Below are 72,089 nucleotides of genomic sequence, written 5' to 3' on the forward strand. Positions count from 1 at the left end.
TATAAACCAATGAGGAGATGGGAGAGGCAGGACTTTCAGCACAATCTACGTCAGAAATAGAAAGGAGTTCTGTCTCGTTGGCGCGCGAGAGCAGTGTGTGTGCGCAATAATTGAATAACATGGATTTCTAAATTTATTTTGCGACGCTCGCGCACTCGACGAGTCCGTTCTGGTCAGCATGTAAGTAAGGTTACCACTTCATATTTTCAAGCATGGTGGTGGCTGCATCATGTTATGGACTGCTCGTCATGTCATCAGCAAGAGAGTATTTTGGGGGGAATCAAAATTTACGTAATAAGGCGAAACACTGGCAAAATCCTAGAGCAAATCCTGGTTCAGTCTGCTTTCCAACATATATTGGAATGCAAATGTACATTTCAGCAGGACAATAAGCTAAAACTCAAGGCCAAATATACACTGGAGTTGCATCTCAAGATGACATTGTATGTTCCTGAGTGGCCTGGTTGGTTTCGACTTAAATCGGCTTTAAAATCTATGGCAAGACATGAAAATGGTTGTCTAGCAATGTTCTACAACCAATCTGACAGAGTTTGAAAAATACAAAAAAGTGCCAATATTGTACAATCCAGGTGTCCAAAGGTCTTAGTGACTTGCCCCTACAGACTCGCCGCTGTAAGGGTGGCCAAAGATGATTCTTAACATGTATTGACTTGGGGTTGAATACTTATCTCATCAAGATAGTGTTTTATTTCTACATAATATTTTGAGTAGATATTTTTGCTTAGCCTATTTATTTTATTTTCATGTTTGCCTGTGCCTGGTCGGCGGAGGTCTCACTTTAAAGACTAATGTTGCATCCTGCACTTGATGCAGCTGTGCTGGCCTACCGGGTCAACTAAAAACCTAATCAAGTTTCTCCAAAGTGGGCTTATTTTACTGGGTTGGGCGGGTTTTTGTGTCTGATTGGTCTACTAAGTGTCAATCAAATCTGGAAACACTTTAAGTACACAACTGTTTGACTAAAATCATATGGTATCGCCAAGGAAGTGTTAGGCTGAGGATTGGTGAAGATTTAACCCGAAAATGAGAGCTTTTTCCTTATTAATATTGGCCTGGATGTCCTTGCTTGTGGTTTTACCAGTGATACGTTGTAAAGAACAGCGAGAACTATCCGAAGGTAGGACAGCTCAAATAGCAACTCAACTTGCATTCCAACGTTTTAAATGTTGCTGAGTATTTTGCAATCTCGCTAGATATAAAGATGGAGTCATGGAAGTCGCTATTCAAACGTTATTACATTGTAATTTGCATGTAACTCTCTCGGACTGATAAAAAGCAATTGCATTGCAGATACAAAGTTCCACCGGGTGTTCTCGAGAGTTCCATGCCGCTGACGTGGACTGGATCGCGTCTGATTTAATTCAGACTTGTGCCTAATGTTCTATTGAAAACAAATACATGTCAAGAAAGATGCAATATAGGCCTACAATACTTGATAGCATAATATGGATTTCATCAGGGGTTGAAGTATGTTATGCGCAAGTGGCAGAGATCAGTTACTTACTTTTAGCCTAGTTTAATATATTTTTTTCTTGTAGGAATTTTCTAGCTGTACACATGCTAATGTTTTTTTTTCTACTTCAGTTTAGCATAATGTTTACTGAGCTATAAATCAACATTGCATGTGTGCTGGAAATATTTTTTTATTGATAGAGATTGATGGAAAGTATCACTTCACAGTTTTAAGAAAACACTCATTAAACATACAGTATGCTGTCATAAGAGAGAAGGTGAACATTTCAATGGTCAAGTAGACACATCTATCTATACATTCTCAGAGACCACCTCTGGATATATCATCCAATTGAGCATGGTTGGTACAGACTGTTTACTTCAAGTTTTATGTGATTTTTACATTGCACACACACTACACGGGCCAATTCTCGCATCAATTACATACTTCCATTGATCTTAATTTCTTTCAGGCAACCTTTTAGTTGTGACTGTTGCGACCAAAGAGACAGATGGCTTCAGGCGTTTCATGAGGTCTGCCCGACACTTTAACTACACTATCAAGGTATGGAAAGTTCTGACAAGATAAAACTGATCCAACATTTGTGTCCAGACAATGACTGGCAACTATTCACTCTCTCCCTCTGGAAAATATCAATACCTTAGTGAGGAAACAAGCCTTTTTGAAGAAGGTATATATCTTTTTGTTGTGGAGAATGTGGTTTGCAGTTGTTCTCTTTGGGTTTGAAGGTGCTTGGCAGAGGGGAGCCATGGAAAGGTGGGGACTATATGACAGAGCCAGGAGGGGGTCAGAAAGTGCGCCTTCTTAAAGCTGGTTTGCAGGAGATGGAGGAAGACAAGGTTGTCCTCTTCATTGACAGGTAGCCTTCAATCTGCCTTCACTCTTACCAGCATTATTGAATATATTATTGAATATATTATTGAATATATTCACACACAAAATTCAGTGTACATCAAAATTCAGCTTGCCCAACGACTGGTTCAGCACTGGTCTTACCCCACCAGACATGCCACCAGGAGTCTTTTCGCAGTCCCAAGGTCCAAAACAAATTCAAGAAAATGTACAGTATTATACAGAGCCATGATTGCATGGAACTTCCTTCCATCTCATACAAATAAAGCAACAAATAAACAAATAAAGCAACACCACATAGCCTCTTCCCCATGTGACCTACTTGTGTGTATGTACTGACATGTATGTGTAACTGATAGATACACACACACACACACACACACACACATACACACACACACACACACACTAAATGTTAATGTTTTTAAATGTATGTCAATTGTACAGTATTTAGTCTGTAATGTCTTTTTCGTTATGTGTCAGACCCCAGGAAGACTAGCTGTCGCCATTGGCGTCGGCTAATGAGGATCCTAATAAATCCCCCCCTGAACAATGAGGCTCATAAAGGTTCTCTTTTCTCTCACTCTGACCAGCTATGATGTTGTCTTCGCCTCCGGTCCCAAAGAGCTGCTGAAGAAGTTCCAGCAGACAAGACACAAGGTGGTCTTCTCTGCAGAGACCCTCATCTGGCCCGACAGACACTTGGAGGACAAGCACCCCCACTTCCGAGAGGGAAAGAGGTTCTTGGGCTCAGGGGGTATGTAAACACACTCCTCTTGATCACCAAGCAATGGAAGGCAGCCATTTCGTTAACTGTCAACAGAAAGTTGTTGTCAGTTAAACACGAATACTAACAAACACAGCTTTACTTTTTAAACGTTGACATGTAACAGTCCAGTTAGAAGTTGTCTCAGTCATTTTTATAGAAAGGAGGACATTGGGCTTAAGACATATGAACTGGGCATGAATTCACCTGGCAGTTTATCCACTAAGGTTTGAGATTGTGAATGGCAGTTTTATAATCTTAATGTTTAAGTCAGCTGCTAAAAACCAGAGCGACCGAAGTCCAAACACGAATATGAAATCACATGAATTGGACCTCTATTACATTGACCATTTGTTTTTGAAATTCCGGTTCTACTGTTCAAACTGCTTTGTCTTTGTCATATCAAATCAACTTTTATTTGTCACATGTGCCGAATACAACAGGTGTAGAACGCACAAGCCCTTAACTAACAATGCAGTTTTAAGAAAAATAAGTGTTGAGTAAAAAATGTAAATAACAAATAATTAAAAAGCAGCAGTAAAATAACATTAGCGAGGCTATATATAGGGGGAACCGGTACAGAGTCAATGTGCGGGGGCACCGGTTAGTTGAGGTAATATGTACATGTAGGCAGAGTTAAAGTGACTATGCATAGATAATAAACAGAGAGTAGCAACAGTGTAAAAGAGAGGGGGGAGGACAATGCAAATAGTCTGGGTAGCCATTTGATTAGCTGTTCAGGAGTCTTATGGCTTGGGGTTAGAACCTGTATCGTTCACACGTTCTATCTTTGTCCCTAGGATTCATTGGCTATGTTCCTAACCTCAAAGAGATGGTTGCTGACTGGACAGGGGAGGACAGTGACAGTGATCAACTTTTCTTCACCAAGATTTATATCAACCCAGAGAAAAGAGTAGGAATCTACCTCTATACTGATCTTGTTATGGTTCTTTAAGTGGTCTCTCTCAGAACTTTACTATCTATGCATTTCTTCTTGGTATGAGTACTGTATGTGTATTATACTGTAACATTATATCTATGCATTATGATTCCTCATGCTGTTTTTGTTTTCATAATAAGTGATATGTTTTTTCTCTCCAGAAATCCATCAATATAACACTGGACAACAGATGCAGAATGTTTCATAATCTTCATGGATCCCTTGGTGAGTTTTTAACAAATTACACATCTCTTTATGTCTTAGAGCATGTCTCGCCATTGTCTCCCACTTCACCTCTAGCCAACAAGTATACACATGTACTTCAACATTTTCGAATGAAAAGGCCACTGCACCACTGAAACCTACTGACATCAGCTTTTAAATTGTTGATCCTCCCCCCTACTGGGACATCAAAACGGCTGTTTCAGTTGACACTTTTTCTCGTTCTGTAAAGAAATGCTTGGAGAAGAAAAGAGGAAAGTGCGACCTCCCTCTGGTTTCACTTCCTGACTGTGTTAGTCGTGATTGGCTGATTGAGGCTTTGATGAAGGTGTATGAGTGTGATGCAGGTTGTCATATCCTTAGGCGTTCTGGTTCAGCCGACAGACTGCTTTGAGCCTTTCTTCCCTCTCTTTTACTCTCTTTCTCTCCTCCTCTTCCCCGCCCTCTCTTTTTCCTGTATGCCGCTGGCTGAGGCTGAGCCTGCGTTAGGAATTTATGAGTTTGCTGTGAGAGGGATGTGTCTGAGCTCACGTAGACCAGAGAGGGAAGGGGGAGGGGTCGGGCACAGCTCCTCCATGCTTTTTCCAGATGCTCCCAAAGCACAGGGCTGGATGTGTATAAACTTTTTAAGCAGCTGCAGTTCGGTGGGCGTGCTGAGTAAACGCTACATCCTACCAACTCCACAGCAACGGCTTCCTGTTAATAGCTATAGCCTTCCCTATAATAGTCAGCTTCTTGAGAGGGACAGCAAGATCATGCTTGTTTGTGTTCATGTCTTGAAACCTACTTGAGGTGAAAAGGAGAGAGCTGAAATTGTCACAGCATCGTTGTAGAATCCAGCCTCCCAGAGAGAGACATGCAATCATTCGCAAAATGTAGTGAGTGGTGACGTCTCTGGTGGTTTGCCGGTTTCAACTGCAACGCCCCACAGTTGCTACATGTTTTTTTGGTGCAAGTCAGCTTTGGAAAAGTGTTTTATTTTTAACCTTCATTTACACAGGTAAATTACATTGAGACCTAGGCATTGTTTATAAGTGAGCCCTGAACACATTAAATACAGAGTTTGTTAGTTTTGTAATAAATCTGTTGAATTACTGTGTAATGAAATCCATCTCCAATACATGATGTCCTGAGTGTATTGTATGTTTCAGTACTGTGGATTGATTAGCCACTGAGTGGCATGCTTCAAGTCTCTCTTGGAAGACACGTGGCCGGCCAACAATTGGCAGGCTTTACTGACTTTATTGTCCCCATGGGGAAAATTTGTTGCAGTGGCATGTACACGTTTATTTTTTTAAATTTAACCTTTATTTAACCAGGTAGGCCAGTTGAGAACAAGTTCTCATTTACAACTGCGACCTGGCCAAGATACAGCAAAGCAGTGCGACAAAAACAACAACACAGAGTTACACATGGGATAAACAAACATACAGTCAATAACACAATAGAAAAATCTATGTACAGTGTGTGCAAATGTAGTAAGATTAGGGAGGTAAGGTAATAAATAGGCCATAGTGGCGAAGTAATTACAATTTAGCATTAACACTGAAGTGATAGATGTGCAGATGATGATGTGAAAGTAGAGTTACTGGGGTGCAAAAGAGCAAAATAAAAAATAACAATATGGGGATGAGGTAGTTGGGTGGGCTATTTACAGATGGGCTGTGTACAGGTACAGTGATCGGTAAGCTGCTCTGACAGCTGATGCTTAAGGTTAGAGAGGGAGATCTCCAGCTTCAGTGATTTTTGCAATTCGTTCCAGTCATTTGGTCGCAGGACTGGTACTGATGTTACGGTTTGTGTGTTTGCACCTAGATGAGGTGGTGTTGAAGTTTGAGGACGGGCAAGTGCGGGCCAGAAATGTGTTGTATGATACATTACCCGTCGTTATTCATGGCAACGGGCCCACCAAGGTAACCTTCCAACTTTTGACCCTTTGACCCCTATTGACCGTTGTAATTCTATTGACCATTGAAATTCAGACACAATAAATAGAATGTAAATGTAAGACCAAAAAAATCATCCAAATATTTGGAAAAAGGTAGATAAACAGTATCAGGAAGTGGTAAAAATAAAATAAATGTTTCTTGTTTAAGCTCCAGATCAACTACTTGAGCAACTACATCCCCACAGTGTGGACGTTTGAGACGGGATGCAGTGTGTGTCTTGAGGACCTGCGGCCACTCTCAGGACTCAAGGTGGGTTGCCTGTCTGTTTATGTGAAGTATTCTGGTAAGACACTCTTAGGGCGTATTCTCATTGAAGAGTTGTAGCAGAGGTTTCATGATGAAATTTCAATTGACCTAATATGTACATAAACTTTTCAATTGACATGAGCAACGGAATTTCACGTGCCTAGAGAAGGTTCGCCGGATTGGCGATGGACATTCTTGCTTCGCAGCTTAAATTTAACGTAAATATCCCAGTATAGCCACCAGCCAGTAAGCATCCTTTTAACAAACTATTCAACTATGCAAGCAACTTCATCTTAAGCATATTACACTCTCTTGTATTATGCAACAATTCACAACCGTGTGCAGAGTATTAAAGGGTTTATTTTCTTATCTGTACACTCATTATATTTCAGGTTAAAAAAAGTCTTAAATATAGGGAACACATTTCAGCTGTTTCAAAAGCATTGCTCTGCCATTTTCGATTTTTACTATAGGAGCATTTCGCTTGAAGAGACCATTCTGTTTACATCTGACTGCTCAGATAGGGGTGACTTTCGAGCAAGGCTCGCCTGCGACCTCCGTAGGAGAAGTGACAAGTTTACATTACACTAAAAGGTCTAGCCGAGGTTATTTTCTCTAAACCTCTAATGCAGCTCTCGTAGTGAGAATACACTCTTAAGATTAATTGTAATACACCTGCGTCGGAAACGACACGCACGGCCGACACGCAATGTATACCGGTGCGATTAATGGTCACCTGTGGTGTGTGCCAATGGAGCTTGATTGCAAGTTGGGTGACAAGATTCTCTGGGGGGGATTGGATGAAAAGGCATTTGATTTTTATATGCAAGGTTTTCAAGTCGACTGCAATGTACATGACAATGTCATTACATTAATATTTTTAATACTGTACAGGAGAGCGAATACCCACTGGTGGTTATTGGAATCTTCATCCAGCAGCCCACCCCCTTTGTCAGTGTGTTCTTTGAGACCTTGCTCAAACTGGAATACCCAAAGAACCGACTCAAACTCTTCATCTACAACCAGGTGAGAGAAACATATTTTATTACATAGTACCATCAATCTAACATTTAAAGGGATACTTTGGGGTTTTGTCAATGAGGCCTTTTATCTACTTCCCCAGAGTCAGGTGAACCCATGGATACCATTTTGATGTCTCTGCATCCAGTATACAGGTAGTTTATTGATTGTTAGCGCAGCTAGCTGTTACCATAGACTTCTTGTCATGGCAGAATTGCTAGTTACTAACTTCCTTCAAACTGCACGCAGAGAAATAAAAATTGTATCCACAAGTTCATCAGGCTCTGGGGAAGTAGATCATTGTAAGTAGATGCAAGTATCCCTTTAACAAATGTGTATAATTAAATATTTACCCTTTTGATTTGAGTAACCATTTGGTCTTGTATGAATGGAACACCGTGTTAGTTACACCCAGTAACCTCTTGTGCATTTCTCCCTCCGAATTGTTGCCAATCCACACATGTGCTCACATGCCTCTTTGGATAGTATAACAATGACAAGGAATGTGTCAGATCTGTGCAAGTACCAGTCAAGGGTCAACCGAGTTAACTTCAGGGTCCGTGCATGAGATATGTTGACATGAATCAAAGTTGTATTACAAGACTTGAAATTTGTTGTTAAAAGTTGATGCTTTCATAAGTTCTAGTCTTCCAGAATTGAAGTAGAGAGGAGATTCAGCAACTCTTAGTGGACAATAGAAGTTTGGGAAAACCCTGAAGAAGGCTGAAAGCTGGAACGTGCTGGTTTTCCTTTCATTAAAAAAATAAGCATTTCTATTCACTTCTAATTTCCATCAAGAGTTGCTGAATCTCTACTTCAGTTTTGCTCCTCAATTCATACACCTTGGTTGGAGAGCGAGGTAGCCATATTTATCAAGAATTGAAATGACAGATTTCATTGAACAGATCCCACATTGTAGCTCAATGGCTTTGTTTAATATCAACCTCAAACATCTGGCGGGCTGTAATGCTCTCATTGTAACTCTTTATTTTTCCTATGTGTGAATGTGACTAAGACTGTTACAGAAGCACAACAACTCTTGTCTTTGCTACTGTCCCACAATGTCCTCTTACAGGAGCAGCACCACGAGGTAGCGGTCAGCTCTTTCCTGAAGGACCATGGGAAAGAGTACCAGGATGTTAAGGTCATCGGGCCTGAGGAGAACATGGACAGGGTGGCTTCCCGCAACCTCGGCCTGTGAGTTCACCATGGCTTTCTCTCTCACACTAGCTTTGGATGCGCACATACAACCTAGCTTGACATTATTCCCAAGTTTTTCAAAGATGTTCAGCATGTGACCTGGGGTAGATTACTGATTAGGTCTGCTGCCTTCAGCGCATACATGCACTGTATCAATCTGGGTTCAAATCCCCAATGAAGAAAAAAAAAAGTTAGGTTTGGGACTACCCCATAAACGTGTGTTTACTATGTTTCCTATTTTTTGGTTCCCAGTGATATGTGCCGACAGGACAAGGACTGTGAGTATTTCTTCAGCATGGATATCGAAGTGGTTCTGAAGAACAAGGACACCCTAAAGATTCTCATCAAGCAAAATGAGTAAGCAGCAATAAAAATGAGCCTGTCGATTATGCCTGACCAGATTCCCGATCTCTGATGACGCATGCTATAACTGCTCTCCTAAAAATACTGGACACACACACACACACACACACACACATGTATTTAGGTGGAAACACTTTCAAAGCTCAACTGGTTTTCAGTGGGATGTGATTAATCATCCCCTGTCACCCTTCAGGCCTATAATTGCACCCATGATAACCCGAGAAGGCCGCCTGTGGACCAACTTCTGGGGAGCACTCAGTGCTGATGGTTACTACGCTAGGTCGGAGGACTATGTGGACATTGTGCAAGGACGCAGAGTGTAAGTCACACACACATTATTTCCCATAACTGATTATACCAATATGGTCATTATGGAACAATGTTATTTTATAGAGAGCTGAGGTCTGATGGGTTTTTGTTATGACTCTCCCCGGGGGGCAGAAATGCTTGTTTCCTGCTGTAGGATCATATTTTGCTAAACTCGGCAACACTACTACAGCTTCCATGCCAGTATCAAGATCTTGTTTTCGAGAGCGCTTCCAGCACAATGTATGGGAAGCCTGTTCTAAATATAGTTTATTGTCACTACAGTGGTGTGTGGAATGTCCCCTACCTGACCAAGGTGTACCTGGTGAAGGCCAGCCTCCTTCACGAGGAGCTCTCCAACAACGACCTCTTCAGCTCGGGCACTCTGGACCTCGACATGGCCTTCTGTCACAACGCCAGAAACAAAGTCAGTGTTGGAAAGCTATGATAGATTGATTGGTCAAATTCTCCATTTCATTTTGGGCATAAAATAATGCATGACAGGCCTCCAAGTGGCGCAGTGGTCTAAGGCACTGCATCGCAGTGCTAGCTGTGCCGCTAGAGATTCTGGGTTCGAATCCAGGTTCTGTGGCAGCCAGCCGCGACTGGGAGACCCATGGGGCGGCGCACAATTGGCCCAGCGTCGTCAGGGTTAGGGGAGGGTTTGGCCAGCAGGGATGTCCTTGTCCCATCGCGCACTAGCGACTCCTGTGGTGGGCCGGGCGCAGTGCACGCTGACACGGTGTTTCCTCCTACACATTGGTGCGGCTGGCTTCCAGGTTAAGTGGGAATTGTGTCAAGAAGCAGTGCGGCTTGGTTGGGTTTCAGAGGACGCACGGCTCTCGACCTTCTCCTCACCCGAGTCCATACGGGAGTTGCAGCGATGAGACAAGACTGTAACTACCAATTGGATACCACGAAATTGGGCAGAAAAAGGGGTAAAATAAAACAAAAAATGTAAGAATACTTTACTGTCCATTACCTTGCAGAGAACTTAAATGTGTCTTTATGCTCACAACATAAAGCAATGGGTCAGCAGCACCCCTTGGAAAAATTAGAGGAATTAAGTGTCTTGCTCAAGGGGGCACCGGCAGGCAATGGCATGTAGGATTCCATCGTAATTTATTCTGAAGTCTCGTCTTGCTCTCAGTCCCTCAGTGTCCAGTATTAGTCACGGGTGCTTAGGTATCAAAAGATAGCAAACCTCTGATTAGAAGTGAGACACCCAAACAGCATCGAACCCGTAGAAGTCCCAAAACGTAGGCCAGGTAGCAAATATTTAAAGATTATAGCTTCAAACTAAATGATTTAAAAAAAACAAGTTTTAACGCCCTTTGCTTCAATTTCTCAGGGAGTCTTCATGTACGTTACGAATATGCATACCTTTGGACGGATGCTGTCGACAGAAAACTACCAGACGAGCCATCTCCACAACGATTTGTGGCAGATCTTTGAAAACCCTAAGGTGAGAATTGGGTTGTCAAGTAGTCATTGGGGGAAAAAACAAAGGCTCCCCTTGACTCAATTCAGGCCGAGACAGCATCATGTACCTCACAACATTGAATTAGTTTGAAGACTAATTGCAGCACTCAGCTGAAGAAGAGCTTATTGCATGATAGTGGGGTGAAGAGGCTGTGGCTCGGGTGGTTGATGTCCTTGATGATCTTTTTGGCCTTCCTGTGACATCGGGTGCTGTAGGTGTCCTGGAGGGCAGGTAGTTTGCCCCCAGTGATGCGTTGGGCAGACCTCACTACCCTCTGGAGAGCACTGCGGTTGCGGGCGGTGCAGTTGCCGTACATGGCGGTGATACAGCCCGACAGGATGTTCTCAATTGTGCATCTGTAAAAGTTTGAAGGTTTTAGGGGCCAAGCCAACCTGCTTCACCACACTGTCTGTGTGGGTGGACCATTTCAGATCATCAGTGATGTGTACGCCGAGGAACTCGACGCTTTGCACCTTCTCCACTGCGGTCCCGTCAATGTGGATAGTGGGTGCGTCTTCTGCTGTTTCCTGAAGTCCACGATCAGCTCCTTTGTTCTGTTGACATTGAGTAAAGTTATTTTCCTGACACCACACTTCGAGGGCCCTCACCTCCTCACTGTAGGCTGTCTCGTCATTGTTGGTAATCAAGCCTACCACTGCAGTGTCGTCTGCAAACTTGATGATTGAGTAGGAGGCGTGTGTGGCCCGCAGTTGTGGGTGAACAGGGAGTACAGGAGGGGGCTGAGCACGCACCCTTGTGGGGCCCCAGTGTTGAGGATCAGCATAGTGGAGATGTTTCCTACCTTCACCACTTGGGGGGCGACCCGTCAGGAAGTCCAGGACCCAGTTGCACAGGGCGGGTTCAGACCCATGGACCTGAGCTTAATGATGAGCTTGGAGGGTACTATGGTGTTGAATGCTAGGATAGGGTGAGATTGAATATGTCTGTAAACATTCCAGCCAGCTGGTCTGCACATGCTCTGATGACGTGGTTGGGATGCCGTTTGGGCCGGCAGCCTTGCGAGGATTAAACCGCTTAAATGTCTTACTCACGTCGGCCACGGAGGAGAGCCCACAGTCCTTGGTAGCGGGCTGCGTTGGCACTGTGTTATCCTCAAAGAGGGCGAAGAAGATGTTTAGCTTGTCCAGAAGCAAGACGTCGGTGTCCACTACGTGGCTGGCTTTCCCTTTGTAGTCTGTGATTGTAGACCCTGCCACATATGTCTCGTGTCTGAGCTGTTGAATTGCGACTCCTATTCATCTCTGTACTGAAGTTTTGCCTGTTTGATTGCCTTACGGAGGGAATAACTGCACTGTTTGTATTCAACCATATTCCCAGTCACCTTGCCATGGTTAAATGCGGTGGTTCGCGCTTTCAGTTTAGCTTTCAAATGGATTCAGCTGGTGAGTCCGTGTCATGGAAAGAGCAGGTGTTCTTATTGTGTTGTACACTCACTGTATATTCTTCATTTTCCTCAGGATTGGGAGGAGCGTTACATCCATGAGAACTACACAAAGATAATGAGAGACAAACTGATTGAAACAGTGAGTACTTGTTTTTCTATCAAAGTATAATATTTCAATGCTCACTCAAGATCACTGACATTGCCTATTGCTCTATATAAAATGATGATAATGGCTAATAAAGGTGATAACCGAAGTTTCTTAATATATAATAATATATACCATGTCGCAGACCCTTTTATCCTAAGCGACTTACAAATCATGTGTGCATCCATTTTACGTACGGGTGGCCTCGGAAATCGAACGCACAATTTCAAGCGTCATGCTCTACCAACTTCGCTACAGAAGACTATTTCAGGGTGGTCAAAGTCCAGTTGGCTACAAATGAAGACCACGAACTGCATGCTCAAAATATTTATAGAATTGACTGTTTATGGAGAGAGTAGAAATTCCATGCCTATCTACTATTTGAAAATGCAAGGTCACTCAATTGTACATTTTTTTCCCCCTTCCAGCCTTGCCCTGATGTATACTGGTTCCCGCTATTCTCTGATATCGGATGTGACCACATTGTTCAAGAAATGGAAAACTTTGGACAGTGGTCAGGTGGCCGAAATACGGTATGTGTTTATTCTCCTAAACCAATGTAGCCTACAATTATTATCTTACCTAACAAACCTGTAAATGTAGTAACTTGAGCATTGTATCATGTTTTTATATGTTCTTATTTACTGAAGGACACAAGGATCCAGGGTGGCTATGAGAATGTCCCCACCATTGATATCCACATGACTCAAATCAATTATGAGAAAGAGTGGCAGAAGCTTCTGTTGGATTACATAGCCCCAATCACAGAGACAATGTATCCTGGATACTACACCAAGGTATGTTTAAAAAAACAACAACACACATTTGTACTCATTTTAGATGGAGTTATGTGCAGCTCAACAGAAATTCATATTTTCATTACTCTACACATTTTTCATGGATTTTAACTCCTGAATGATATCATTACAACGTGGAGAACAATAGAGAATGCATAAATGATCAGGAAAGTTTTATTTTACATTCCACTTTCAGCAGCTGGGGGGTTGTTTGTGTGGTTATAATGGTACATCGTGGTTCTTGCTTTAGTAAGTCCCACAAAATGTAAATATTTCTGCAAATTTGTGCACCGTTCTGTTACCTATCGCCACCTTGTGGCCTGATATCCGTTGATTTAGCTAAGTAGAGTTATGTTTGTTTATCTAAATATGTTTAAATGCACACCTCTCCTGTTATTTTGATTAACTTTTGAATATTACTTTGTTCACAGGTTAACAATATTAATATTCTTATTTATGTTTTCAAAATGTAGAATTATACTGTAAGCTGCAGGATTTACAGTAGAATGGTCTACATTTATACAATGCGTCATTAATTTAATTCAAATGCAACAGACGTGTTTAATTATATTGCAAATATATATTTTGAATAGAATCTTATGTATAGAACAGGGTCCCTCTGTGCTACCATGTTGACCTTGACATGCTTCTCTTCTCTTATCAGTGTATCTCTTACCTCAACTTCGTAGTGAGGTACAAACCTGACGAGCAGCCCCTGCTCACCCCTCACCACGATGCTTCTACTTTCACTATTAATGTAGCTCTCAACAGCAAAGAAATTGACTATGAGGTAAATGAGTATTAGGGGTCCAGTCCAGTAAGACACACTAAACTGGCAGGTAACCAAGACAAATGCCCCTTAAGCCCATGTTTGAGGACAGGGTGCAGGTGTTTTGTCCTCTTTCCTGTCTCTTCTCTGGGAATGTATGCTGGAATCGGGGAGCTCTTCCTTTTTCTTAGCTGAGGTTTCAACCGGGAGGTCAAGGGGCATGCGGCCTGTCCCGGCAGCCCTCCCGACTCGTTTGTTGAATGCTGCATGACTCTTTGCATCACTCTGGTATTTTCTGTCTGTCTCTCTCTTTGCAGGCTCAGTTTGACTTGGCGTTTGTAGTTAGATATAAGCCAGACGAGCAGCCCTTTTTAAGGCCACACCATGACGCGTCCACATTTACTATAAATATTGCACTCAATCAAAAAGTGCTTGATTACCAGGTGAGTGTGTTTGTGTGATGATTTACACATTGCCTTGTGGAGTTGGCCTCTAAAGACTGGGTTGGACCAACTTTGATATGTGAACACTTGTAGGGCTACCCCCATGGTAATATTTGTAACACTTATGGATGTGCCCTGATTTGTTATACCCTCAGGCACCTCTGTAATTAAAACCCTGCGCCACCCTATTATTAACATCTATTACAATTGGTTAGGATAACCCGAGTACTGTATATGGTCATTTAGTGTGAAATTGGAACAGAAAGATCAGTGAAGTTGTGTGTTTTCCTGAAATGTTGCAATCAAGTTTGCCAATCAACTTATTTCAAGTAGGAATGCAAGTGTATGAATGTACAGTATGTCTTCTGAAATGTTTTAAGCATGCAGACCACTAGTTGCTTTGTATGTTTTCATCACTGTTTGTTTCTATGAATACAATTATTCCAGGGTGAGTTTCCCAGAAACATCAAGACCGTCTTTAGCATTAAGATACTCGTTCCTCCATTGCCCACCAATGGATTTAAGATGATCTTATTGCTAAAGATGGTCTTTATGTTTCTGGGAAACTCACCCCAGATTGTTTTCATCAGAATCATTATGGTGACTCTCATTCTTTCTTCTTTGCACGTAAAAAAAAAAACAACCATCATTTGAAAAGCTTTTGAAGATGTGTTGTATTGCATCCGTGTCATTACCCTGCATCTTTTGAACTTGGACAAGAATAGGTGCATAATCTGGTTTGTTTTGAGAAGAAAGTGATTTCCGCACAGTTACTGTTTCTCCACTGTTCACAATGTGTTATTTGCACATAGTTATGTACCTATGATGAAAGCCTTCAGTGTTCTCCTGTGCACTATGACCTTGAGTCTTAGACAAGTTGACGTTTCTCTATGTATAGAATGTGAAGCATGTGTGAATCTCCTGGATATACCTTTCCTGACTTCATCTCTGTTTGCTTTCCCATTGAAGGGTGGGGGATGCAGGTTCATACGGTATAACTGCTCCGTCGAGGCACCCCGCAAAGGCTGGGCCCTCATGCACCCTGGACGGCTCACCCATTATCACGAGGGCCTGCGAACCACTGCAGGCACTCGATACATCGCAGTGTCATTTGTGGACCCCTGAGTGCCAATGGCAATGTGCTGCCACTTCCAGGTGTCAGCTGTTGTTTCTATGGTGCCTTTACTGAACTTTTGTTAATTCAGGAAAACTCCATTAGCCAAATCCAAGTGGGCGTTGCGGGAGACCTTTTCTCTTGAAACCCCTTTCCACTGAAAGTCATTTGAAACTTTTGTGAGACAAATGTACTGTTTTAGTATTATTATTTTAACTGTCAAAATAACTTGTTTTGTTGAATCAAGACACTCCTACATACAGTATGAGGCAATAATAATAACTTTATTTGTAAAGTGCCCTTCATTTCCAAATACACTCCTAATACAGTATGCAATGCACCATGGTCTAGGAGATCATTAAAACATCTGTCCTATTTATTATTTTGATATTTGTATAAAAGGAAGTTATTCCAAAGATTCCGTGTGGCTTTCGAATGTGTAATATCTAAAGAACACAGCTCGTAACACATTCTCAGTCCCCTTGTCATTTTCATGTTGATAACAAGTCCATGTTCAGCACCCAAACATTGTAGATGCAATGAATAGAGCTGACGTGAGTCCTTATTCTACATGTCAGACAGGCATGTTTGTTCTACATTGCCTATTTCTATCAGAATGTTCCAAAACGTTGCATCCTGCTGAAAGCGCACCAGAACATATACTGTATGTTTCTCTTAAATAACTATACATTTTTTTTACATTCCATGACAAGTAATCATTGAGGAGAAAGTTTGACTGAATTGATCTGATGCTGCCTGGGCATACTCTGAAAAATGTTGTAAACGCTAGTAGAGATAGTTGTGAGAATTTATATTTTGGTCATTTGTCAATAAAACACTGAACCAAACTATGATTCCATTGTGCAACCAATCCTTTGAGTAGTTGGTACTGTATCAAAAGCCAAAACACCATTTTTATTGTGGCCCTAACAAAGATAGCGGAATGAATGAGACAATTACAGAATGGACTGTTCAGTCAGAGGTTATTCCAATGACATGTCCTAAATAAATGTATACTCATTGATTGGTCCCAACATGTTCCTCAACACTGGGGCCCCACAAGGGTGCGTTCTGAGCCCTCTCCTGTACTCCCTGTTCACCCACGACTGCGTGGCCACGCACGCCTCCAACTCAATCATCAAGTTTGCGGACGACACAACAGTGGTAGGCTTGATTACCAACAACGACGAGACGGCCTACAGGGAGGAGGTGAGGGCCCTCGGAGTGTGGTGTCAGGGAAATAACCTCACACTCAACGTCAACAAAACTAAGGAGATGATTGTGGACTTCAGGAAACAGCAGAGGGAACACCCCCCTATCCACATCGATGGAACAGTAGTGGAGAGAGTAGCAAGTTTTAAGTTCCTCGGCATACACATCACAGACAAACTGAATTGGTCCACTCACACAGACAGCATCGTGAAGAAGGCGCAGCAGCGCCTCAACCTCAGGAGGCTGAAGAAATTCGGCTTGTCACCAAAAGCACTCACAAACTTCTACAGATGCACAATCGAGAGCATCCTGGCGGGCTGTATCACCGCCTGGTACGGCAACTGCTCCGCCCTCAACCGTAAGGCTCTCCAGAGGGTAGTGAGGTCTGCACAACGCATCATCGGGGGCAAACTACCTACTCTCCAGGACACCTACACCACCCGATGTTACAGGAAGTCCATAAAGATCATCAAGGACATCTACCACCCGAGCCACTGCCTGTTCACCCCGCTATCATCCAGAAGGCGAGGTCAGTACAGGTGCATCAAAGCTGGGACCGAGAGACTGAAAAACAGCTTCTATCTCAAGGCCATCAGACTGTTAAACAGCCACCACTAACATTGAGTGGCTGCTGCCTACACACTGACACTGACTCAACTCCAGCCACTTTAATAATGGGAATTGATGGGAAATGATATAAATATATCACTAGCCACTTTAAACAATGCTACCTTATATAATGTTACTTACCCTACATTATTCATCTCATATGCATACGTATATACTGTACTCTATATCATCGACTGCATCCTTATGTAATACATGTATCACTAGCCACTTTAACTATGCCACTTTGTTTACATACTCATCTCACATGTATATACTGTACTCGATACCATCTACTGTATCTTGCCTATGCTGCTCTGTACCATCACTCATTCATTACATTTACATTTAAGTCATTTGGCAGACGCTCTTATCCAGAGCATTCATATATCCTTATGTACATATTCTTTATCCCCTTACACTGTATAAGACAGTAGATTAGGAATTGTTAGTTAGATTACTTGTTGGTTATTACTGCATTGTCGGAACTAGAAGCACAAGCATTTTGCTACACTCGCATTAACATCTGCTAACCATGTGTATGTGACAAATAAAATTTGATTTGATTTGACATAGTGTATACAATACCTGCTTCTCCACAAATCTCATGACCAAATGCCTTTACTTTGATGAATATTTAGACAGTAGCTGCTGTTTAGGCTGGGGTAAAGATGAAGTTGCCCCTAGGCTTAGATTCTGATCTTGGGTCAGTTTAGCATTTTCCCCACTAATGGTTATGGTTTGGATTGGGGGAGGGGAAAATAATCCTAGATCAGGTATCTTGGGGAAACAGCTTTTAGGCTGTGACTTTTCAACTGATGTGGTTATAGTGATTACAGTTTGTTTATTGATTACTCTATTTCCATACATATTTTTTTAAATATTTATTTGATCTTGCTAGTTAATTATTTATTTTTGTACTCTAAAGCCACAAAGTATTGTCTCTCGAGATACAAGGCGTATATGGTTTCTTTATCTGGAATTATTTAAAAATGTGTTGATCTGTCGATATTTTGTATTTATTTGCGTACTTTCTGTATACCCACGTTTACGTTAAAATGATTGATTCATCTATTTACAGTGATTCCACTCCACTCCAGTAGGTGGCGATAACGTGCATTTGCTGTAGTTGTCAACCACCACAAAACTGATCAAGGACGTGAAAATTACAAAATTGACTCCTTTTCCATTCATTGGCTAGGTCATTTAATTGGATAGGTCGGAGAAAACAGCTAACTAACTAGATTTTGTAACATTTAAGTACATATTCATTGCTATAATCGAAGGACCAAGATGCAAGAAGACTGGTTATAAATCAGTCCACCCTTTCGTGGTAAGACTTCTCCAGTGATGCTAACGGTCGTTGGCTAATGTTAGCTAGCTACTAACGTTGTTACATTCACGTGAGACAACGTGAAGCATCGGAGCCTTCTAGCTATCTACCTTTGTAGCTAAATCTTTAGCTAGCTATGTCATGTCCAAAGTCAGAGAGAAACTTGTAAAACCAGCGCAAATGCCACTTGTGGTTAGTTAACGGCAGCAAGCTACCCGCCATTAGCCAGTCTTTGGCAAATGACAGGTGTGGGATGTTCGCTAAAAGACCGGTAACCCAGACGACACAAACTAGCTTCCCCACAATAATACCAAAGTCAATATCAGCATGTGAAATATTTAGCTAGCTATAAAATGTCACAATTGTCAACGTGATTCCAGTTTTCGCAAGGCCAACGGCCCTTTCACACAGAAGCAAACAGGGCAAGTAGGACAAGACGAGAAGCGAAAAACTGAGTTGATTAATTTGGTCCACTGTTTCGTTTTAGCACATGTCGGTGAAATATATATACTCCGTCATGACGATATACAAGGTCTGTGGTCTATCTCTAGGCAAATTATCCCCTATCTCCAGTCATGAGAACGTTATCATGACGTCGCACGTTTTCATTTTTAGGGTGGATTATCCCTTAGGTCACTGCGGTAACGTTAATGTAGCCAGTTTGACCACTGCAGCCTCAGCTGAGTCTCTTGCGAAATGTAGGTGAATGGTAACGATCAAGTTCTTGTCTAGCTAACTCGATAAAGTAACATTAGCCTAATATTTTCCCTGAAGGTTGATGTAACAAGTAGGTAAGGTAAGTGGCACCTACCCTCAGTTTTACTCAATGCTGAATCGCTTTTGATGGGAATTTTTCTACTCTTTACACAAAAGGTCAAATAGGGTCCGCTTATAGTTGTCCTTTTTCACATATGTAAATGTGTTGTTGTTTTTTTGCATATCCAGCTCTCCCTGAGGCACCCTCGGACAGTTGGGTCAAGGGCCAGGGATCACAGGCAGTCATCCAGGGGGAGTGGTGCCTATGCACATAGTCAGGCAGTTAGCTACAGATTGTACGTAAACCAGATAATGTGATTCGAGCTTTTAAGACAACTAGGAATCCATTAGTTAACATTTGCATACTCTTTGTGCATATAGCTACCTATTAGTTGATTCTGATATTTTTCAAGTGGGAAACTGAGGAATTTTTTTTCTTCTCGAAACCGGCATTAAAGGGAAAATCTACCCGAACTCTTTATTTTTTTATTTTTTCATTAGTCAACTGTTGATACAGTCCCAAATTGTGTTGCATGTCAGCAGTCACATGTTCAAGATATTGCACATTTGACTGCTTTAATGCAAAACACATTTGAGATTGCAATTGAGAATTGACTGCAAAGAGTAGGCTGTGGCTGAAAAAGACATCTGAATTTTACATGGGCTACAATATGCTTGTGGCTTGAACTTTGTCATTACTGACAGGGCAGTAGTCCATGTGAACCACTGCTGTCTGACACTGGGAATGTGGACAGCTGCCAAAAGCAAATCATGCTTGTCCTTACAGTGTAGGCCTTACTGAAGGTGACTCACAGAGCTGCTCTCTCTCTCTCTCTCTCTCTCTTCAACACTTATTGGCTGAGTCACTAGGGTTGGGTAGGTTTAGGATCATATTGAACAATAATAAATTAAGAATCTGTACTTTGAGCTTTTTACTATCATTATTAAGAGTGCATTCTAAGATCCTTTTCAATCTTATGAGTTGATGCATTGCTTGCTGACGTCAACTCTACAATATGACAAAAATAAGGTTTCAGGAGTTGTAGTTAACTCACTCAGGCATTCTAATCACAGATTGCCATGGAGTTTTGGTAGATTATCAGATGGCACTGTCTAAGGCTTCTGTTAGGTTGACACCTGACACTAGTAACCTGGTGCCAAGAGCTCCTGGTGACAGTCAATTGGCTGTGAAGTCTGGCACTCCTGCAGAGCATGTGCCAGTGCATGTGCTTTTTGGCTTAGACCTGTAGGCCTATACTGTCTGTCTCTAGGACTACAAAAATGCTTTGATAGACAACATTATCTTTTTATATCTATCAGGAAGTCAAATGAACCCGGTTGAGATGTGTTTATGATGGTTGTGTGATTGACTAGGATACTGCATGAGTAATATAGGCTATATGACGATGTCATTAGTTTAGATTAAAACTAGGGCCGGGAATTTAACCTTTATTTAACTAGGCAAGTCAGTTAAGAACAAATTCTTATTTAAAATGACGGCCTAGGAACAGTGGGTTAACTGCCTTGTTCTGTGGCAGAACAACAGATTTTTTTCCTTTATCAGCTTGGGGATTCGATCTAGTAACCTTTCGGTTACTGGCCCAATGCACTAACCACTAGGCTACCTTCCGATACGACATTATCACCATACTTAGGTGCCAATACAATATGTAGGCCTATTGGGATTCTGAAGATTTATTGTGATTTTATGTTCCAAAAATATTGCTCACCATATGTTTGCTGCACTGGGCCAATTCCACGGTAATAAAGTGATGCTGAGACTCGCGTTATTCACTTTAAAATGTATGCCAAACAAAAAGCAATGATTTCAAAGTGAAAACAACAACTCGATGCACAAGGACTAATTAAAAAAGATAATCCTCGTACTTTGACAAACACATTTTACTTGAAGAACAGTGCAGATGCGAAGTTTGTTAAAATAATGACAGTTTGTGCTTTTGGTGCGGTCATTCTGTTACCAAACTATGCATCTGCACTGATAAACATTTTAAAGTGGAAAATCCGAGTCGCGGCATCACTCTATTAATGTGGAATTGCCCAGAGGGACAAGAGAGCCATGAGAGAACAAGTTTTGATCCGTGGTGGAAATAAAAGTGCTGAAAACAAATTCGCTCACTATTGGAAAAAGTTGGAGAACAAGACATGTAGGACAAATACTGGTGCTTTCTAATGCAGCTACAGCCAACTAGCACAATTAATATTGCATTATAGCACTAAATAATATCCCGATATGTGACTTGACCCCCCCCCCCCCCCCCCACCCAATCACAAGTTAAAAGTCAGCTGATTGACCATTAGCCTATTGCTTGTCAATGTTATTTATGGGAACTAAACTGATTCTATTCTAGCTGGTTTTCATTCTGAAGTTGATTTTTCTCCTGTGTAATTGTCATCTGATAATGAGGTGTCGTTCAGCTCCAAAAATATTCACAATCTATCTTGCTTGCATATGGTACCCAAATCTAAAGCAATCTCCTGAAAAAGTCAACTGTAAAACAAGTTTAGAGTGGATATTAGCCTATAGCCTAGGCTTACTAGCTGAAAAGGGATCTGGAAACATCCAGGTTTCCTTTCTGTGGGATCCTAATAGGAGAGTGAATGTATTGTTTACATCCTCATCATTTTGAACAGAGCAGCATTTTTCCTATTAGCAGCTGGCATTCAAAGGACCGTTCTACTCTACATTTGACTCCCCAATGAACAATGTAGTCTATGTTTTAAATAGGGGTCAGTTAATGAAGTTTAGTTTTTCATTGAACATAAGCCATTGTTCTGCTACTATTTGACTAGTAAGGTGTCTTGTCATTCCTTCTGTTTTCACTGTTGAAACACTTCGAATGCCTTCTACAATTTGTATTTTACAGCAGTTAGGCTAAGAAATGTAGCCTAATCACATAACATGGTATTATCTTTTTTTTAAAGTCCTTGTCAACTGGAATATGATAAGGATTTGGCTTTGTTTTATTTTCTCCCTGGGTTTTGAACTTTCAGTTCGGATTAGTCGCTCGCTAAGCCTATCCTTCCATTGCCATCACCGTTTCAGAGGAAGCTAGGGCCTACATATTAGTGACAGCCTACATTTGTAAATGAGTTCATCCTTTTTTCCCTCTTATTTTTTTTAACCTAGGATGATCTGTTTTCATTAATACACATTTTGTCTCTTTGCTCTCTTTTTCAGTGCAATGTCTCTGGTTTTCACACGACCTAACCCCAACGCTATTGGCAAGAAAGATAAAAGACTCATGGCGGAGGTGAACGCCAGCCCGCTCAAGCACTTTGTCACGGCCAAGAAGAAAATCAACGGCATCTTTGAGCAGCTGGCCGCGTACATCAAAGAAAGCTCCTACTTTCTGGAAGGTAGCTACCAGCTTTCCACCTTACCACAAGTTGTGGTCGATAAAGCTGGCTTTCTTTTACACGTTGACACCAATGAACAGCACAATGTTTTGTGGTATGGAATTGATTGACACTTGCCTGTTCTATTGGCAGCTAGGTTTTAGTCCAAACAGTACTGTGTGTGGAGTACAACGGAAATATTATTCCGTCTGTCTTTGGCACTCAACACCCACACATGTCATTCACAAAGTGAATTTTCCGGCTCAAGTTTGCTTTGTAGTGTTGATTCCAATGTATTTATGCCAAATTCTCTCAGTGTTGGTCCAGTTTAGAGGTGTGTGTGTGTACAGTGGGGCAAAAAAAGTATTTCGTCAGCCACCAATTGTGCAAGTTCTCCCACTTAAAAAGATGAGGCCTGTAATTTTCATCATAGGTACACTTCAACTATGACAGACAAAATGAGAGAAAAAAAATCCAGAAAATCACATTGTAGGATTTTTAATGAATTTATTTGCAAATTATGGTGGAAAATAAGTATTTGGTCACCTACAAACAAGCAAGATTTCTGGCTCTCACAGACCTGTAACTTCTTCTTTAAGAGGCTCCTCTGTCCTCCACTCGTTACCTGTATTAATGGCACCTGTTTGAATTTGTTATCAGTATAAAAGACACCTGTCCACAACTTCAAACAGTCACACTCCAAACTCCACTATGGCCAAGACCAAAGAGCTGTCAAAAGACACCAGAAACAAAATTGTAGACCTGCACCAGGCTGGGAAGACTGAATCTGCAATAGGTAAGCAGCTTGGTTTGAAGAAATCAACTGTGAGAGCAATAATTAGGAAATGGAAGACATGCAAGACCACTGAAAATCTCCCTCGATATGGGGCTCCACGCAAGATCTCACCCCGTGGGGTCAAAACGGTGAGAAAAAATCCCAGAACCACACGGGGGGACCTAGTGAATGACCTGCAGAGAGCTGGGACCAAAGTAACAAAGCCTACCATCAGTAACACACTACGCCGCCAGGGACTCAAATCCTGCAGTGCCAGACGTGTCCCCCTGCTTAAGCCAGTACATGTCCAGGCCCGTCTGAAGTTTGCTCGGGAGCATTTGGATAATCCAGAAGAAGATTGGGAGAATGTCGTATGGTCAGATGAAACCAAAATGTAACTTTTTGTTAAACTCAACTCGTCATGTTTGGAGGACAAAGAATGCTGAGTTGCATCCAAAGAACACACTACCTACTGTGAAGCATGGGGGTGGAAACATCATGACTTTGGGGCTGTTTTTCTGCAAAGGGACCAGGACGTCTGATCCGTGTAAAGGAAATAATGAATGGGGCCATGTATCGTGAGATTGAGTGAAAACCTCCTTCCATCAGAAAGGGCATTGAAGATGAAACGTGGCTGGGTCTTTCAGCATGACAATGATCCCAAACACACCGCCCGGGCAATGAAGGAGTGGCTTCGTAAGAAGCATTTCAAGGTCCTGGAGTGGCCTAGCCAGTCTACAGATCTCAACCCCATAGAAAATCTTTGGAGGGAGTAGAAAGTCTGTGTTGCCCAGCAACAGCCCCAAAACATCACTGCTCTAGAGGAGATCTGCATGGAGGAATGGGCCAAAATACCAGCAACAGTGTGTGTGAACCTTGTGAAGACTTACAGAAAATGTTTGACCTCTGTCATTGCCAACAAAGGGTATATAAAAGTATTGAGAAACTTTTGTTATTGACCAAATACTTATTTTCCACCATAGTTTGCAAATAAATTCATTAAAAATCCTACCTTGTGATTTTCTGCAATTTTTTTCCCCTCATTTTGTCTGTCATAGTTGAAGTGTACCTATGATGAAAATTACAGGCCTCTCATCTTAAGTGGGAGAACTTGCGCAATTGGTGGCTGACTAAATACTTTTCTGCCCCACTGTGTACATACAGTGCCTTGCGAAAGTATTCGGGCCCCTTGAACTTTGCGACCTTTTGCCACATTTCAGGCTTCAAACATAAAGATATAAAACTGTATTTTTTTGTGAAGAATCAACAACAAGCGGGACACAATCATGAAGTGGAACGACATTTATTGGATATTTCAAACTTTTTTAACAAATAAAAAACTGAAAAATTGGGCGTGCAAAATTATTCAGCCCCCTTAAGTTAATACTTTGTAGCGCCACCTTTTGCTGCGATTACAGCTGTAAGTAGCTTGGGGTATGTCTATCAGTTTTGCACATCGAGAGACTGACATTTTTTCCCATTCCTCCTTGCAAAACAGCTCGAGCTCAGTGAGGTTGGATGGAGAGCATTTGTGAACAGCAGTTTTCAGTTCTTTCCACAGATTTTCGATTGGATTCAGGTCTGGACTTTGACTTGGCCATTCGAACACCTGGATATGTTTTTTTGAACCATTCCATTGTAGATTTTGCTTTATGTTTTGGATCATTGTCTTGTTGGAAGACAAATCTCCGTCCCAGTCTCAGGTCTTTTGCAGACTCCATCAGGTTTTCTTCCAGAATGGTCCTGTATTTGGCTCCATCCATCTTCCCATCAATTTTAACCATCTTCCCTGTCCCTGCTGAAGAAAAGCAGGCCCAAACCATGATGCTGCCACCACCATGTTTGACAGTGGGGATGGTGTATTCAGGGTGATGAGCTGTGTTGCTTTTACGCCAAACATAACATTTTGCATTGTTGCCAAAAAGTTCAATTTTGGTTTCATCTGACCAGAGCACCTTCTTCCACATGTTTGGTGCGTCTCCCAGGTGGCTTGTGGCAAACTTTAAACAACACTTTTTATGGATATCTTTAAGAAATGGCTTTCGTCTTGCCACTCTTCCATAAAGGCCAGATTTGTGCAATATACGACTGATTGATTGTTTTGTTGTCCTATGGACAGAGTCTCCCACCTCAGCTGTAGATCTCTGCAGTTCATCCAGAGTGATCATGGGCCTCTTGGCTGCATCTCTGATCAGTCTTCTCCTTGTATGAGCTGAAAGTTTAGAGTATTATGTCAGAGTCAAGGCCCGCGGGCCACATCCGGCCCGCGAGAAGGTTTTTTACGGCCCCTGGGATGATCTTGATTTATTATTAGAACCGGCCCGCAGACCGCAGCAAGCCGGCAGCCCGCAGATCTTTTACACGCACCAATACTACATTTCCCACAATGCAACGGTGACGCACCGAGCAGTAGGCTGCTTCATTTCAATATTTATTGGCACAGCAGTCGTCAGCATCACAGTAAAATTAACTTTCAGATACCCATCAAAAATGGCAAAACGGAAGGTGGACACTGAGAACCGGGGTTTCAAACAAGGTGGGAGTCGGAGTATATGTTCACGGAGGTAGCTGGAAAACCTGTGTGTCTTCTGTGTGGAGAAAGTGTGGCGGTACTGAAAGAGTATAATCTGAGACGACATTATGAAACGAAACACGCGGACAAAAACAAGAATATGGACATGGAACAAAGGCTACAAAAGGCAGAGGAATTAAAACGAGGCCTCAAATCTCGACAGGCTCTGTTCAAAAAAGCCAAATCACAAGGCCAGGCTGCTGTCAAGGCCAGTTTTATTTTGGCAGAAGAGATCGCTAAATCAGCCCGGCCATTTACGGAGGGGATTTCATCAAAAACTGCATGATTAAAGTTTGTGACGAAGTTTGCCCAGAAAAAAGGCAACTCTTTTTAAATGTGAGTCTGAGCAGAAACACCATTGCCGAGAGAGTAGACCAGTTGTCCATCAATCTAAAAGAGCAGCTTGTGAAAAAGGGAAAAGATTTCATTGCATATTCCTTGGCTGTGGATGAGAGCACCGACATTTCTGACATTGCCCAGTTGTCAATTTTCATCCGCGGAGTGGACTCCAGCCTAAGCGTGACAGAGGAGTTTTTGGCTTTACGTCCTATGCATGGCACAACTACGGGGCATGATTTGTATGAAGAGGTGTCAAGATGTGTAAATGAGATGGAGCTGCCTTGGGAAAAACTCGTGGGTTTGACAACCGACGGAGCACCTGCGATGTGTGGACACAGGAGCGGACTGGTGGCGAAGATACGGGAAAAGATGCAAGAGGAAAACGCGACAGGTGAGCTGACAGCTTATCATTGTATCATACACCAGGAAGCGTTGTGCGGTAAAGCCTTGAAAATGGAGCATGTAATGAGCATCATCACGCGCACAGTTAACTTTATCAGAGCCAAAGGTTTGAATCACCGCCAGTTCAAGGCATTTCTGACGGAGTTAGAAACGGAGCATGGTGATTTGCCTTATCACACAGAGGTGCGATGGCTAAGCCAGGGAAAGGTGCTTCAAAGATGTTTCGAGCTTCGTGAGGAGATTTGTCTGTTCTTGGACAGCAAAGGGAAAGACACAACACAACTCCGAGACGACTTACCTGAACAAAACATCACACAGAAGTCGACTTACTGCTGAACACCTCCACTCAATTCTGAGGATTTCCTCAGCTCAGAGCCTTACCCCGAACATTGATGAACTTGTGGAAAAGATGGGACACCACCAAGTATCACCCTCAACCTCAAACAAGTGAACATTACTGTGCAATCACATATTTAGAGTTTTTACTCAGTTCAAGTTTAAAAGTTAAAGTTTAATATTTGTTTTCACTGCATGTTACTTCTCCTTAAACAAAGTGTTGTTTTTGATTAATAGATTTTTGCACTTTATTTTATTGTATTTCAATCCAATTATATTTTAAAAATATTTCAGTTGAGTGGATGATAGAAAATTGCTATTATTGTTTTTTTCTTTGAAGTAAATTTAGCCCACTTTTGCTAAAATAGAAAATATAGGCTACTGATGGTGCCTTGAATACCGGTTTCTTTCATTTAATGTTCATGTTATGGGGATTTTTATATAAAGGAAATTTGTCTTTTGTGTCTGAAAATTAAAGATTACTGACAGAGCCATAAGAAAATATTGCTTTATTTATCTGATCATATTGGAATATATTTGTTAGGTTTTCAGTAGGTTCAATTAGGTTCACTAGACTATATGCGTCATTTAAAAATTTTTCAATGAACATTCGAACAGTCCGGCCCTCGGCTTGTAGCTAAATTTTTTATTTGGCCCTCCGTCCATTTGACTTTGACACCCCTGGTTTAGAGGGACGGCCAGGTCTTGGTAGATTTGCAGTGGTCTGATACTCCTTCCATTTCAATATTATCGCTTGCACAGTGCTCCTTGGTATGTTTAAAGCTTGGGAAATCTTTTTGTATCCAAATCCGGCTTTAAACTTCTTCACAACATTATCCCGGACCTGCCTGGTGTGTTCCTTGTTCTTCATGATGCTCTCTGCGCTTTTAAAGGACCTCTGAGACTATCACAGTGCAGGTGCATTTATACGGAGACTTGATTACACACAGGTGGATTGTATTTATCATCATTAGTCATTTAGGTCAACATTGGATCATTCAGAGATCCTCACTGAACTTCTGGAGAGAGTTTGCTGCACTGAAAGTAAAGGGGCTGAATAATTTTGCACGCCCAATTTTTTTCAATTTTTGATTTGTTAAAAAAAAGTTTGAAATATCCAATAAATGTCGTTCCACTTCATGATTGTGTCCCGCTTGTTGTTGATTCTTCACAAAAAAATACAGTTTTATATCTTTGTTTGAAGCCTGAAATGTGGCAAAAGGTCGCAAAGTTCAAGGGGGCCGAATACAGTGCCTTGCGAAAGTATATTTTTGTAATAATGACAATTACAACAATACTGAATGAACACTTTTATTTTAACTTAATATAATACATCAATAAAATACATTTAGCCTCAAATAATGAAACATGTTCAATTTGGTTTAAATAATGCAAAAACAAAGTGTTGGAGAAGAAAGTAAAAGTGCAGTATGTGCCATGTAAAAAAGCTCAAGTTTAAGTTCCTTGCTCAGAACATGAGAACATATGAAAGTCGGTGGTTCCTTTTAACATGAGTCTTCAATATTCCCAGGCAAGAAGTTTTAGGTTGTAGTTATTATAGGACACTTTCTAGGACTATTTATAGGACTTGTATTTCATATACCTTTGACTATTGGATGTTCTTATAGGCGCTTTAGTATTGCCAGTGTAACAGTATAGCTTCCATCCCTCTCCTCGCCCCTACCTGGGCTCGAACCACGGACACATTGACAACAGCCACCCTCGAAGCAACGTTACCCATCGCTCCACAAAAGCCACGGCCCTTGCAGAGCAAGGGGAACAACTACTTCATGTTCTCAGAGCGAGTGACGTCACCGATTGAAACGCTATTAGCGCGCACCCCGCTAACTAACTAGCCATTTTACATCGGTTACACCAGCCTAATCTCGGTTGTTGCTAGGCTTGAAGTCATAAACAGCTCAATGCTTGAAGCACAGCGAAGAGCTGCTGTCAACCGCACGAAAGTGCTGTTTGAATGAATGCTTACGAGCCTGCTGGTGCCTACCACCGCTCAGTCAGACTGCTCTATCAAATCATAGACTTAATTATAACATAACACACAGAAATACAAGCCTTAGTTTCCAGATTTTACCATAATGACCCATCTTTTCGAAAACAAAACGTTTATTCTTTCAGTGAAATACGCAACCGTACCCTATTTTATCGAATGGGTGGCATCCCTAAGTTTAAATATTGCAGTCACATTGCACAACCTTTGTCATAATTATGTACAATTCTGGCAAATTAATTGCAGTCTTTGTTAGGAAGACATGGTCTTCACACAGTTCGCAACGAGCCAGGCAGCCCAAACTGCTGCATATATCCTGACTCTGTTTGCACGGAATGCAAGAGAAGTGACACAATTTCCCTAGTTAAAAGAAATTCATGTTAGCAGGCAATATTAACTAAATATGCAGGTTTAAAAGTATATATACTTGTGTATTGATTTTAAAGAAAGATGTTTATGGTTAAGTACATATTGGTGCAACGACAGTGCTTTTTCTGCGTATGCGCTTGTTAAATCATCACCCGTTTGGCGAAGTAGGCTGTGATTCGATGAGAAATTAACAGGCACCGCATTATATGCAACCTAGGACAAGTTAGATAAACTAGTAATATCATCAACCATGTGTAGTTAACTTGTGATTATGTTAAGATGAGTTTAATGGTAGCTAGCAACTTACCTTGGCTCCCTGCTGCACTCGCGTAACAGGTAGTCAATCTATGTCCAAAAATGCAGATTACCGATTGTTATAACTTCAAATCGGCCCTAATTAATTGTCCATTCCGATTAAACGGTCGACCGCTCGTCGAGTTCCTAGGGGTTTGCAATGGTTGTGTGATTTATTTTTTTCCTACCGCCTACAGACACCTATAGGAATGAGGAGCTGGACCCGGTCACGACAGAGGAGCAGGTTCAGGAGGTGCACGGTTACCTGTCAAAGGTGGCAGGGATCGGAGAGGTGCTGGCACGCAGGCACATGAAGTGTGTCTTCTTTGGAAGGTACATTCCCTCCACCGCGTAATGACAACTGGCGACGCCTTCACCAGTCATTGAAGTTCGGAAGCTGCACGTTTTCCCCGCTATTCATTTTTCAATGAATCGCACAATCAATTTTGTCTCTCTAAAAATGGGTTGGACTACTGCACATTTCTGGAAAATGCTCTAGACGTGTTAAATGTTCCTCACTCATCAGTGTGTTCTACTTTATAGGACAAGTAACGGGAAGAGCTCGGTGATCAACGCCATGCTGTGTGATAAGGTGCTCCCCTCTGGGATAGGACATACCACCAACTGTTTCCTGCAGGTGGAGGGGACAGACGGCAACGAGTCCTTCCTGCTCACAGAGGGGTCAGAGGAGAAGAAGAGCATCAAAGTCAGTACCTTCACACAAGGTTATAGAGAAACTTTTTAAAATGGCAACAGGAACAAGTGTTTCCTTTTTGGAATAAAATTGTTGGTAAAAAAACAAACAAGACGTTACTTAAAGCTCTTAAGTTGGATACTGCACCCCGGAAGACTTCTCTGAACTCTTAGCACGCTAGTTAAGTGCACACACACAATAAGTTTGCGAGGTGCTGACTAATGGGGGGGGGACAGACATACTTTATGAAAAATAAAGTCGCACATGTGTCCTCCCAAAAATGTATTGAAGATGACAAATGTTTTGGCACTGCGCCTTCCTTGTGGTTTGCTCAGCACAACACACATCTTTTTAGAGTAAGTTTAAGATTTAAATTGAATGTAGTTTGTTGAGACAAGAACATGCTCTCAACCTTTTGATGTGTTCAAATCTCCCAAGCCCATCTTCGTTTAGGCATTGTAATTACTGTGATGCAATGCAATGCCCATCTAAGTTTAACAGCAGTAAAACAGGTGGCTTGTAATTGTCTGTACTGTATGAATACATTTCTGCTTGTCCTACAGCAGATGAAGTCAGATCTGTCACAGTGGCTTTCTGTTGAGCAGTTGTCTTATTTAGTAAACTGTGGGTGGCCCGGTAGACCAATAGTCCTCCCTCAAAACCGTGACTCTCACTGGTTATCCAGCACCTATTTTTTTTTATTTTACATTGTACGCAAGCAAACCTCTCTTAGCCAGTTGCACCACAGTTTAATGAGTACTGCACCTTTGTCACTTGGAAAGTAGACATCTCTTAATGGATTATCTTTTTTTAATTTAAGCTACTTCTTATCAATGTTATTTTATTCTTTAAAATACCAGCATCCCGAAATGTTGGTGCAATGTATCACATAATCACCTAAAGGAGCCCAGAAATATCCCCTTCCCTGTTGACTGTAGTTTATAACCCAGAAATGGCCGTGTGCCTATGATATGCATCCTGATCAAACCTGTTACTGACCCGCGTGTCCAAACATAGCAACAGAATCAACGAAACACCAGCAACCCTGAATGCTCTCAGCCGCTCTTATCATGTGTTCACATTCCAGCTGTGTAAGTCCTAACCAGATGGGATGGTGTAGCGCTGTGGTAGCCATGCTGGTTCAGTGTGCCTTGAATTCTAAATAAATCAGTGTCACCAGCAAAGCACCCCCCAAACCATAACACCACCTCCTCCATGCTTCACAGTGGGAACCACACATGCAGAGATCGTCAGACCAAAGGACAGATTTCCTCTGGTCTCATATCCATTGCTCGTATTTCTTTGTTCAAGCAAGTCTCTTCTTATTGGTGTCCTTTAGTAGTGGTTTCTTTGCAGCAATTCCACCACAAAGTCCGGATTTCACGCAGTCTCTGAACAGTTGATGTTGAGATGTGTCTGTTACTTGAACTCTGAAGCATTTATTTGAGCTGCAATTTCTGAGGCTGGTAACTAATGAACTTATCCTCTGCAGCAAAGGTAACTCTGGGTCTTTCTTTGCTTTGCCATTCCTCATGAGAGCCAATTTCATCATAGCACTTGATGGTTTTTGCGACTGCACTTGAAGAAACTTTCAAAGTTCTTAATTTTCCGTATTGACAGACCTTCATGTCTTAAACTAATAATGGACTGTCGTTTCTCTTTGCTTATTTCAGCTGTTCTTTGCCATATGGACTTGGTATTTTACCAAATCGGGTTATCTTCCGTATACCACCCCTACCTTGTCACAACACAACTGATTGGCTGAAACGCATTAAGAAGGAAAGAAATTCCACAAATGTAACTTTGAACAAGGCACACCTGTTAATTTAAACTCATTGCAAGTGACTACCTCATGAAGCTGGTTGAGAGAATGCCAAGCAAGTGCAAAGCTGTCAAGGCAAAGGGTAGCTACTTTGAAGAATCTCAAATATAAAATAAACAAATCAAAATATAACACTTTTTTTTTTATTTCATAGTTTTAATGTCTTCACTGTTATTCTTCAATATAAAAATAAAAACTCTTGAATGAGAAGGTTTATCCAAACTTTGGACTGTACAGTAGGTCTGTGTGAAGCATGCTGGCTGCTAACAGCTTCCCCAGGCCTCTCCTCTCTCCCCATGGGGACTAAACCCCGGAAAGCCGGTCATTTCCGCTGGCTAATGATCAACACAGACCTCCGCTCTGCTCATAGGAAAAATCTCTGCCTGGCTACTTTATTTGTTGGCACAGCTGAGTAACCTTTTTGATGCAACCTTTTCCCTCGAATCCTTATCTCTATGGAAATGTGTTATGTCATTGTGGTATTGTTGCTACGGGTTTAAATAGGGATACACATGCCAATAGATTATGAATATATTTCCTTCCTAGTAATCTGTCCTTTTATTACAATAACTCATACAATCAAATGTAGTCAAAGTTCAAATGTGAACACATGTTATTGCATGTTTTGTCTCTCTCTTGCACAATCACTTTCTATTTCTGTCTCGCTCACTGTTTCTCAGACGGTGAACCAGCTAGCCCATGCTCTACATCAGGATGAGGACCTGGATGCAGGAAGCCTGGTGTGTGTCATGTGGCCTAAAGTCAAGTGTGCCCTGCTTAGGGACGACCTGGTGCTGGTGGACAGGTGAGGGCAACACACACCACACATCTGAAAGGATCAGGTAGACCATTCCCTTCTGGCATTCAGTTATTTTAGCACAACCAGGAGTCCTCTGGAAGTGCTCGGAGGTTGATGTTTGAATGGGTACCACTCTTCACTTCACCCTTAGATTTTGTATTCCTACTCCTCCCCTACAAACTACATTATCCTCATATACACTGAAACGCAACATGTATAGTGTTGGCCCCAGGAGCTGAAATAAAAGATTCCATAATTGTTTCATATGCAGAAAGTGTATTTATCTCAAGTTTTGTGCACAAATTTGTTTACATCCCTGTTGGTGAGCATTTCTACTTTGCGAAGATAATCCATCCACCTGACGGGTGTGGCATATCAAAAAGCTGATGAAACAGCATGATCATTACACAGGTGCACCTTGTGCTGGGGGACAATAAAAGGCCACTCTATAATGTGCAGTTCTGTCACACAACACAATGTCACAGATGTCTCAAGTTTTGAGGGAGCGTGCAATTGGCATGCTGACTGCAGGAATGTCCACCAGAGCTGTTACCAGAATGGAATGTTGATTTCTCTACCGTAAGCAGTCTCCAAAATCGTTTTAGAGTATTTGGCAGTACGTCCAACCGGCCTCACAACTGCAGACCACGTGTATGGCGTCGTGTATGCGAGCGGTTTGCTGATGTCAACATTGTAAACAGTGCCCCCTGGTGGCAGTGGGGTTATGGTATGGGCAAACATAAGCTACGGACCACAAACCCAATTGCATTTTGTTGATGGCAATTTCAATGCACAGAGATACCTTGACGAGATCCTGAGGCCCATTGTGCCATTCATCCACAGCCATCACCCCATGTTTCAGCATGATAATGCATGTCTCAAGGATCTGAACACAATTCCTGAAAGCTGAAAATGTCCCAGTTCTTCCATGGCCTGCATACTCACCAGACATGTCACCCATTTGAGCATGTTTGTGATGCTCTGGATTGACGTGTACGACAGTGTGTTCCAGTTCCCGCCAATATCCAGCAACTTCGCACAGCCAGTGACAAGGAGTGGGACAACATTCCACAGGCCACAATCAACAGCCAACTCTATGCGAAGGAGATGTCGTGCTGCATGAGGCAAATGGTGTTCACACCAGATACTGACTGGTTTTCTGATCCACGCCTCTACCTTTTTGTTTTTGTTTTAAGGTGTCCGACTAAGATGCATATCTGAAATCCATAGATTAGGGCCTAAGTCGTTTACTTCATTTGACTGATATGAACTGTCACTCAGTAAAATCATTGAAATCGTTTCATGTTGCGTTTTATTTTTGTTCAGTATAGTTTCTACTGTGGCCTTGTGACCTGAAGTCATCCCATATTTCTGCTCCTACAGCCCCGGTATTGACGTCACGACAGAGCTGGACAGCTGGATCGACAAGTTCTGCCTGGACGCCGATGTCTTTGTCCTGGTGGCAAACTCTGAGTCCACTCTGATGCAGACGGTAAGAAACATGTTTCTACTCTAGAAAGAAATCCACTCGGCCCGAACTTGCATGTTGACCGAATGCCAGTCAGGATGTCTGAGGGTATACTGTATATTGGATTTTGAATAGACAAATGCTACTCTTTGCAGGAGAAGTCATTCTTCCACAAGGTCAACGAGCGTCTCTCCAGTCCAAACATCTTCATCTTAAACAACCGCTGGGATGCCTCTGCCTCGGAGCCGGAGTACATGGAGGAGGTGAGTTGGCGTTGGCAGTCATTGCCACGCTGAGGTTAGTTATGGCGTTGGCAGTCATTGCCACGCTGAGGTTAGTTATGGCGTTGGCAGTCAGGGCCACGCTGAGGTTAGTTATGGCGTTGGCAGTCATTGCCACGCTGAGGTTAGTTATGGCGTTGGCAGTCATTGCCACGCTGAGGTTAGTTATGGCGTTGGCAGTCATTGCCACGCTGAGGTTAGTTATGGCGTTGGCAGTCATTGCCACGCTGAGGTTAGTTATGGCGTTGGCAGTCAGGGCCACGCTGAGGTTAGTTATGGCGTTGGCAGTCAGGGCCACGCTGAGGTTAGTTATGGCGTTGGCAGTCAGGGCCACGCTGAGGTTAGTTATGGCGTTGGCAGTCAGGGCCACGCTGAGGTTAGTTATGGCGTTGGCAGTCAGGGCCACGCTGAGGTTAGTTATGGCGTTGGCAGTCAGGGCCACGCTGAGGTTAGTTATGGCGTTGGCAGTCAGGGCCACGCTGAGGTTAGTTATGGCGTTGGCAGTCAGGGCCACGCTGAGGTTAGTTATGGCGTTGGCAGTCAGGGCCACGCTGAGGTTAGTTATGGCGTTGGCAGTCAGGGCCACGCTGAGGTTAGTTATGGCGTTGGCAGTCAGGGCCACGCTGAGGTTAGTTATGGCGTTGGCAGTCAGGGCCACGCTGAGGTTAGTTATGGCGTTGGCAGTCAGGGCCACGCTGAGGTTAGTTATGGCGTTGGCAGTCAGGGCCACGCTGAGGTTAGTTATGGCGTTGGCAGTCAGGGCCACGCTGAGGTTAGTTATGGCGTTGGCAGTCAGGGCCACGCTGAGGTTAGTTATGGCGTTGGCAGTCATTGCCACGCTGAGGTTAGTTATGGCGTTGGCAGTCAGGGCCACGCTGAGGTTAGTTATGGCGTTGGCAGTCAGGGCCACGCTGAGGTTAGTTATGGCGTTGGCAGTCAGGGCCACGCTGAGGTTAGTTATGGCGTTGGCAGTCAGGGCCACGCTGAGGTTAGTTATGGCGTTGGCAGTCAGGGCCACGCTGAGGTTAGTTATGGCGTTGGCAGTCAGGGCCACGCTGAGGTTAGTTATGGCGTTGGCAGTCAGGGCCACGCTGAGGTTAGTTATGGCGTTGGCAGTCAGGGCCACGCTGAGGTTAGTTATGGCGTTGGCAGTCAGGGCCACGCTGAGGTTAGTTATGGCGTTGGCAGTCAGGGCCACGCTGAGGTTAGTTATGGCGTTGGCAGTCAGGGCCTAAACGTATTTTATTTTAGGACTTCCAAGAGTCTTTAAAATTTACAAAACAACTTTATAATATGTTCACATTTTCACAACACACTGTTCCAATCAACAGAAAGAATACACTGACATATTGACATGTATAAGGAAAACACTGGTTCATTACAGACCGTGGGCCCTGACTACAAAAAAAAAATGTGTGTGTAGGAACTCGGGTGGGCTTCATTTTTTAAATATATATATTTTTTTACAGAATTTGGATCACAAAGCTGCCACGAACAGGTTCTGATCATCATCATAAAGGGAAAGCGTTTGATTAAATACTTACGGCATTGTTACATTAGTAGGAGATATGCATCTTTCAAATGATTTGCCACAGATATAAAGCGCTCCGCACGTCATCGTTGTTAACAGTTCGGAAAATTGTCAGTGAGACGGAAACGACAGCAGCTAAGTCCTGTATGGCAATACTTTGAGAAGTTTTTAAAGGAGAAGGTGGTGAAATGCAAACTTTGCGAGGTGAAATTGAGATACTGTGGCAGTACAGGTGCAATGCTGAATGTTGCCCTAATAGAATGTCTAGAAACATACAACAAGATGCCATGTCGAAACATTGTGACGGTCCGGATGGAGAAATTGTACAAAGTGCACCATACGTTAACAGATTGTTGGAAGTCTATAAACACACTGTTACATATATCACTGCAACGATCCATCACAATGATTAGAAGTGAGAACATGGAGAGGCACACAGCAGAGAATTGTTGCTGACTGGGTGGGGAACACTGGTAAAGGTTTGGACTAGATGGCACAACCACAGTCAATTGGCTATATTGTAAAGATTCATACATTTTTGTTGCTTTTCGGTTTTAATCAAATAAAAATAGTTGTCACATACACATGGTTAGCAGATGTTAATGCGAGTGTAGAGAAATGCTTGTGCTTCTAGTTCCGACAATGCAGTAATATCCAACGAGTAATCTAACCTAACAATTTCACAACAACTACCTTATACACACAAGTGTAAAGGAATGAATAAGAATATGTACATAAAAAATGCAGTGGATGGTATAGAGTACAGTGTATATACATATGAGATGAGTAATGTAGGGTAAGTAAACATTAAAGTGGCTAGTGATGCATTACATCAAGATGGCAAGATGCGGTAGATGGTATAGAGTACAGTATATGAGATGAGTAATGTAGGGTATGTAAACATTATATGAAGTGGCATTGTTTAAAGTGGCTAGTGATACATTTATTACATCAAGTTTTCCATTATTAAAGTGGCTGGAGTTGAGTCAGTATGTTGGCAGCTGTTGGCTGTTTAACAGTCTGATGGCTTTGAGATAGAATCTGTTTTTCAGTCCCTGCTTTGATGCACCTGTACTGACCTTGCCTTCTGGATGATAGCGGGGTGAACAGGCAGTGGCTCGGGTGGTTGTTGTCCTTGATCTTTTTGGCCTTCCTGAGACATTGGGTGGTGTAGGTGTCCTGGGGGGCAGGTAGTTTGCCCCCGGTAATGCGTTGTGCAGACCTTACTACCCTCTGGAGAGCCTCACGGTTATCGGCGGAGCAGTTACCGTACCAGGCGGTGATAGAGCCAGACAGGATGCTCTCGATTGTGCATCTGTAAAAGTTTGAGTGTTCTTGGTGACAAGCCAAATTTCTTCTGCCTCCTGAGGTTGAAGAGGCGCTTTTGCGCCTTCACCACGCTGTCTGTGTGGTTGGACCATTTCAGTTTGACGTGTAAGCCGAGGAACTTAAATCTTTCTACCCTCTCCACTACTGTCCCGTGGATAGGGGGGTGCTCCCTCTGCTGTTTCCTGAAGTCATTGTTGGTAATCAAGCCTACCACTGTTGTGTCGTCTGCAAACTTGATGATTGAGTTGGAGGCGTGCATGGCCACGCAGTCGTGGGTGAACAGGGAGTACAGGAGAGGACTGAGAACGCACCCTTGTGTTGAGGATCAGCGGGGTGGAGATGTTGTTACCTACCCTCACCACCTGGGGGCGGCCTGTCAGGCAGTCCAGGACCCAGTTGCACAGGGTGAGGTCGAGACCCAGGGTCTCGAGCTTGATGATGAGTTTGGAGGGTACCATTATGTTAAATGCTGAGCTGTCGTCGATGAACAGCATTCTCACATAGGTATTCCTCTTGTCCAGATGTGTTAGGGTAGTGTGATTGCGTCGTCTGTGGACCTGTTGGGGCGGTAAGCAAATTGGAGTGGGTCTAGGGTGTCAGGTAGGGTGAAGGTGATATGGTCCTTGACTAGTTTCTCAAAGCACTTCATGTTGTCGGAAGTGACTGCTACGGGGCGGTAGTCATTTAGCTCAGTTACCTTAGCTTTCTTGGGAACAGGAACAGTGGTGGCCCTCTTGAAGCATGTGGGGACAGAAGACTGGGATAAGGATTGATTGAATATGTCCGTAAACACCATCCAGGTTAAGCATAAAGTTATCAGTGTGGTTGGGTTTAAAGTCAAATTTTTAAGACGATCAATTGTAGAAATAGACATGGTTTATGACTTTGTGACTATGGTAGCTTGCCAGAACTGCGATAGATTGATTTGCGTGATTAGCGGTCATACACAGGACCACATCTGAATTGTGAATTCACGTCATTTTTTTATTTTTATCGTTTGAACGAGAGAAGTTGGAAACATGAGCATTTTTACATTTGTCACATACCCAGACCGGACCTTCTCAAATAGTATTTAAAATAGATGGTGAACTGCCATGGTCTTGGTCATGCAATAAAATGGAAAAGGATACTATGTGCTCTAAAAAAGGAAAAAGCAGACATCGCGCTATTACAAGAGAAACACCTCTGTGATGCTGAACATGCCAAACTCCGCAGAGCTTGGGTGGGACAAGTGTATTTCTCATCTTTCAAATCAAACAGTAGAGGCACAGCCATACTTATCCATAAAAATGTTCCATTCATAATTGACAAAAACATATCTGATCCGGAGGGGAGATTTATTTTGATAACTGGGTCACTATATGGTCAACCAATTACTATATTAAACATATACGCCCCTAACACAGATACTCCTGCCTTCATGTCAAAAATGATAACCCTGTTCAATGAGCATTGTGTTTCCTTTGGCGTAGTGGCCGGAGATTTTAATTGTACCCTTAACCCAACCCTAGACAAATCATCTCAAGTCCCCACCACAAATCCTAGATCTGCAAAGATGTTGAACTCTCTTACTAAAGAGATGGGACTGATTGATTTCTGAAGAGAGACTAATAGCTCATCTATGGACTATACATACTACTCTAATGTCCATAACACCTACTCCAGTATAGATTACATTTTTATCCCAAAGAGTTTCATAAATTCAGCCACATGTACAATCGGACCCATAGCACTTTCAGATCACGCCTTTGTCCACCTCCGCTTTGACCTCTGCAAAAACATCCCGAGGTCAAAGAGCTGGAAATTCAACACCTCCATGCTATCAGACGAAGCGTTCCATACATTGGTAACTACATGGATAGACAACACACACAAGACAAAGACTCTCCTGTTTCTCCAGCCACAATGTGGGACGCTGCTAAAGCCACACTAAGAGGTCATCTAATCGCATATGTTTCCTCTAAGAAAAAAGCAATGGAAGCACAGAGGCTAGATCTTGAGGGAGCTGGAATGCTGTGAAAGAATACATAAACAATCCCCAGACAGCACCTCCTGGAGTCATCTTAAAGCAGCCAAAGCCAAACTGAATTTGGACTACACTCGGGAGATTTAAAAAAATGTATTATTTACTAAACAGAAATACCATGAGTATAGCAATAGGCCCAGTAGATTGCTTGCTTACCAATTAAAAAAAGGAGCAGTCAGAGCGTACAATCATGGCTATCTGAACAGCAGAGGACGAGGTCACATACGACCCAAAAAAGATCAATTTAAGTTTTCATGATTTTTACTGCAAACTATACACCTGAGAGAACACAGAGGCAGAGCTCCACTCTTTCCTAGAGGGAATCTCGCTACCTAAACTATCAGAGACCGACCAAGAAGATCTCAACTCCCCTTTCACTCCTGAGGAGATCCTGGAAGCAATTACCTCCATGCCACCTAATAAGTCCCCAGGCCCAGATGGATTCCCCAGAGTTCTACAAAGCTTTTTGGCCCCAGCTCCGCCCTATCTTCATGCCAATGCTGGAGGATTTTTGCAAAAACTGAGTTCTCCCAGACTCAATGTACACAGCCCGCATTACAGTGTTGCTAAAAAAGGACAAGGACCCCCTATCCTGCTCGTCCTTTTGGCCCATACGCTTGTTGGATTTCGACTATAAAATAATTACCAAATTGCTCGCCAAAAGACTAAACACTCTTCTTCCCAAAATAATAAAAGCGGACCAAACTGAATTTGAGACAGATACTCTTCTGATAACATTCGCCGTCTTTTTGATATTATTGATCAAGTAAACGCACAGAAGACCCCTGTCCTGCTGCCTTCACTGGATGCTGAGAATGCGTTTGACAGGATGGAGTGGAGCTTTCTGTTTTCAGTCTTAGAAAAGTTCAATATGGGCCCAAATTTTATTAAATGGATCAAATCACTATACTCTCATCCAAATGCCATAGTGACTACTCACGGACTGAACTCTGACAGATTCCCTCTGGAACGGGGCACAAGACAAGGGTGCTCGCTGTCCCCCCTGCTCTACTTGTTGGGGGCGGAGCCTCTGGCAGAGCTGATAAGGAGCAATCCAAGTATTATGGGTGTTTCTGCAGGCGGCCTGCAGCACAAAATTTCGCTTTACGCTGATGATGTCTCGCTCTACATATCCAACCCTGAGAAATCCCTCCCTCTCATTTTAGACACAATTGCACAGTATGGCAAGTTTTCAGGTTATAAGATCAATTTGAACAAATCCACTGTCTGCCCTCTCAATATTACACTCACTAGCTCTATGAAGACACTATGTCCTTTCCAATGGAAAACACAGGGGTTTCAATACCTCGGGATCTTCATAACACCAGATCTGAATAGCCTTTTCAAGGAAAATTATCTTCCACTCCTGGATCGAATCAAGAACGATCTCCAAACCTGGAGCTCCCTCCCAATTAGCTTAGTAGGAAGAATTGTCATCCGTATGAACGTCCTTCCTAGACTGAACTACTTATTTCAGATGCTCCCATGCTATCTCCCAGTTTCCTTCTTCAAAACAACTAACCAAAGCATCACCAAATTTATATGGGGCAATAAAAAACCTAGGATCAAGTTTTCCACTCTATCGAAACCTGAATCTAAGGGTGGTCTTGCCCTTCCCTCCCTTCAATTGTACTACTGGTCTGCTCAAATCCGCAACATGCTAACATGGATCACAAACAGACAAGAGTCAACGTGGATTCAGATAGAAGCCCAATCCTGTGGTTCATTGCCCTTATGCTCAATTATATTCATTAATAACTTCAGTGAAGTGGGCAACATAGCCAAAACCTTTGTGATTTACAGCACCCTACTAGCGTGGAGGGACTGTAAGAAATACCTGGGCATTTTCTCCCAAATATGTTCTCACTCGCCTATAGTAGGCAACCCAGACTTGCCAAAAGCCCTGAGGGATACCAACTTTAATCTTTGGCATACTCTAGGAATCAGGACCTTTTCAGACCTATTTCATCAGAAAACCACTACACTGAAATCTTTTCAAGAGCTCTGCAGTGAATTCGATGTGCCAAGATCCACGTTTTTTTTAAATATCTTCAAATTAGACATGTAATTTCCTCTTACCTCCGAGAGGAGGTTTAGAACTCAGTTGAATGAAGTTGAAACCCTTCTTGTCACAGCACAATCCATTAAAGGCAAAATATCCTACATCTATAGACTCCTTTCTGAGAAAGGAGGCTCCTCCTTTACTCCTTTGAAAATAATCTGGGAAAAGGACCCTGGTCTGACTATCAGTGATTAGTTATGGTCGGAGGTTTGCGACAGGGTATACTGCTCCTCTACCAATGTAAAAATGAAAATCTAATTACAAATTTTTGTACAAATTTTATTATACTCCTTTGAGACTCCATAGAATGAAAACAGATATGTCTCCTAACTGTGAAAGATGTACCTCTGAAAGTGGAACCTATATGCATGTATTTTGGAGCTGTTGAGAGATTGCCAGAATCTGGCAATCTATACATACTTTTGCACAGAAAATGCTAGAGGTACAGTTTGATATGACCCCGTTTATCTACCTTCTTAATGCCCAGCAGGACTTTGTTCTTGATCCTGACAGAGAATTTGCTTATAACTATTACATACATTGCTAAGAAATGTATTCTTCTATTGTGGGCCTCTAATACCTCTCCTACATTTAAAATGTGGATTGACCAGATTGACTTTCTCCCTCTTGAAAAGCTCACTTATGACCTCCACAAGAGACAGCTGACCTCCACAAGAGACTCTGGTCTCCACTACTCAACTATATTTCAACCTGGACAGAGTGAACGGGGTGACTAGGGAAATGCGCAGATACATGTTGTGTAAGGTACTGTAAAACCTAAAAACAAATTATTGGCCCGTCGTCTCAGCGAATGCTAGAAATAGCTAATAAGAACCTTGATAGTGCTGCTGCAAGTGTTATGTATGTTTTTTTTGTTTTTATTTTAATGTTGTTTTTGAGTATGTATGTCACACACACACCAAGGAAAATAAATAGATCAAATAAAAACACTTTTTCTTAATCTTTCATTTTAATTGTATTAATTTTTTCATATGTACTATTATATTTTGACTTTTGTTTTGTTTTTTAAGCCTGTCACATCTGAATGTGGAATGTGTTTTGTTGGTTGATTGAAAAACAAGAAAACTTAACTTTAAATTGAAAAAAAAAATAGATGGTGAACAATCTATTCCTATTATTGACTGAATCTCTCTTACCAAATGAATCCGGTTGCGAATGGAGTTTGGACGGTTTTAAAATGGTGTACATTGAACTGTGAACTCAGTTGAGTTAGAATTCGCCGTCAGGGTTACGATGAGTATTCTGAGCTGAATTAGCGTTAGCTTTGACTCTTATATCACGGTTACACCAGATACCAGTGTTTTGGTGAGCATTAGCAATAGTTTTTTGGGCTAATAAATGCACTAGTAAATGGAAGAGGTGAAAGGTGTTCTGGGTAACATTATACAAGGAGAGGCGAGATGGGTTTGTGCCAGATTCTGGGTCGTGGTTGAGCCGAGTACATGGGGTAACTACTGCCTGCAAGAGTACAATATTAGATTCAGCAATTAAGTTAATGGTGAGGTAGGGTTGGCACTAGGGTCTGCCAAAGTGTTGATTTCAAGTATAGGGTTGCACCTCACATGGCTGTATCATGCCGGTGGTTGAGCGAGACCTTGTGGGACTGCCTGCCTTTCGGGCTTGTGATACTCAACCCACCTCTCTGTGCCGTCTACTTCACCCAAAGAAGTTGGATGTTGTCTTGAACGTATTCTATGGGCCAGGAGAGGTTGTAATCCACCACAGTCTTGTTAATAACTTATACATTTACATTTGAGTCATTTTTAGCAGGTGCTCTTATCCAGAGAGACTGACAGAAGCAATTTAGGTTAAAGTGCCTTTCTCAAGGGTTATGGACATTTTTAGGTAACTTGGGTAAATTATCAATTTTAAACGGTTATCTGAGTCGTCCAACAAGAGAAACACTTGAGATGTTTGATATAATACAACCCGACACGACACCTGGAGATGGCCAGGAGACTGAACTGAGACTGACTGGCCTCAGTCTGGCTTTATGTCCTTGAAATAAATGTCAGGTTGAACATGAGGGCTGTAACGATGCCAGTATCGCAAGACTTTTTCCACGGGGAAAAATAAAAACATAACTGACTCTCTCTGGTACTTTTTAAAAACCTGCTGTACGTAAATTATTGTGTGCTATAGTCTTGAAAATAAATAATCTTGACTCTGGATGACAACATGTTTGTTTTCAACGTTAGGTCCGTTTTCCTAAAGAAGTTAATACCGCTTGGCGTTTTTGTTTCCTTGGCACGACACTAACAAGTATCGCGATACTGGTAACGTCCCGGCCCTTTAGTGAACATCCCATATGTTGTGACCATTTCAGGTCTGCCAATACAACTTGTTGAAGGAAGAGCATGTGCCTGTAGGCTTGTGTTTACACGTATGTATGTATGTATGTATCATTTTTCCTGCTGTGTGTGTTTGAAAAGTTGCGTGCGCATCAGAAAGCGGTTTGTTTACATGGAAGTTGATACGACCACTTGCAACTTCAAATGGCGCTCGTGTGAGTTAACATGTAATCAGACTGTCTACATATGTTAGAGGTTTGATAACCTAGAAACCTGCTACATGCCAGTGAGGCAAGGTACAATATCCCAGATAAAGCAAGATGAATACTATTGTTGAACATAGCCATCAGTCTTACACGTCCTTATGGTCCTCACTCACGCACTGCAAATTTGTCAAGGTCCTGACGTCAGCTATCCAGCTACAGAGCGTTCTGACGTCGGGATGCGCACATCACTCGAACGTGACGTTTGATGGTAAACACAAAATGGCTCTATTGAACCAGGTCTCCCTGTCACTCTGTGCCTCCCCAGGTGAGGAGGCAGCACATGGACCGCTGCAGCGGTTTCCTGGTGGACGAGCTGGGCGTGGTGGACCGGGCCCAGGCAAGCGACCGCATCTTCTTTGTGTCTGCAAAGGAGGTCTTACAGGCCCGCGTTCAGAAGGCCCAGGGGATGCCAGAAGCAGGTACACACACACACACACACACACACACACACACTTGGGTATGACACGACAAGCTTGGCATACCTGTATTTGGGGAGTTTCTTCCATTCTTCTCTGCAGATCCTCTCAAGCTCTGTCAGGTTGGATGGGGAGCCTTGCTGCACAGCTTTTTTCAGGTCTCTCCAGAGATGTTCGTTCGGGTTCAAGTCCGGGCTCTGGCTGGGCTACTCGAACATTCAGAGACTTGTCCCGAAGCCACTCCTGCGTTGTCTTGGCTGTGTTTAGTGTTGTTGTCCTGTTGGAAGGTGAACCTTTTCCCCCGGTCTGAGGTCCTGGAGCAGTTTTTCATCAAGGATCTCTCTCTCTCTCTCTACTTTGCTCCGTTCATCTTTGCCTCGATCCCGACTATTCTCCCGGTCCCTGCCGCTGAAAACCTCCCCACAGCATGATGCTGCCACCACCATGTTTCACCGTAGGGATGGTGCCAGGTTTCCTCCAGATGTGACGTTTGGCATTCTGGCAAAATAGTTCGATGTTGTTTCTCAAGGTCTGAGAGTACTTCAGGTGCCTTTTTGCAAACTCCAAATGGGCTGTCATGTGCCTTTTACTGAGGAGTGGCTTCTGTCTGGCCACTCTACCATAAGGGCCTGATTGGCGGAGTGCTGTAGAGATGGTTGTCCTTCTGGAAGGTTCTCCCATCTCCACAGAGGAACTCTGGAGTTCTGTCAGTGACCATCGGGTTCTTGGCCACCTCCCTGACCAAGACTCTTCTCTGCAGATTGCTCAGTTTGACTGTCCGGCCAGCTCTAGGAAGAGTCTTGGTGGTTCCAAGCTTCTTCCATTTAAGAATGATGGAGGCCACTGTTCTTAGGGACCTTCAATGTTGCAGAAATGTGTTGGTACCATTCCCCAGATCTGTGCCTCGACACAATCTCTACGGATAATTCCTTCGACCTCATTGCTTGTTTTTTTTCTCTGACATGCACTGTCAACTGTGGGACCTTATATCGACGGGTGTGTGCCTTTCCAAATCATGTCCAATCAATTGAATTTACCACAGGTGGATTTCAATAAAGATGTAAAAACATCTCAAGGATGATCAATGGAAATTGAGTCTCAATAGTAAAGGGTCTGAATACTTATGTGAATAAGCCATTTCTGTTTTATTTTTTAATACATTTTCAAAAATGTTTAAACCTGTTTTCGCTTTGTCATTGTGGGGTATTCTGTGTAGATTAAGATTTTAATCAATTTTAGAATAAGGCTGTTACATAATAAAATGTGGAAAAGGTCCAGGTGTCTGAATACTTCCCTAATTCACTGTAAGCCACACAGGTGGACATTCACAGAAAAACAATGATCTAATATCCAAGAAAATGACATCCCCCCCCCCCAAAAAAAAAATCGACACTCTCCTTACTTGTTCAGGTGGTGCTCTGGCCGAGGGATTCCAGGCCAGGATGTTTGAGTTCCAGAACTTTGAGAGGCGCTTCGAGGTAAGGCTTTCTAATGAAAGAACCTCTGAGTGAAAGGGGTTTTCAGTTTACAATACTTCGTCTCGGTTCCCATTAGAGATGTTCCGAACTCTGCTCAATTGCCGGTGCAGTTCACTTCCAATCCAACACCATTCTTTTCTCACTTGTTTCAAATCATGTCTGCATGCTCTAGTTAGGAGAGAGTGAGCTCTGCAGTTGAAAGCCATTGAATGTGTCGGGATATTTCTGCCCATTCACTAGGCCCTCTTGTGAAACACTCTGTTTTCCCCTGTTCTTGTAGGAGTGTATCTCTCAGTCTGCGGTGAAGACCAAGTTTGAGCAGCACACTGTGAGGGCCAAGCAGATCTCGGAGACCCTACGGCTCATCATGGACTCAGTGCACGTGGCGGCTCAGGAGCAGAGGTGAGTTCTCGGGTCACGCCAAGTACCCAGGCTGCCTCAATTGTCAAAATGTCTTCCTTGTCTCCTTTCCTTCATTTGAACCGATATGATAGACGTGATGGGGAACGGCTACCGTGCGAGGCAACCAGTTGTGCTCCATGTTTTGTGAACCTTGTGTGTTCAGGATTCACTGCCTAGAAACCAGGGAGGAGCGCCAGGACCGCATGGAGTTCATCGACAAGCAGCTGGACCTGCTGACGCTGGACTGCAAGAGCAAGATCAAGAAGATCACAGAGGAAGTAGAGCGACAGGTAGGTTTAAAATGGGCTGCCGCGCTACGATTGAATTCTAAGAATGGTCTAGTGAACGTTATTCTTCCTTCCCTGTGTGTGTGTGTTTTTACCTGTGTGTAGGTGTCCAACGCCATGGCAGAGGAGATCAGGCGACTCTTTGTGCTGGTGGATGACTTCCACATGGACTTCCATCCGTCTCAGGTGGTGCTCAAGGTGTACAAGAACGTGAGTGATTCCCTGGCCTCCAACACAAACGAGCGCTCGCACGAGCACACACACACCTCCTCCTGCTCTTTTTGCTACCGGATGTTTATGCTTGATTCTACTAATCGGCTGTCATCGGGACTTTGATTAGCTGAATCAGGTGTGTTTGAGCAGGGCTGGAACAAAAGCCTGCATACCCAGTAGGTCTCTAGGAGGAGGATGGGCCACTGTTGCCGTAGGCCTCAATCCTTTTCAGAGTGTTAGTGGAATTCTCCCTCGGGCCTGTTTTGTCCTGGTGTCTACCTTCTCTAAGAGAACAACCCTTTGCAGGGAATTTCCTGAACACACCCTTTGACATTTTAAGGGTGTGTTCAGATTGGCAAACTTCCATGAACTTGGATTGTTTTATATTTTAGTGTGTGTTCAGAATGTCATACTGTGCAGTTTGTTTTCTCTCTGACCATATGTGTTGCACTATGTACAGAATAGGGTGCACATTTTGGAAGTGGCTGTAGTATAAGGGTCAGGCCAAAAGCAGTGCATTACATAGGTAATAGGGTGTCCATTTTGGACTGAACCATTGAGATTGCGGTGGTGATGTTGTACTGTGTGCGTGTTCTTTCCAGGAGCTCCACAGGCACATTGAGGAGGGTCTGGGCAGGAACATGTCTGAGAGGTGTTCCACAGCCATCACCGCCGCCCTGCAGTCCACCCAGACAGAGATGATCGGTCAGTCCCGCAGCAGCGGCACTCACACAATTCCAAACCCCATCCCATTGTTAAAGGAACCGTTTGGTCCACCAGCCATACGGGCGGAAATATTCCCAGTAAATTAAATTGATGTTCAATTGTGAAACCACGGAGATGTTCTCAACTAGCATCCCCCTTCTCAGATGGTCTGAAGCCCCTGCTGCCAGGGCCGGTCCAGGAGCAGGTGGACAAGCTGGTGCCGCGGCAGCAGATATTCACCCTCAGCTACGACCTGGCCTGCGACAAGTTGTGCAGTGACTTCCAGGAGGACATTGGCTTCCACTTCTCCCTGGGCTGGACCATGCTGGTCAACCGCTTTCTGGGACCCAAGAACACCCGACGTGCCCTCATGGGCTACAACGACCAGGTGTGTGTGCGTGCTATTTCCCTAAGAAAAGGGTTAGGTAGAGGTAGCTCTTCACCACACATGGAGGATCAGGTTTACACCAGCCCCCAATCCTGATCCTAAAGGCGTCATTGTGATCGCTTCCTCAATTTTTCGACTTTTTAAATGTATTTATTCTTAAAGAATAGAATTTACAATGCCTCTAGTTTATTTACATTTTCCTACACCATCAAAACCCCAAAAATAAATATAAGCTTGTTTTATGATGTAATTGTAAGCAAACACTGTATAGGCTCAAAACATGGTTAAAACTATCATTTTGAGCTCATGGATGGTCATCCATAGCTCTTGTCTATTCATTTTGAGTGGTTACATTTCTCCAGCACCATCCCTCAGCTATTTACCAAGTCATTGGCTGGGTGACCGCTTTGTTATTGTTTGAGAAGCATCTTGTCCTTGTAAAGAGAGAAGATAAAATAATACCTTTCTTAGTGGAACAAGGGGAGTATCCTCTGGGAGCAGACAAGCATACTCCATTCTGGGTTGTTATTCCTGTGCTTCCTCAGTGCTTTGAGATCACTCTGTCAAGTTAATCCCCCATGAAGGCAGTAAAAAGCCATTAATTACTACCGGTACAATAAACGTAGGAACTGGTTCACTCATGGATGGGTTGGTTGTTTAGCTACAAAACCGACGCGTGCGCAACTATGGGTCAGAATGAACTGTTGGCTGAGATTGTTGACATGTAAGCTATATTTCATCTATGTTTATTGAAAACAAATACATTTGCACAATGAGCACCTGTCTCTCAAATACATTTGTTACAGTTGTTGGTTAGCGAGTGAATTTTTGCCAAAATGACATCCAGTCAAAACGCCTCAACAAGACATGGTGTCAAGAGCAAAGTGAAATGAGCTGAAACGAGCCACTTCCGATTCCCCACATGGCAGTTTGTCGTTGTTGCAAGCAATCAGGACCTCCAGAATCACAACAGCACTGACTTCTGCCCCATTTTGAAGCGCGCACGTGGTTTTGTGACGTCAGCTAACCCACCTATAGACTGTAAACACGGAGTTCACTGGTGGCGTCTTTGCTTACAGCATGTCACAGAGCAGCACCAGGCTGGCTGCTGACGTGAACTACATTCATTGTCAATGCACAATATTTGTTCAACAGCTGTGAAAGGACAATTAGAAAATCCATAAGAATAGCAGTTACATTCCACACACGTATCGCCACGCCATCCGTGCTTCGTATCTCTTTGTAAGCTAGCTAGCATACAGGCATTTGGTTACGTGCGTTGCTATGGTTACACCGTACCCCAGGCTGTCAGGAGCACTCTCTTAAAATGGACCATGAAGTACTACACTAATTTCGATACTTGCATATGAAATGTCTTCCTGCATCGCTTGAATTGGTGCTGGCTGCATCCATATTCCGCACATTGTGGCATTGTTGACAAGTTGGTTATTTTAATGTGGGGATATTGTCGTCGTCGTCCCCCCCCCCCCCCCCTGATTCACTTCCGTTTATCAGATCTCTGAAAGGAGGACTATGATAATGGCGTAACGGTGGCTTTTGAAGGCTCTTATTGGTCAAGACGTAGCATCAGCTACGCACGGTTTCTATACTTCATTGGTGTCTGTCCTGTAGGTTCCTCGGCCCATGGCCCTCACCCCGGTCAGCACCAGCATGCCCCCGTTCCCCCAGAACTCCATGACCCAGGAGGAGCTGATGGTCTCCATGGTGACCGGCCTGGCCTCCCTCACCTCCCGTACATCCATGGGCATCATAGTCGTCGGTGGCGTGGTAAGGATAGAGGAGACACACTCCGTGAAGGCTTTAAAGAATGTGCAAATGGTTGTTGACCATGCCCTAAACCAAAAGTATTGTTTCTGAAAATAAGTAGGAAAGGATTTGACACTTTCAGTGTTTTCCCCTGTTTAACCCAGGCATGAAATGTGTTTTCTTCCTTTGCACTCAACAACGGTTAATTTGAAAATGTTAAGTATTGAAAATGTGTGTGTCAGATCTGGAAGGCAGTGGGCTGGCGTCTGATTGCCCTTTCGGTAGGGTTGTACGGCCTGCTGTACGTGTACGAGCGCCTCACTTGGACCACCAAGGCCAAGGAGAGGGCCTTCAAGCGCCAGTTTGTGGACTACGCCAGCGAGAAGCTGCAGCTCATCGTCAGCTACACCGGCTCCAACTGCAGCCACCAGGTTCAGCAGTGAGTAATGGACATCCCATCTACAGCGGTCTGTTTTGTCTGACTCCCTCACTCCTCTTCTCACTACATCTCCTCCTTTTTAAAAAACATTTATTTCACCTTTATTTAACCAGGTAGGCAAGTTGAGAACAAGTTCTCATTTACAATTGCGACCTGACCAAGATAAAGCATAGCAGTGTGAACAGACAACAACAGAGTTACACATGGAGTAAAATAAACATACAGTCAATAATACAGTAGAAAAATAAGTCTATATACAATGTGAGCAAATGAGGTGAGATAAGGGAGGTAAAGTCAAAAAACATCCCTATCTAGCTCTCTTTCTCCCTCTATCCATTTGCTCTCTCCATCTATTTCTCTATCTGCCCGCTGCCCTCCTACTCCACCACAACCGAGTCTTACAAGGCCAATATAATCCCCTCAACAAAGAGATGGGATGTTTGGCAGGGCTCCGCACTGCCACTCTCCGTAGTTCAGTTCTGCATGTTTGACAGCTAGTATAGAATTTGCTAAAGCCTCTTCGTAGAACCACTGGCCAGTCAATCTGTCACACAACGTTATGTAAGCCTGTTTTATATAAGTAGATTGTCTCCTGCTGTGTGGGAGTTGTTCTCTGAACATGCCTCATAGAGGCCCTCTGGTGGTGAGAGGGACTGGCAGTGGGATCTGGTTTGTCTATAAGCTACCGAGTGAGCCTATTGCTCTTTGCAGTTGTAGGTCATTCTGAAAACAAAGCTGACTTAAGTCGTAAGTAGGACCCAAGTAGGATCCTGATTTACGATCAGTTTGAGTTTTTTATTTCACGAGGCCTAAAATGACACGGATAGGGACAAACCGATCCCAGATGAGCACCTCTACTCAGAGATGCTTGGTACACATATGGCCCCTGAATCTCAGAGCGCTATTCCTCAAAATGCCTAAACGCTTGAGGACATGCTGAAGTTGACATGGCTCTACAGGGATTTTGTTCAGTGAGTACACTAAGTAGAGTTGAGACTGCGTGGCCCTGAGCTGCTGGTGTGTGTCTGTCTGTGCAGGGAGCTGGCCGGCACCTTTGCTCAGCTGTGTCAGCAGGTAGACGTGACGCGGCAGAACTTGGAGGATGAGATCACCGACATGAACACGAAGATAGAGCTGCTGGATGCGCTGCAGAGCAAGGCCAAACTGCTCCGGTAAGACGCTCGGTAACACACTGGTTGCGTCTGAAATGGCCCCCTATTCCATATAAAACCAAGTGCCCTAAAGACTCTGGTCAGAAGTCGAGCACTGCATAGGGGATAGGGTACTATTTCGGACACTGCTCAGTCAACATTGCTCAGTGATCAAGGCTCCTTGGTATTCTCAATAACTACAACGGGCTCATAGTAAAGGGGAAAAAATAATTGGGCTTAACTGCACTGAACAAAAATATAAACGCAACATGTAAAGTGCTGGTCCCATGTTTGATGACCTGAAATAAAAGTTCCCAGAAATGTTCCATACGCACAAAAAGCTTATTTCTCTAAAATTGCGCTCAAATTTGTTTGCTTCCCTGTTAGTGAGCAATTTATCCCTTGTCAAGATAATCTATCCACCTGACAGGCATATCATTAAATGAGTGCACCTTGTGCTGGGGTATATAAAAGGCCACTCTAAAATGTGCATTTTTGTCACGCAACACAATGCCACAGATGTCTCAAGTTTTGAGGGAGTGTGTAATTGGCATGCTGACTGCATGAATGTCCACCAGAGCTGTTACCACAGAAATTATCTACCATAAGCCTCCTCCAATGTTTTAGAGAATATGGTCGAACCGGCTTCACAACCGCAGACCACATGTAACTACACCAGCCAAGGACCTCTACATCCAGCTTCTTCACCTGTGGGATTGTGAGGGGTGCTGAGGAGTATTTCTGTCTGTAATAAAGACCTTTTGTGTGGGAGAACTGATAAGAGAATTATGTTCTCCAGGTACATCACCCAATTTAATTATAATACTCTGTCTGCACACCAGAATTTGTAAGATCCTGGTCGAATGAAACAGACGGAGGCCCAGCTAAATAGTCAAAGGTTTATTCACGGAACGTTCTAAAGTCAAGAATATAATTCATTTTATACCGACTTCTCACGCCCACACATTCACACAGCCATGCTCGCACACACACACAGACGCAGATACCCGCACACAAACACACACACGGACGGACGGACCCACACATGCACACAAACAGACGCACACACGTGTCCTGCTACGCACACACTGTCTGTCTCACAACCCAGCCGACAGAGATAGTAACCTTGTCCTTGAGACGTACTCCCCGTTCTCTCCCAAATCTCTAGTCAGGTCGGCACCAAGCTCAGACGGTCTGTGTTTAAAATACCATAAAGACATATTGTTTTACCCTAATTCTGACTAGGACTACACATTTTATTGATTATGATTTTATACATTCTAATCAATTCCATATTCCATACAATTATATGTTTCAGGCCGAATATTGTAATCATTCAATTAACAGACAATTGTCACCTATCAAAAACTCATTCTGATTGGCTGGGCCTGGCTCCCAGCCATGGCTGTGCCCCGCCCATTCATGTAAAATCAATAGATTAGGGCTTAATGAATTAATTTCAATTGACTGATTTTACTTAAATGTACTGTAACACAATCTTTGAAATTGTTGCATGTTGCGATTTTATTTTTGTGCAGTGTGATATTAAAGTACCATCTGTTTTCATTGAAGACAAGGCACTACTACTGTCTTGATGGTGTGTACCTATCTGAGTATGGTGTTGCCTTGTCCCCTGGCAGGAATAAGGCTGGCTGGCTGGACAGTGAGTTGAATATGTTCACCCAGCAGTACTTGCAGCAGGGCCGGTAGAAGTGACCACTGACCGGCCGTGAGATGAACCGTGGAGAGAACGTTGACCGCGAAAAGACCACGACTGTTCTGTGTTAACCCGAGGGAGTCCTCGCAACCTAGGCAATGGGGTCGGGGTCAATTTGGTTTTCAATGTGGTCAAATCAGGAAGTGAACTGAAATTCAATGGATGAATTTGAAAATGCCCTATCGTAACAAAATACAACAACAAAAAGTGGAATGGCTTGAAAATGAATTGACACCCAACCCTGCTAGACATGGACGACCCCTTCAAATCATTCACTCTCTCCTTTAGGACATTTTAATTTTTTTTTTGCACTCACATTAATTTAAAGATAACATCTTTTATCAGTACATTTTATGGAAGAGGAATTTATTTGATACCAAATACAGCCATATGTTGTCATGCGTTGCAAAAGAGGTTGCATATCGTTTGTCTACTTGATTTGACGTTACATGCCTTTGAACACAGAAGATGATTTAAGTGCCACCCTGAAATGATGGCAATCTGAAGGTGGTCACACACAAAACATCTAAACCTTTTTGTTGTAAATACCAGGGAACATCCAAAAGTGCAGCAGAAATGCAAAGTGATTTATTCCTATAAGCTTACTGCACCACGGTGTGGTGGTAACTCTATATTTAGACTATGAAATGACACTGGCTATATGAAAGAGCGTAGACTAGCGTACGAGGTGATGGAGGCGTCCGTTCTGAATGCACTCGCATGCCTTGGGGTCGTGCACTGTATTATGTCCTGCTTGCTTTCTTTGATTTGTCTGCTGCTCCGTGTAAATCAGTGTTGGACAGAGTGGATCACGCTCTGTCCGAGCTGTTGCCTGTAGCAATTCAGCGATCATTGTTGAGAAGTTGTAGCTATTTCGACTGCTTGTTTAGCGCTAAGACACTAAACAACCCTTTTGGGCGTTAGAAGTCTGTTTGTAAATGATTCTATTTAAAATGACAAATGCAAATAAACTACAAGTAAGGATCTTAAAAAAAAAAAAAAAACTTTCAGTGTGTGGTCATTGCTTTTTCATCATAGTGACTCTAAAGGATTGTTATAGTGGAAACATCACCATGTATTTATCATGATCAAACCTCTGCACCCCAATGCCTTGCTTCTTAGCAGGTGATATTTTAGATGAGGAAAGGTACATGTACTTGTTATGTGGCATAATCCTTGTTTCTCTTTTAAATATGATATTCAGGCATTAGCACTATCATTAAAAGGCCGATTTATGACTTGTAAATGTCTCTCAACCTTAATGTCTCTCAATAGTGTCACTAATGGCAGTTGTCCTTCCGGTATATGTCTGGCTGTGTGCGTCGTGGTCGTGGTTGTGCCAAGGCAGTTGGAAAGTGGTCTGGAAAGTTCTGAATGAAAATGTGCACTTTATACTTTGCTGCTTCTGTTTAATTTTTTGTACTTGACAATTTGGCTTTTAGTTTATTTTCCTCCGAGTTTCAAAGCAAATACAATTTTGGATAGATGTTTGAGAGATTGTAATGTGTGAACTTGCATGCAGTGACTACTGTAATTTTGTTGTCATGTTAACCATTCATGTAAAAAAGATAGTTAAGTGCATTAAAGAAGTGATGAAGAATGAAATGTCTGGAGAAGGTGTTCATTGTATTTGGCTTAACCCTTCGAGTTGCAGGGATCTGCGTTATGGTGGAATCGGTGACTTGTATTGATTAACATTAGTTTCAGCTCAGGGGAGCATAATTGAATACACAGGATAATGACATTTACAGTCCAATTAGCTCCTTTGCTTTAAGATACATTTTTATTGGCTGTAAATCACAGTAATGAGTCCCCTTGCACCTGTCAGGAGCTGGATATGGAAATATAGTGCTTAATTAAACAACTATAGGATTTAAAGTGATTAAAGATCACTTATTTAAATTGCTGTTGAATGTAATATAGAGAGAGAAAAGTTTAACCAAATGTATAATGTTACTATACCAGAGAGAATATTCTATGGTGCGAGTACTTCATATGTTTGTTTACTGAACAAAAATATAAATGCAACATGTAAAGTGTTGGTCCCTAATTTTCATGAGCTGAAATAAAAGATCCCAGAAAGGTTCCATATGCACAAAGATTTTCTCATTTTGTGCACAAATTTGTTTTCATCCCTGTTAGTGAGCATTTCTACTTTTCCATGATAATCCATCCATCTGACAGGTGTGGCATATCAAAAAGCTTATTAAACAGCATGATCATTACACAGGTGCACCTTGTGCTGGGGAAGGTAAAAGGCCACTCTGTGTAGTTATGCCACACAACACAATGCCACAGATGTCTCAAGTTTTGAGGGAGTGTGCAATTGGCATGCTGACTACAATAATGTCCCCCATAGCCGTTACCAGTGAATTGAATGTTCAATTCTCTACCATAAACCGCCTCTGTTGTTTTAGAGAATTTGGCAGTACATCCAACCTGCCTCGCAACCGTAGACCACATGTAACCATGTCAGCCCAGGACCTCCATATCTGGCTTCTTCACCTGCTGGATGGTCCGAGAGCAGACAGCTGATGAAACTGAGTAGTATTTCTGTCTAATGATGCCCTTTTGTGGAGAGAACTCATTTTGATTGGCTGGGCCTGGCTCCCCTGCTCAGCAATGTGAAATCCATAGATTCAAGCCTAATTAATTTATTACAATTGACTGATTTCCTTATGAACTGTAACTCAGTAAAATAATTGAAATTATTGCATGTTGCATTTTATATTTTTGTTCAGTATAAATTCTAGGACTGACTGGCCATTCACTTGAGCACCTAATAAATGAACATTAACTTTGTCTCATTAAACATCAGTCCAGCTGTCACTTTGCAGAATCTCTTAGTTGGTCTAATGATCAGTTCAAACCGAGTGTATTAACCACTGTCCACTTGACCTTTTACAGTATACCAAGCCAAGTGAGTAATGTGCTCAATGGCTGTGGCATCAGTTCGCTGGGGCACCAACAACGGAGCATTTCTCTAGGTGTCATAACCCTAATTATTGTCCTGCCCATTACCTGAAACGCTCCCATTTATAACCATGATATTCCACTGTTCAAACAGTAATTAAGTCAGTAATGAACAGAGAACCACTGTGCCTCCTTTACGATCCCCAGACTCATTTGCATGTTAATTATCATTAGTGGTGGGGGAAACAAGCCCTATCAGCCAAATTAGCAATTTTAATAATTCTCTCCACCAACATTTCTCTCAGATTTGAAGTGTTCGCTGTAAGCCCCGGGAATGTATTAAATGAGATTAGGGTTTTGCTACCTTTGTTGCCATTGTTTTGGATGGCTCTGAGGTCAACATTATTACATGTCATTTCCCCATAATTCATTCTCTATAAGCTATATCTCTCTTAATTGTGCTTTGATGCAAATCACATTTAATGTATTTCAATGAAAGGACTCACAAATTTGCATTTAAGTAGTGATAGTGTGAGAATAAAGAATACAGCATATACTACAGCATATACTGTCTCTATTATGTCTAAACCAACAAAGTCTGTGTGGAAAGTCAGAACATAACTCTTTTTTTTTCCTGTATATGTAAAAGTGTACAAAATAGTATGCATATTACTGTACAACCGTTCCGTTTCTGTCTTGATTTTTTACAATTTATTTGCTATGCTCTGTGGTGATGCGTGGCCCACACTTACCAGAGGAGGGCGACATTTCTAGTTTTTGGCCACTACACTTCCTCCGTGTGAGAGAGGAGTAATATGTGTCCAACTGAAACAAACCAATATTTAAGAAGATGAGCGACTTACATTTTAATGTCAAATACTAATGTTTTTTATTATGGTAAACCTCAATATAACATTTGCGTAGAGTAGGTTACTCTTTTTAGGATTAAAACCTAACTTTCAAAGTACAGATAAAACATGAGGGGCAAAATTGTTTATAAGATTAAATGTAATCTGTCATGTTTATTTATCGAATATTATATTAATAGGCTATTAGTATTTTTTATTTTATTTCAGGACGCATACCTGAATGAATGGTGCGTAATGACGTTAAACAGGTAATAATATTTTAGTTCAACAGGCGAGCATTGAGGAGGAACCACCACAATAGCAACATTTATCAACGGGCTATTTGAACGATCCAAAACCATTAAATTACAAATGTCTGTTTACAACTCAGTGACCGTAGTAGTAGGTAATTTATTCAATCTCGGTGGATTTGTGGGGACTGGGGATAATTGAAGTTTCCAATTAATGAAAAGACGCTTAAATGACAACGAAAACCCTTTGCGCGAGACCGAATCGACAAGCACCAGACAGAGTGAGTAATGATTTTTATTTTATCATTAGATTGAATTTTGGTGTAATTTCGAAACCTAAATTGAAATAGTTTTTTGTTGTTAATTCCATTTTCTTAACTCTGCTTATATTGGATAGTTCAGTCAGGTCGTTATCCCTTCAATTGTATTAGGTCTAGCCTGGTTTTATGGGACCTTTTTTAGGCCTATCCACCAAATGTTCACCCTCCTGGATTATATATTAGAACAATTATGCTATCAATATGACAATTCACACAGATTGTAGAGGATGAGTTTCTCCCATTCACTTTTGTTGAGTGGGCCAGATACAACCCCATAACACCTGGGGTCTAGACCTATTCATTAGTCAGATTCCGTTTGAAAGCGTTTTATATTTACCGTTTTCTCTAGGAATCATATTGAAGCAAACCGAGTAAGCGAAACGGGGCAGGACCTACCTAAATTTGTCCAATATAAACTCGCGTTTTTGTGGCAAAGCGTTTTCTAAATGTACCTATTGTCCCTCCTCGTTTCGTCCGTTTGCTTCTGTTTAAGATACGTTTTGCAACAGAATTGGTGTAATGAATACACCCCTGGTAGGTCTCGTTCAGTTTGATTCCGTTTGGTTCCTAGAGTAATGGTAAACAGTTTTTGCAACGGAAACCGTTTACTCCAAAGACCAGCGTTTCTATTGGACAATGTAGGTAGGTCCCTCCCTGTTTGGCTAAGTTTGTGTCCGCTTGGTTCCTAAAGTAAACGGTAAAGGATTTCCGTTGCAAAACGTTTTGCATCGGAATCCAATGAATGAATACACCCATATAAAACCTTGTTAATTTACTGTAGACCTCGGCCCTACTTTAAAGGGACAATCTGTGGGTGCGACATGATTTTTTGGATTTATAAATGAATTATTTGTAACAATTGATTCTTGAAGAATATAACTTATAAAATGCCACATAAGCTTAGTTCAACCCCATCAGAACTCAAAATATAAGCTTTGTTTTATTCTGTTTGTGATCAAAGCAAATGTAAACGAACACTGCATGATTAAAACTATAATTTTGATATACTACATGACCAAATGTATGTGGACACCCTTTCAAATGAGTGGATATGGCTATTTCAGCCATACCTGTTGCTGACAGGCATATAAAATTGAACATACAACCAATCAATCTCCATAGACAAACATTGGGGCAGTGGGTAGCCTAGTGGTTAGTGTTGGATCAGTAACTGAAATATCGAATCCCCGAGCCGACAAGGTAAAAATCTGTCGTTCTGCTCCTGAACAAGGCAGTTAACGCACTGTTCCTTGGCCGCCATTGTAAATAAGAATTTGTTCTTAACTGACTTGCCTAGTTAAATAAAGGTTAAATAAAAAGATTGGCAGCAGAATGGTCCGTACTGAAGAGCTCAGTGACTTTCAATGTGGCACCGTCATAGGATGCCACCTTTCCAACAAGTCAGTTTATGAAGTGTCTACTCTGCAGGAGCTGCCCCGGTCAACTGTAAGTATTGTTATTGTGAAGTGGAAATGTGTGCATGACAATGCCCCTGTGCACAAAGTGAGGTCCATACAGAAATGGTTTGTTGAGATCGGTGTGGAAGAACTTTCCTGGCCTTGCACAGAGCCCTGACCTCAACCCCATCGAACACCTTGATGTATTGGAATGCCGACTGCAAGCCTGGCTTAATCGCCCAACATCAGTGCCCGACCTCACTAATGGTGTTGTGGCTGAATGGAAGCAAGTCCCTGCAGCAATGTTCCAACATCTCGTGGAAAGCCTTCCCAGAAGAGATGATTTTGGAATGAGACGTTCAACGAACCGGTGTCCACATACTTTTGGCCCTGTAGTGTGTCTCGGATGCTCTCTCCTTGTATCCATTGAACTGTTTAGGAATGTAAGTGGTTCCATTTCCCCAGCCCCATCTCTCAACTGTTATACCGAAGCAGTGGCGGGGGAACACTATTGTTTCAGCTGCAGATTATCCCTGTGAATCTGACTTTATAGTAGATTGCATGTTATGGCATGAAAGTGAAACCAATGTAATGACGCATGTGAACTTTACACATGCACACTTATCACATCACAGACATTTCAACTGCCTGTGTTCACATGTCAGCAGATAAGAAGCTTTGAGGGCGATGAAACAGAAACATTTAAATTTTTATTCACGTTCATGTTTGATTTGTGAGATCTGTCAAAGTTAAAGCAACTGCACAGATGTCAAGCTGAATACATGAAAATCTAATGCCTTTACAGAAGCATTGAGGTCTGTGTTGATATTATGCGCTTTCCCTCCGAGGCGAAGTCTCAAGTGACAACAATGGCAGAGCTTTGGGCACCGGCAGAATTCCTGTGGCTCTGCTGCTCTACTCTGACCTGGCTCCATCTGTTGGCGTGTTCAGGGGTTGGGAGGGCAGAGTGTGTGTCACATGTTTTTGGCCTGGTTAGATGATGACCTCCCATCACATGGAGAAAGTGATATGGACATGGTGAAGGAGTAGGTCGACATGTATGTCTGCCCATCAACCAAGTTCAAGTGGTTTAACCTATACTCTGTGGGGTATCAAAGTACCAGCGTCAGAAACTCTGCAAGGTTTATTTTATTGGTGTAAAATATTCCCTATCAATTGATACAATATCTGGATCATGGTGTGGTATCATAACCATGGACAGCAACTTTCAGTAAGAGGTGAAATCCCCGTCCCATTATGAGTATTCGCTGCAACTCGATGCAATAGCAGTAGCCTTACAGGTGTCACAGGTGCTCTCGATTCGGACTGAACCCGAGTATCAGACATCATGTGAGCAGCAGGGATGTGGCTGAGAAATGGAGTTTGGATGCGATGCCGTTAGTAGTGGTGTGCGGGTCAGTTGTTTGTTCGACCGTACCTGCCCACAATGGCTAACAACCAACCCATCCGCAACCGCCCGAACTATATGTGAAAATCTGAAGCTACAGTCAGACAGCAGAACAATTTTTTTGACAGGGGGTGCAGATTTTTGGGGAGTGATTTTAGATAAGAAATAGCAAAAATTCTATATTTTTTACTTCAATTTATTTGAGTAAATACTTTATCACTTTTTTTTCTTAACTGTATTGTTGGTTAATTAAGGGCTTGTAAGTAAGCATTTCACAGTTAGGTCTAAACCTGTTGTATTCGGCGCATATGACAAATCAAATTTGATTTGATGTTGCCCTAAAAGACTAAATAAACCCTTAATCACCAGAATATCCTAAATCAGTAGAAGGAATGCTTCAATGAATGCTGGTTGAAATACAATCAGCTTTTATGATGTTGATGAAGATGGATACCATCTGTAGAGGTGCTAAAAAAACTAAATTACATTATAGATATAAATTGCACTAGAATGATAACTTTACCTTTAAAAAAAAAAAATCCATAAATGTTTCTCTGTATTCAACCCGCCCGCCACCCACCCGCCCTTCATCCATACAATATTTCATGGCCCTAAAACTGCCCTCCCCGTGTATATAACCGGGTGGACTGTGGGTTACGAGTCAAGCCGTGCATCACTAGCCGTTACATACAGCAGCTGTGTCAATGCATGTGAATGATTCTTTTTGAGCCACGGAGAGGTGCTGAGAAACAGGAGTGACGTCATGCCAGGCCTGGACCCCTTTCCCCCTGCACCCCTGGGTGTACTAGTCACCTGCTCTCTCATCATCATCTCATTCACTTTACACCTTTTTGGATGAATGGAGCCACATTGGTCATGTTTTTTTCTGGTCACATTGAATACTTGTCTCTTGAAGTTGTGCCGTTTTTCTTGCAGTATATTGGCTGTTGCGATCCCATTGTTATAATTTGGTAATTTGTCATTCCCTTTGTAGTTTTATTTGGCTTTTACATGCGCCTATGTAATTCAATTTTTTTGTAGTTCTTGTTTCATTATTTTTTTGTACAACCCTACCGCTCAGTACGTCTGATCTTTATTCGTTTCAGTCCGGAGCACTTGGCTCTCTGCAGCATTCTGCTGTTCTCACTTTGATCCAATGATCCATCTGTCATGGAGCAGGGGTTTGGTAGCTTGTGCTCAGTCCTTTTTTACAACCAGGACCTGGTGCAGCAGGGGCAGCGGCAGACACACTTCCCTTAACATCACCTCACTGCAAATGGACACATCAGCACACAGACGTCAGTCAGACAAAGGAAAAAGGGGAGGAATTATGGGAATACGAGGGGCACGGCACTAACACACTCGCTCTGATAGGCGGGTGTAAAAGGCTTTATCGTTGCGGGCCTCGCCAGCACGGGCTGCTGATGTCATCATGGCCCTGTGTGTGTGTGTGTGTGTGTGTGTGTGTGTGTGATGGGGTGGACTTCTTCCCGTGTGGGCACCAGGGACAAAGTGCCCTTTATGCGGTGTGCCGAGCTCCAAGGCAGACACATTGTTCAGCAGTAAAACATTCTGTAACCAAAAGCACATGTTCCAGAGTGGAGGACAGACGGACAGACGCAGGCAGGCCCCTGCAGTATGCTCCACAGAGCAGGGGGGAGCTGTTGTCCTGTCTGGGACGGTGGGGCTCTCTGACTCCAGTGCCACACTCTTGTTAGACGTTGTTCATGTCATGTGGATCAGGAAACCAAAATGAAGACCCGGTTGTCTCCCCATCAAGGATGTGCAGACAAAAAGCACATTTAGCTCAACACATTTGAACCACAGTTGAACATGTCGTTTACCGCTGAATGTTTTGACGTTGTAAAATATACATGATTTTTAACAGGAGCCTGGCATTTTTACCGCGATGAGTTTGGATTATTAACAGAATGGAACACTTCCTAGACTGTCATATCTTCTGAGGCTTTAAGCGTCATTGCAAGTGTTGCTGGTGCTGCAGATGCTTGTACATGAACACGTACTGTTATTTCCAGAGGAACCAATGTATTGATGCATGTAAACTTGGCAAGGCCATGCCACTTGGTCTGGACAAATGTTGCAAATCAAATCGTGTCGATTTACAAGCGACGATCTCAATGCCACATTACGTCTCGTAGTGTAAATGACCTTTTGACCTTTTTGTCTTCTCTGATGCACTTCCCAGCTCAAGCCAAATCAAAACACTTCCTGTAATTCACCAAAATACCATTCGACAACAGTCCATTTGACCAACAGAAAGAATTGAAATGGGCAAGATAATTTGGCTTCAATGAACAACTTTTTAAGCAAATCGTCAATGTCAGCTGGCATATTGATTTGACCAGGGCATAGAAGATCATGCATCAGTTAGAGGTTTTTAAAGCCAACGTTAACACAACAAAATTGTATATAGGGCATCACCCTTCACTTGTAACAGTTTTACATGGCCTGGTTTGAGACTAGACAAAATTCCTAAATGCTTGGGATCAACAGGGCAAGGTATATTATGTAGAGGTAGTCATCTGTCCTCTGGGAACAAGCCTGCAGTTTCTGTTGAAGCACGAGCCTCACTGCTTGACATCCTCTGTTCCCGCTCACTTCCCCTGTTCAGATCTGAGGTCAGAGGCAATTAGCCTAAATGCTAATTTTCTGATTTTAAATTCCTACCTCTTTTTTTCTGTCTTCTTACTGTTCACACAAAGTATATGTAGGCAATTTATGGAGGACGGAATATTTGACCTATTCAAGAATGTTGGATGTTAGTAGATTAAACTGGAATTTATTGATCAGAATCTTAATGCAAGTTCATTTGAAATGTCCTTCATTTAGTTCAGCTATTCCACCCATCCTCTCAAAGTTTCTCAGTGTTCATATCATCTTAGCTGTTGTAGGCTGTCTTGGTCTGAAGACTGATCCCGATCTCCTCTCTCCCTGTCTCATAACCTGTGCCATTACCAGGTCACCAGAATTGCGGATTATTAGCAGAGCTGCTGCTTGTGCTTAACGGCCGCTGTCTTAACAACCAGCATAATTCTGCTTGTGCTTAACGGCCGCTGTCTTAACAACCAGCATAATTCTGCTTGTGCTTAACGGCCGCTGTCTTAACAACCAGCACAATTCTGCTTGTGCTTAACGGCCGCTGTCTTAACAACCAGCACAATTCTGCTTGTGCTTAACGGCCGCTGTCTTAACAACCAGCACAATTCTGCTTGTGCTTAACGGCCGCTGTCTTAACAACCAGCACAATTCTGCTTGTGCTCAGTCAAATAAAGGGTTTTTACAATGATTCCCCTCACAGAGGGTTGCCTGACCAGGTAGATGCTCAATACGCAGATGAACAACCTAAATCCAAGTGTTGGGTAAATTCGAAGCGGCCCCCGTTCTCAAGATGCCCGGCTGTAAAACGCCAGTGACTCTACATGAGGTCAGCCCTAATTAAAGGGACAGCGCACCACATTAGTCATGCATGGAGTTACAGTCAAGCAGGTAACAGAATTTAGATCAGTCTGGCCCCGGGCGGCGGCTGAACCCCTGACCCCCTTTTTGCGGCCCACTTGTGTTTACCTTAGTTGAGCTGCCTGCCTGCCTGCTTTCGCTTGAGCAGGGGACTAAACAGTTTCTCATTTCCTTGTTCTCCCCCCCCCACCTCTCTCCACAGTGAAACAGGCTCTCTGAGCTCTATCTGTTCTCAGAGGGCACCTCCACCCCAGCAGGCCTGCCTGCAAAATAACGACGACAGAAATCACTGAGCTTCCTCTTCTTTGACATGGCAGTGCACCTCAGAGGAGGAGGAGGGGAGACAAGGGTAGGTCTTCCAGTGTATGTGTACACTGTGTTATGGGGAGTGAGGGAGTGTCTACCGGTATTTTTGTTTGGATGTCTGATTACTTTCTTGTGGATACTGGATAGTTACAGGATTGTTAATGACCCCCCCCCCCTCCCTGGGGATTGGTGCAGGTGTTAATGAGAAAGGTATTGAGATTCTTGCAGTAGTGCAGGTGTCTGTACTCCAGCTTCGATAACAATCTAATTCCAGCCCTAAACCAATTCTGTGACACTTTAGCATCTGGGAATGACAATGAAAATTCGGGTTTAACTTGAACTTGTGTTATGGAGTTCAGCAGTGTTTTGACAGAAGATGTGTGTGCAGTAAACATTTCTTTGTCTTGTGTGGTCTGAACGATAGTTCTACAGGTCTGGTCCACGTTTAGAATCAACCTCCAAATAAACACTCTTGGAAACCTTGGCTTGAGTTGTGTGATATCCTCATCACTGACATCCGTCTAGGAAGTACATGCAGGTCCACTAGTCTTATACTATATGTGCTGAAGCCAATTCAAAAATCCAATCAAATTTTATTTGTCACATGCGCAAATACAACAGGTGTTGTATTACTGTGAAATGCTTACTTACGTAACACGAGAATTACATAACAATAACTAGGCTATTTACAGTGAGTCAATGTGCGGGAGTGTACATGTTAGTTGAGGTCATTTGTAAAGTGACTATGCATAGATAATAAACCGTGAGTAGCAGCAGTGTAAAAAGAGAGAGGGGGGTGGGTTGTCAATGTAAATAGTCCGGGTGTCCATTTGAATAATTGTTCTGCAGTCATATGGCTTGGGGGTCCTAGACTTGGCGCTCCGGTACAGCTTGCCGTTGCTGCAGCAGAGAAAACAGTCTATGACTTGCGTGACTGGAGTCTTCCTCTGACACCACCTAGTATATAGTTGATGTACTGGGCCGTACGCACTGCCCTCTAGTGCCTTACGGTCAGATGCCGAGCAGTTGCCATACTAGGTGGTGATGCAACCGGTCTGGATGCTCTCGATGGTGCAGCTGTATAACTTTTCGAGGATCTGAGGACCCATGACAAATCTTTTTGTGTTGTTGTGCCCTCTTCTCAACTGTCTTGGTGTGTTTGGACCATAACAGTTTGTTAGTAATATACAGTAGACACCAAGGAACTTGAAACTCTCGACCCGCTCCACTTCAGCCCCGTCTATGTTAATGGGGGCCTGTTCAGCCCTCCTTTTCCTATAGTCCACGATCAGCTCCTTTGTCATGCTCACATTGAGGGAGCGGTTGTTGTCCTGGCAGTCTGACCTCCTCCCTATAGGCTGTTTCATCGTTGTCGTTGTTGTTTGCTGACAACCACTGTTGTCAGCCAACTTAATGATTGTGTTGGAGTCGTGCTTGGCCACACAGTCGTGGGTGAACAGGGAGTACAGGAGGGGACTAAGCACGCACCTCTGAGGGGCCCCAGTGTTGAGGATCAGAGTGGCAGATGTGTTGCTATCTACCCTCACCACTTGGGGGCGGCCTGTCAGGAAGTCCAGGATCCAGTTGCAGAGGGAGGTGTTTAGTCCCAGGGTCCTTAGCTTATTGATGAGCTTTGAGGGCACCATGGTGTTGAATGCTGGGCTGTAGTTAATGAACAGCATTCTCACATAGTTGTTCCTTTTGTCCAGGTGGGAAAGTGTGTCATCTGTGGATCTGATGGGGCAGTATGCAAGTTGGAGTGGGTCTAGGGTATCTGGGAGGATGCTGTTGATGTGAGCCATGACCAGCCTTTCAAAGCACTTTATGGCTACCGACGTGAGTGCTACGGGGTGGTAATCATTTAGGCAGGTTACCTTGGTGTTCTTGGGCACAGGGACTATGGTGGTCTGTTTGAAACATGTCGGTATTACACACTTGGTCAGGGAGAGGTTGAAAATGTCAGTAAAGACACTTGCCATTTGGTCTGCGCATGCTTTGAGTACACATCCTGGTAATCCATCTGGCCCTGTGGCTTTGTGAATGTTGACCTGTTTTAAAGATCTTGCTCACATCGACCATGGAGAGCGTGATCACACAGTCATCCGGACCACCCGGTGCTCTCGTGCTTCAGTATTGCTTGTCTCGAAGTGAGCATAAAAGTCTTAAAGGTCCCCAAAGCACACACATCTCAGTTCGCTGCAACAAACAAGCTGCTACAAACACTTAAACTGGACGATTTTATCTCAGTCTCTTCATTCAAAGACTCAATCATGGACACTCTTACTGACAGTTGTGGCTGCTTTGTGTGATGTATTGTTGTCTATAGCTCCTTTCCCTTTGTGCTGTTGTTTGTGCCCAATTATTTTTGTACCATGTTTTGTGCTGCTACCATGTTGTGCTGCTGCCATGTTGTGTTGCTACCATGCTCTGTTGTCATGTGCTGCTGCCATGCTATGTTGTTGTATTAGGTCTCTCTTTTATATAGTGTTATGTTGTCTCTTGTCATGATGTGTGTTTTTGTCCTTTATTATTTTTTAGTTTTTTTACCTTTTGGTAGGCTGTCATTGTAAATAAGAATTTGTTCTTAACTGACTTGAATAGTTAAATAAAGGTTCATTCATAAAAATTAAAAAATGTAACCCGTCTGGTAGGCTCGCGTCACTGGGCAGCTTTCGGTTGGGTTTACCTTTGTAGTCCGTAATAGATTGCAAGCCCTGCCACATCCGACGAGTGTCAGATCCGCTGTAGTAGGATTCAAGCTTAGTCTGGTATTGACGCTTTGCCTGTTTGATGGTTCGTCTGAAGGCATAGCGGGATTTCTTATAAACTTCCAGGTTAGTGTCCTGCTCCTTGAAAGCGGCAGCTCTAGCCTTTAGCTCGGTGTGGATTTTTCCTCTCATCCATGCCTTCTGGTTTCAATATGTACATACGGTCACTGTCGGGAAGACGTCGTCGATGCACTTATTGATGAAGCCGGTGACTGAGGTGGTATACGTCCTCAATGCCATTGGATGAATCCCGGAAAATATTCCAGTCTGTGCAAGCAAAACAGTCCGCGTAGCATCTGCGTAATCTGAATCTGAAAGGAAGATAGAATTATGGTCAGCTTTGTATGCATCTCTGTGTGTGGCGTGAAGGTGGTCTAGAGTTTATTTGTGTTTTTTGTGTTTTTTCCCCCTTTGGTTGTACATGTGACATACTGGTAGAAATGAGGTGAAACAGTATGGGATGAGGCTAGGTCTAGGAACAGACTAGTTGAAAGGTATGTGTGTGTTATCTGTGATCTAGTCTGACAGAATACTCCCCATCCCTTATGAATGTTTGGTTATCACTGTGCATTTTGAAACTCTTTGAATGAGACTGTCTGTGTCGTTCAGATCATCTGAGAGCTCATTGTTTGGAGACCTCACAGGTTCCTACTAATCCAATCTCAGATGGCTGTCTCAGCTCAGGACCTTTAGCCATGCTCTGGGGATTGACAGGGGCTGGCCGGGGGTTGAAAAGTCACAGCCTTGTTTCATTACAAGGGGAATGCACGGCTATCACCGGCGATATATCCCGATGTCCGACCCTTGCCCGCTTCGTCTTTGGAATCCAGATATTCAAATCCCCACCAGAAGGAATCTCTATCCAAATAGAAAATGAATTTGGGTCTCTTCTCCCTCTCGTCCCAAAGCCCTTAAGCGCTTTCTCCCTCTCGTGTGTTTCTCCTTCAGTTTGCCAGTGACATACCTCCCAGCCGGTTCTCTGTCCAACCTAAACACGAGAGATCCTCTCCTGCTATTACTTACACCGCACTGCAGCCTCCCTCCTCAACACCAGCCCCCTCCACCCCCGCTGCCCCAAACCCCACTTCCATATTCCGAATTGCCAATCCCAATCTAATTTATGGAATATTTTGGAGGTAACTGTATACGCTGGCGATAACATCTCCAGGCCCCCGTGACGGACAGGAACTAGGCAGCGTGCGGTTAATAACATAAACTGCTGAAAAAGGGCCCAGGCCGGTGCGCTAGCTGGCAGAGGAGCAAGCTGGAGCAGGAGGGGAGAGAGGGAGAGGGTACTGCGGAGGAGAACCAGTGTGCTGGGGTAATTGAGACCATGTGAGCCTCCCCCAGTGGAAGGATTAAAGAAGAAACGGAACTCTCTCAGCCCAGAGATGGCTTTCAATTAGATGCGCCCAGGGCAAGGGAGGTTTTTGGAGAAGGGGAAACCTGGCCTAAGATTGGAGAGAGGAGTGAGAGGTGAAAGAGGGAGGGCATGTCGCACCCCCCCCCCCCCCTTATAAAAGGCTCTGTATGCTTTTGGAGCAGGTGGAGGGGGGCTGGGACTAATGGATACTAGCTTGTGTCAGTGTGGCTTCACATGGCCCACTTAAACGTAATCAGTGATGGCACATTCACATTTGTGCTGGATTCCCATGCCAGCCTTATGATGCCGTTTTCAATCTGGAAACTAGGAATAGAACGAACGTGGGTCGGAGGCAATGGAACATTTCACTGATGTCACTTAGGCATGTTCCAGGCAAGCTGACCAATGTACAATCTCTACCTCTAGTGCTAGGGAGACTCCAAAAGATCAGAGTGTCCTGTACATCTGTCGTACGTTCACACTTTAGGTGACTGCCATATGGCCACCTTTTACGTTGACATTTGTACCACAATAGTTTACGTTCCTCGTTAACTTCTGAATGGAACAGAACCATTTACTGAAGTAGTTGTACAAGACGGGTCATTCATTCAAAAAGTAAAAGAATTGGGTATGATGATGACCCCACCCTGGTTTAAACCAAAGCAGTTGGAACAACGTAGCCAGAGAATGCAGGCCCTGGGTAAACATTTGAATGTTGAATGTGGCCATGGGAAGTGATGCGTGGCCTTTTTTTCTTCTTTTTTTTTACACACACACACACACACACACACACACACACACACACACACACAAAACATGGGACAAATGAAATCATGTGTTACCTAGCGAGTCAGTCGCAGCAACAGATCATCGGTTATAGAGTCTGACATGGATGATTGATACGTATGGAACCCTCCTATGGATGGCGTAAACCCAGCTTCACAAAGAATCACTTCATTCTGCCCCGACATATCCAGTGGGGGACCTTTTGTACATGCCACTACGCGGACCCCTCCGGTGTTTAGGTTCTTGTTGGTCAGCGAAGCAAAAGCCCTAATTGTTTAGACTTCGCTGTTTTATTTTTACTTAAAAATTATTATTTTTAAACCTATCCATTAAAAATAGAGAAATCTCACTGTTATGCTTTCAGCGTCATTTAGCTTAAACCGTGGGGTTATTGTATGCATGTGGCTTAATTCCTGTCGTGGAGCCCGAGTTTATAAACTGACACAGGTAGGCATTTTGTGTATTACCTCATTTTCTAAAGGTCATAAACTTACAAAAGCCCATTCTCTAAATATGGGTTTGGCTATTTAAAAGTCCATATTTAATGGTCATATTTGCCCGAAACTTAATTATTTAAAATGTAGATGACATGTTAATAAAGGCACAATCTGTCAGTTCAACAGCCTGACCCTGCCACTTTGTTTGGTTAGCTGAGGGATGGGGCTGGGGAAATGTAACCCCTCTCAAACTTGGACAAATATGACAGTCTATGCACTACATAATAGTTGATGTATTAAGCAATGATTGTATTGTGAAACAACCGTGAATGCACGGCCTTAATGTAAGCTGCTCTGTACTAGAGCGTCTGCTAAATAACTTAAATGTACGTTTATAAGTTACCCATTGATTCTCAAAGAACGTGTCTATCGTTACCTGGAAAGACACATTGAACAGAAATGCTATCATCAAATTTGATTTGTCACATGCGCCGAATACAACAGGTGTGGACCTTACCGTGAAATGCTTACTTACAAGTCCTTATCCAACAATGCAGTTTTAAGAAATATAAGTGCTAAGTAAAAAATAGATAAGTAAAAAAATAATTAAAGAGCAGTAGTAAACTAACAGTAGCAAGGCTACATACACGGAGTACAGAGTCAATGTGTGGAGGCACAGGTTAGTTGAGGTTAAATGTAGGTAGAGTTATGCATAGATAATAAACAGAGTAGCAGCCACATAAAAAGGGGAGGACAATGAAAATAGTCTGGAGTCTTTGACAATTATTAAGGCCTTCCTCTGACACCGCATGGTATAGAGGTCCTGGATGGCAGGAAGCTTGACCCCAGTGATGTACTGGGCCATACGCCCTACCCTCCGTAGTGCCATGCGGTTGGAGGCCGAGCAGTTGCCATACCAGGCGGTGATGCACCCAGTCAGGATGCTCTCGATGGTGCAGCTGTAGAACCTTTTGAGGATCTGAGGACCCATGCCAAATATTTTTTGTCTCCTGAGGGTGAATTGGCTTTGTCGTGTCCTCTTCACGACTGTCTTGGTGTGTTTGGACCATGATAGTTTGTTGGTGATGTGGACACCAAGGAACTTGAAGCTCTCAACCTGCTCCACTACAGCCCTGTCGATGAGAATGGGGGCGTGCTCGGACCTCAGTTTATTTTGTTAGATCAAAGTAAAGGCATGTACTATATTACAGTCTGCAACACACTGACATCTGTCATATTGACACTGTATTACATTTTTACGCTACAGTTATCAGTACTAAGTGTAATTTACTGTATGTATGTTCAAGTCCCCCCCTACTCTCCCTGAGCTAAAATAAGAAGTATGGTGTTGTAAGTGTACTGGGTGAAAGGGCAGAGTCATTGCCAACCTCTATGAGGTAATTATGTCTTTGTGTTTATAGAATGTTGACTCCCTATACTTTCTCTCTCTTTCTTGCACTCCATCTCTCCCTCCCTCCCTCTCTACCACTCTCCCTCTCCCTCCTCCCTTTCCCCCTTCTGTTCTTCGCACCAGCCGTCTCCCTCTGGGAAGAGCTGCCTGAGATGTTGGCTTGGCCATACATCTCTGTCAAAATCTCTATGAATAAATTAACCTTTTAAAGATTAGTGCACCCTAATACCTCAGGGTTTTTGCACACAGAACAAACACGGTGAAAGGTTTTTTTCCCTCTAAGCATCACCAAGTTGGTGTGTTCCATGAATTGAGAATTTAAGGCACAATCCCCTTTTATTTTTTGAATTTTGTTCTTGTGCATTTGCATGGTGCCTTCAGAAAGTATTTATACTCATTGACTTATTACATTTTATATTTGTTTCTCAACCATCTACACACAATACCCAATAATGACAAAGTGGGAACATATTTTTAGACATCTTTCCAAATGTATTGAGAATTGAATCCTGATATCTCATTTACATAAGTATTCACACCCCTGAGTCAACTTTCAGAACACGTTTGGTGGCGATTGCAGCTTTGAGTTGTCTTTGTTACGTCTGTATCAGCTTTGCACCTCTGGATTTGGGGATGTTCTCCCATTCTTCCTTGCAGCTCTGTTGAGTTGGATGGGGATCGGCGGTGTACAGCAATCTTCAAGTTTTTCCTCAGATTTTCAATGGGATTCAAGTCTGGGCTTTCAAGTCAAGGACTTTCACATTCTTGTTCTGAAGCCATCCCAGTGTTGCTTTGGCTGTATGTTTGGGGTCATTGTCCTTTTGGAACGTAACTCTCCGGCCCAGTCTAAGGCCGTTTGTACTCTGAAACAGGTTCTCATCAAGCATTTGGCTCCATTCATTGTTCAATCTATCCTTACCAGTCGCTCAGTCCCTGCCTTTGAAAAGCATCCCCATATCATGATGCTGCCACCACCA

At 42.9% G+C, this 72,089-nt stretch overlaps 2 protein-coding genes and 1 pseudogene across 5 annotated transcripts; all 3 read left to right on the plus strand.

Moving 5' to 3' along the window:
- The first annotated feature begins 935 nt into the window (after nt 1–935).
- plod1a (procollagen-lysine, 2-oxoglutarate 5-dioxygenase 1a) lies at nt 936–16,369 on the plus strand. Of its 3 annotated transcripts, XM_064923156.1 has the most exons (20): nt 936–1,138; nt 1,947–2,038; nt 2,224–2,354; nt 2,941–3,104; nt 3,914–4,026; nt 4,215–4,278; nt 6,091–6,188; nt 6,372–6,473; nt 7,365–7,496; nt 8,566–8,687; nt 8,943–9,047; nt 9,247–9,372; nt 9,645–9,786; nt 10,711–10,824; nt 12,321–12,386; nt 12,821–12,925; nt 13,043–13,189; nt 13,854–13,979; nt 14,276–14,401; nt 15,371–16,369. In XM_064923156.1, the coding sequence occupies exons 1-20, from the start codon at nt 1,045–1,047 to the stop codon at nt 15,524–15,526; spliced, it is 2,325 nt and encodes a 774-aa protein (XP_064779228.1). In that variant the 5' UTR covers nt 936–1,044; the 3' UTR covers nt 15,527–16,369. The 3 variants fall into 3 exon arrangements, with proteins under 3 accessions (XP_064779228.1, XP_064779230.1, XP_064779229.1); XM_064923158.1 differs by lacking the exon at nt 14,276–14,401; XM_064923157.1 differs by lacking the exon at nt 13,854–13,979.
- A 2,083-nt stretch (nt 16,370–18,452) lies between these two features.
- Nucleotides 18,453–55,036, plus strand: mfn2 (mitofusin 2). Of its 2 annotated transcripts, none has more exons than XM_064923159.1 (18): nt 18,453–18,666; nt 22,622–22,800; nt 30,072–30,207; nt 30,418–30,580; nt 33,071–33,195; nt 34,573–34,681; nt 34,813–34,920; nt 44,730–44,883; nt 46,291–46,358; nt 46,639–46,760; nt 46,924–47,050; nt 47,153–47,257; nt 47,863–47,965; nt 48,130–48,353; nt 49,986–50,141; nt 50,363–50,559; nt 51,597–51,731; nt 53,351–55,036. In XM_064923159.1, the coding sequence occupies exons 2-18, from the start codon at nt 22,626–22,628 to the stop codon at nt 53,418–53,420; spliced, it is 2,277 nt and encodes a 758-aa protein (XP_064779231.1). In that variant the 5' UTR covers nt 18,453–18,666; nt 22,622–22,625; the 3' UTR covers nt 53,421–55,036. The 2 variants fall into 2 exon arrangements, with proteins under 2 accessions (XP_064779231.1, XP_064779232.1); XM_064923160.1 differs by lacking the exon at nt 18,453–18,666 and adding an exon at nt 19,289–19,462.
- Nucleotides 25,821–27,407, plus strand: LOC135504508 (general transcription factor II-I repeat domain-containing protein 2-like; annotated as a pseudogene).
- Nucleotides 55,037–72,089: the final 17,053 nt, after the last annotated feature.

The sequence above is a fragment of the Oncorhynchus masou genome, chromosome 18 (assembly GCF_036934945.1).
Source record: "Oncorhynchus masou masou isolate Uvic2021 chromosome 18, UVic_Omas_1.1, whole genome shotgun sequence".
NCBI lineage: Eukaryota > Metazoa > Chordata > Actinopteri > Salmoniformes > Salmonidae > Oncorhynchus > Oncorhynchus masou.

Coding starts and splice junctions, on each gene's coding strand:
- plod1a (XM_064923156.1), top strand. CDS start 1,045: ATGAGAGCTTTTTCCTTATTAATATTGGCCTGGATGTCCTTGCTTGTG. Junction 9,373..9,644: donor ATTGTGCAAGGACGCAGAGT/GTAAGTCACACA, acceptor TTGTCACTACAG/TGGTGTGTGGAATGTCCCCT. Junction 13,190..13,853: donor ATCCTGGATACTACACCAAG/GTATGTTTAAAA, acceptor TTCTCTTATCAG/TGTATCTCTTACCTCAACTT.
- mfn2 (XM_064923159.1), top strand. CDS start 22,626: ATGTCTCTGGTTTTCACACGACCTAACCCCAACGCTATTGGCAAGAAA. Junction 22,801..30,071: donor AAGCTCCTACTTTCTGGAAG/GTAGCTACCAGC, acceptor TACCGCCTACAG/ACACCTATAGGAATGAGGAG. Junction 50,142..50,362: donor TCATAGTCGTCGGTGGCGTG/GTAAGGATAGAG, acceptor TGTGTGTGTCAG/ATCTGGAAGGCAGTGGGCTG.